This window comes from Glycine max, chromosome 2 (genome assembly GCF_000004515.6).
Source record: "Glycine max cultivar Williams 82 chromosome 2, Glycine_max_v4.0, whole genome shotgun sequence".
In the NCBI taxonomy this organism is placed as follows: domain Eukaryota; kingdom Viridiplantae; phylum Streptophyta; class Magnoliopsida; order Fabales; family Fabaceae; genus Glycine; species Glycine max.
The window spans coordinates 49,206,765-49,277,986 of NC_016089.4; the positions used below are offsets into that span (position 1 = coordinate 49,206,765).

General features: G+C 32.5%; 7 protein-coding genes across 17 annotated transcripts in view; 3 read left to right on the forward strand and 4 right to left on the reverse strand.

Annotated features, from left to right (window-relative positions):
• Nucleotides 1-449: 449 nt before the first annotated feature.
• On the reverse strand, nt 450-13,365 carry LOC100806429 (protein ENHANCED DOWNY MILDEW 2). Of its 8 annotated transcripts, none has more exons than XM_026126779.2 (19): nt 13,200-13,365; nt 12,455-12,921; nt 12,257-12,353; nt 9,919-9,969; nt 9,661-9,800; nt 9,101-9,197; nt 8,896-8,994; nt 8,459-8,706; nt 8,272-8,364; nt 7,657-8,187; nt 7,328-7,475; nt 7,141-7,242; nt 6,126-6,218; nt 3,512-3,553; nt 2,898-3,008; nt 2,182-2,253; nt 1,969-2,087; nt 1,780-1,838; nt 450-1,262 (listed from the first exon to the last, which is right to left on the reverse strand). In XM_026126779.2, the coding sequence occupies exons 2-19, from the start codon at nt 12,895-12,897 to the stop codon at nt 1,237-1,239; spliced, it is 2,571 nt and encodes an 856-aa protein (XP_025982564.1). In that variant the 5' UTR covers nt 12,898-12,921; nt 13,200-13,365; the 3' UTR covers nt 450-1,236. The 8 variants fall into 8 exon arrangements, with proteins under 8 accessions (XP_025982564.1, XP_006575697.1, XP_006575694.1 ...); XM_006575634.4 differs by having other exon boundaries at nt 450-1,240; nt 1,775-1,838; XM_006575631.4 differs by having other exon boundaries at nt 1,775-1,838; nt 7,334-7,475; nt 13,200-13,363.
• A 3,578-nt stretch (nt 13,366-16,943) lies between these two features.
• On the reverse strand, nt 16,944-23,698 carry LOC100810854 (fimbrin-1). 3 transcript variants are annotated; one of them, XM_006575635.4, is made up of 15 exons: nt 23,252-23,698; nt 22,512-22,817; nt 22,217-22,387; nt 21,779-22,017; nt 21,510-21,681; nt 21,367-21,405; nt 21,133-21,201; nt 20,914-21,030; nt 19,828-20,039; nt 19,182-19,337; nt 18,689-18,888; nt 18,395-18,552; nt 18,184-18,280; nt 17,986-18,077; nt 16,944-17,575 (listed from the first exon to the last, which is right to left on the reverse strand). In XM_006575635.4, exons 2-15 carry the CDS (start codon nt 22,596-22,598, stop codon nt 17,297-17,299), a joined length of 2,088 nt encoding a protein of 695 aa, XP_006575698.1. In that variant the 5' UTR covers nt 22,599-22,817; nt 23,252-23,698; the 3' UTR covers nt 16,944-17,296. The 3 variants fall into 3 exon arrangements, with proteins under 3 accessions (XP_006575698.1, XP_003519607.1, XP_014626185.1); XM_003519559.5 differs by having other exon boundaries at nt 23,102-23,698; XM_014770699.3 differs by having other exon boundaries at nt 22,512-23,698.
• Nucleotides 23,699-35,277: 11,579 nt separating this feature from the next.
• Nucleotides 35,278-42,374, forward strand: LOC100811399 (glycerophosphodiester phosphodiesterase GDPDL1). Its single transcript, XM_003519560.5, has 9 exons — nt 35,278-35,569; nt 36,359-36,652; nt 36,909-37,027; nt 37,118-37,619; nt 38,902-38,940; nt 39,095-39,379; nt 40,362-40,504; nt 41,074-41,557; nt 41,648-42,374. Exons 1-9 carry the CDS (start codon nt 35,467-35,469, stop codon nt 41,938-41,940), a joined length of 2,262 nt encoding a protein of 753 aa, XP_003519608.1. The 5' UTR covers nt 35,278-35,466; the 3' UTR covers nt 41,941-42,374.
• A 6,400-nt stretch (nt 42,375-48,774) lies between these two features.
• LOC100811930 (pirin-like protein) lies at nt 48,775-51,916 on the forward strand. The gene is made up of 6 exons (NM_001255572.2): nt 48,775-48,926; nt 49,141-49,190; nt 49,298-49,336; nt 49,454-49,482; nt 50,078-50,244; nt 51,205-51,916. Exons 1-6 carry the CDS (start codon nt 48,811-48,813, stop codon nt 51,707-51,709), a joined length of 906 nt encoding a protein of 301 aa, NP_001242501.2. The 5' UTR covers nt 48,775-48,810; the 3' UTR covers nt 51,710-51,916.
• A 5,738-nt stretch (nt 51,917-57,654) lies between these two features.
• Nucleotides 57,655-60,807, forward strand: LOC100812481 (zinc finger CCCH domain-containing protein 29). The gene is made up of 2 exons (XM_003519562.5): nt 57,655-57,891; nt 58,330-60,807. Exon 2 carries the CDS (start codon nt 58,345-58,347, stop codon nt 60,316-60,318), a length of 1,974 nt encoding a protein of 657 aa, XP_003519610.1. The 5' UTR covers nt 57,655-57,891; nt 58,330-58,344; the 3' UTR covers nt 60,319-60,807.
• A 5,402-nt stretch (nt 60,808-66,209) lies between these two features.
• On the reverse strand, nt 66,210-68,313 carry LOC100813557 (chloroplastic import inner membrane translocase subunit TIM22-2). Its single transcript, XM_003519564.4, has 5 exons — nt 68,004-68,313; nt 67,435-67,499; nt 67,259-67,331; nt 67,122-67,175; nt 66,210-66,716 (listed from the first exon to the last, which is right to left on the reverse strand). The coding sequence occupies exons 1-5, from the start codon at nt 68,275-68,277 to the stop codon at nt 66,469-66,471; spliced, it is 714 nt and encodes a 237-aa protein (XP_003519612.1). The 5' UTR covers nt 68,278-68,313; the 3' UTR covers nt 66,210-66,468.
• Nucleotides 68,314-69,570: 1,257 nt separating this feature from the next.
• The window catches only part of LOC100806960 (kinesin-like protein KIN-12F), a 6,030-nt gene continuing 4,378 nt past the window's right edge, over nt 69,571-71,222 (reverse strand). For both annotated transcript variants that reach the window (XM_006575637.4, XM_006575636.4), the window contains exons 14-16: nt 71,089-71,205; nt 70,200-70,991; nt 69,571-70,076 (exon numbers count right to left, since the gene is read on the reverse strand). In XM_006575637.4, the coding sequence (XP_006575700.1) occupies nt 69,834-70,076; nt 70,200-70,991; nt 71,089-71,205 (1,152 nt within the window). In that variant the 3' untranslated portion in view covers nt 69,571-69,833. The remainder of the gene's footprint in view (nt 70,077-70,199; nt 70,992-71,088; nt 71,206-71,222) is intronic.

Genomic DNA, 71,222 nt, shown 5'->3' on the forward strand with positions numbered 1-71,222 from the left:
GTTAACGGTTAACGTCCAAATCGAACTTCCAAGACCAATTTCACAAGAATTTATAAAACTGGAAACCAAATTTATAAATTAAATTATAAGGGGACCAAATTCGTAATTAGAGATAAAATATGAGATCAATTTTGCAACTTTACCTTCTATTTTTAATTTGCACACGTTAAAGTGATTGATGGTGACAGGTACAAATTTATGAGACGTAAAAAATCAGAATTAAAACTCTTTTTATATAAAATAGAAAGTTTATACGGTATTATTTACTGTTGTCACATTACGACTAAAAAATTAAAACATATTTTAGCATCGAATTTATGCACTGGATACGAGAGCACCGCCACATGATTGAATTTATATTTTTTTATTGTGAAGTGCAAAACACGAGGGAGAAGCCAAAAACGCACAGCTTGCATTTCTTCCATAAACAAGACTCAAATTTAACACGGTTCAAACAGAACGTCTGATCATTTCCATTATAATAACATAAACTAAGATCCAACATATACTTAAACCAATTTTTACCAGTTAAAAATTAATTGTAACTTATCAACTGAATGCACAACATTGTGCAGAAATAAAGGGGAAAAAAAAATATGAAACAGCTGTAGTAATTACTCCTCGAGCCAACCACACGAATGCTGGCTTGCATATGCATAGTTCGGACCAGAAGCAAAACCAAGCAAACCCCCACCACCATATCTAGATTGGGGTACGCTACGTCCAAGACTGCCACTTGTACTGAATGTACGAGGTTCAGAAACCAAAGAGCTTCTCATGACATGGTTTAAATTACCTAGGCAAGGTTCACATTGTCCAATAGCTGGTGTATTCGTCTTACAAGATGACTCTGTCTCTGAAACTACTTGCTCGTTATTATTTCTCGAGTGGCCCCAGGAAGGACCGTGACCAGGTACAACGTCACCAACCTCATCAGATTTGGGCTTAAGACCTTCACCTGAGGATTTTCCTTTGATTGGATTGAGTTGACTATTACCATAATGTAAGATTCTTTTCTGACCTTCACTAGTAGATGCCTGATCTTCTTGATTATCAGTTGACTTTAAATTGGCAGCATAATTTCCATCCGTAGTATGATCAGTTGTATCTAATACTTCATGCTGGCTGCATACATGACCATTCTCTTGGGCTATGACCTTGTGTTTAGTAGTCCAGTCAGGACGGCTCCAAAGGGAGAGTAGAGGTGGCCTTGCATTCCTTTGGTCCATTTGTCTGTCAACTGAACCAGGTAGATAAAATGACTGTAAAAAGGGCAACAAACAGGAAAAAGGAAAGCTGTTATGTTACCCACTAACATGCATCCATGAAAAGAATAACTTGAATTCACAGTAAAACTGCAATATACGTGAGTGGGGATCCAATTAGTCTTGGGGTCAAGACTTGATACAGTTAGATTACACCATTCAATCACTCTTCCAAGTATTGATTTTGGGGATTGAAAGTTTACATAAGGTAGATCATGCTCATAAATTTCATATAATTTAAGACTGATAAATTACTTTTAAAATATAAATAAATATCATTATATTAGATATACTTATAAATGCCCAATTGGTCTTAAATTTGACATGCATGATATCACAGTATTATGACATCATTCAATGGTTAGATTTGATTAAATTTGCATTTTAAAAAAAGTAATTCATTGGTGTAAGTGCATGCAGGTATTGAATAAGAGTTGCTATTGACTAAGCAGATCCCCATCTTGTGTGAGTGCATCGCTGCATGCAGGTAGAAAGAGAGAGAGACTAACCGTGCCTGATAGAAAATTCTCGTCCTCCCATATAAGATCATATGGTGATTGTTTTTTATCAAGCCTGTGACAAGCAAGAAAACAATGGTGAAAAGGTAGAAAAAAATATTATTTTCAATAACAGGAAGTGACAGTTCTAAGGTAGTGTCAAGAGGCTTGTATAGAGTCTATAGACAATAAAAAAAAAGCCATGCCTCTCTGTCTCCGGTGGTACTATAAGAATTACGAGCTTTGGTTTAAACTCAAGAGCCTTATCTACAAACTTGTTAGCCAATGCTGCTTTATGCCCAAAGGGCGGATTGAGCCCCATGATCTGCTCCAGAAGTAAAAAGAAATTTTTAACTAGTTCATTGGTTTTGTGGATATCCATGCACTACATCTCAACCATGCAATTGAAAAATTCTTACCAACTGTGACCCTGTTGGCAACTCGGTTGGTTGGACAGTCATCCAATCCCTCCTTTCAAAACTAAAATCATTCTGTTATTGACAAAGAAAAAGCCCATAAAAAAACAATAAGATGATCAAAAGCAAAATCCAACTATAGTCTAATTTATCTTCATTCACTAAAATTGGGTGAAATCATAATAAATCGTTAGTTCTCCCAAGAATCAAAGGGCACACTCTTTAAGGAAACAATCAGCAGACAAATTGGCATGTCCTTTTGATGAATACATGTACTAGATAAAATTCTTCCCAGGCAATTTGCTCACGAAGTTTCAATGCAATAGTCTATTATTCTTTCTTTATCCATCAGTTCAATGAGAATTATCATTATCAATATAGATAGAAGAACCAAAAAAATGGAAAACCTATAGATCATACACGGAATGATGAAATTTCAAAAGCAAGTATGACTATAAAACAAAGACCCATAAGCACCATAGTTATATATCTTACAAAGCAAGAAATATTTAAAGATGGTATCATCTAATACAATGGGGCAGCAGCAAAAAGTGAACAATAACAAAAGATGTAACAAGAACAAACTCATACATAAAAGACTCAACATTTGAAAGCAAAAAATTAGTCAATTTAGAATCAATCACTGCATGGCACAATGTCAGAAAGCAAAAATTGAATTACGACAATTAAATCAATGAGAACTTGTAAAGTATATCTACCTTTGTTGGAAGTAAATCATAGTTTCTGTATGAGCATTTCTTCCCATTCTCCTCAAGCTTTTTCTTCATAAGGATGCTAAAATCATTAGCACCACAGCAGAAGTCCACAATCTGAAATTTCACGAGAATGGTCAAGATCAATCAGGTATTCAAGATCAATCAGAAATAGATTAACAATGTCAAGAATGGTCATCCATAAGACAGAAAATTTCATGAGGAAAATCAAATATTTTATTGAATAGAAATGGCATAGAAAGAAAATTAAAGCAGACTCTAGAAATCTAATGTAAAAAAACAGTAGTAATGTAAAACCAGGTTTCAAGTATACTGTCTAAAATTCAAGACAAGAAAATCAGAATTTAGTTCCCTTGAATCAGAGAGAGAACTGTCAAAAGCCAGCAGCATTTAGTTCCCTTGAATCATTGACTAGAAAATACATAAATAAAGTTTAGCAACAAATTTCCCAAGAAACTAGAAACTAAAGATTGGTAGAATGCCAACTCTGTTATTATCTTCACTCAGCTTCAGATAATAAAAAAGATCAACTAATGACAAAATTTATGCTAACATAGATGAGGGATTTGAAATAAGTGCACTAGTACAAGAGTGCCTACCGTATCACTGTTCTGGACATACCAATGAAGTTTATCAACAATCTGCAAATGTATAAATCATTCTTTCAGCAATGCTCGATGGATGTAATTATGATTATTAATATGGATACATAGGTATCATGCAAACTAAATATAATTGGTATGAAAACAATGAATATGTTGGCTAAAATGGAAATTCACTTGAACATGATAAAAAAAGTATGGTCATATCCAAGCATGTTCCTCTTTGGTACCCTTTGCTTTTATGAGGAAACCAGCACATATAGTAATTAGTGGCATCAATGAAACCCAAATACACCTACATATTAAGAGATAGAATTATAAAGGCAAATTCTTGGCAACATCCTAGACTGGTTAGGCTTTGGCATTAAGTATTTACTTAACAACTCTCCCCCTCTTAAGAACATTGCATTTGTATAATTATTGATTACATTTCCGAGACCATTAAACCCCAACTCAGAACTACCTGACAGTATCATATCTAACTATAGTGTTTGGCCCAATTTTCTAAGGCTTCTCTTTTCCTTACAAGAAGTTGGATCAAACAAATTTTCTTAAAAGCTCTTAAAAAGTTGAACAGCTTAATATTTATAAAAGAAAAAGGGAAAAAAAGTAGATTTTCAAAAAATAAAAAATGGGAGAATGAGCTTTTGGAAAAAACTGCATTTGCCCAATTGTTTCCCTAACCTCCCTCTCTCTCTCTGATATGCTCAATTACCGTAACAATTGATGATTATTATGCATACTTAATTTTTGCACTTAAAATACATAGCAATTATCTCACTTCTTCTCTTTTAATGCTCTGTTTAGCCTTATTTTGTAGAGTTTTGATACAACAACAAGGGACTTGAAGATGTGTGAAGAACTAGAGCAACTTGCTCAACGCAAGAAGTCCAACATGGAGAAACACATGTCAAGCATATGGTGGTTTCTCAAGCTAGTTGTACCATGCATGTGCGTGCTGAGCGCACTATGCAGGCTCAATGCGATGTTACTTAAGCCAGTTGTACTCTGCATGGCGCTCACTGCGCACATGCAGGCTTAGCGCTTTGAAAAAGATGACAGTGCAGCATTTCTAAGGTGGTTAATTTCGGTATTATTGATACCTTCCTATGTTTATTGCCTTGTTTATGGTTTGACCACCCATATACATATATGTTATATGATCTTAATCATTAGAAAATATTTTTACAATAAGAACTTTAAGGAACTTATAATTAACTCATCTAGGGATGGAATGGTGTTGGTTAGTGTTATTTGTACATCTTTTACTCTTAAAACAAGTTACTTGGTTGAGGTTTCCAAGGAATTAGGAGTGAAATCAAGTGACTTAGACTCTTTCACATGAGGGATCATGTTTAAAATAGTTTAGTTGGTGAAGGTAATAATTGGAATAGCTTTAAATGGTGAAAAATCCTTATCTAGGGATGGAATGGTGTTGGTTAGTGTTATTTATGCATCTTTACTCTTAAAACAAGTTACTTGGTTGAGGTTTCTAAGGAACTAGGAGTGAAATCAAGTGACTAGACTCTTTCACATGAGGGATCATGGTTAGAATAGTTTAGTTGGTGAGGGTAACAGTGAGGAGGAATAGCTCTAAATGGTTAAAAATCCTTAACATTACATGAAGAGTACTTTTGGTAGGCTAAAAACTTTTATAAAATCTGCACAAGTTGTCATTTTTACATCCAAGTGTTTGTTTTTCTTGTCTCTTGAACTTTGCTCTATTTTTATGTCTTTCATTACTCATAATATGCACTTGTACCTTAAAATATACCCGCTTTTCTTCGTTCCTTTGCTTAAAATTTGATATATACAAACTCCGAGTCCAAGCAAAGTCCTTGTAGATTTGACATTCGGTCTTACTGTTTACTTACGAATTGGTATACTTGCCAAGGAGTTAACAATCATTCATTTTTCAGGATTTGATCCATGAACTCGTTAAAAAGGTACATATCAGCGAATTAGAGCCAATATGGCAGGAACCTTTTCCTTATCAGAATCCACAATCAACCTAGCCTCAACAATTAGAACAATCTTCTTGAACACAAAATGCAGCGTGTGCATAATCCCCAATAGTACTTGATACACAATCAATGTAGGGTCCAGCAATGAAGATGATGGTTCATCCCAATTATGCCCACCCCCAAATCAATAGAAATTCAAACCATCATCACTGCCACTAAACCACTGTGCCACCATAACTGTAGACTCTACAGTGTAGAAACCCCCCTCATTCCCAGCATCTGCAGGGTCATCATCTGAAGAATTGCATTTGGTTCATTGTTTTCTCCATAGAAGTGCCTAACATACTGCCAAGCTTCAATTTTGCTTTAACAAAACAGCATAGGCTTACTATTTCTCCTATCCATGATATCTGCCTCACCTAGAAACCTATGGTGCATGCTCAAGGGAAGTCCTAAATCAATAATATGGTTTAACGAGGAAGGAGGATATAAAAGCTCAACACCATATATTCCCAACCCAACAATACCCAAGGATGTAAAAAAATAAAAAGTACAAAGATATAATACAAGAGTATCAATGGTATAGAAATTCAATTAAGTTTCTAAAAGAATAGGAGATAAAGTTGAATAGAAATATAAATAGGTACCCCTTCCAGCTTTTCCACAAGTGTAAAATGGCGACCATATGATGTATAGCGGTTACCATATAGAACGGGAGCAAGATATATTTTCAGCTCATCCTACAGGAAATTCACTCAATGAAGTTGTGATTACTGATTGCTAAATTGAATCATCTCTATAAATTTGAAAATCTTCTAACCATCATCAGTTTTGTACAATGATAGGAACATTCGTATTATATCAAATGCCAAAGCTAATAAAGTGGTTGCCTATCTTACCATATTACTATGAATTATAATGTAATGGCATCAATTAGTTTTAAGCTTTTAATTAAGTTTTCATAACAAAACCTCTCAATGGCCAAAAAAAAAAAGAGAACCCACAACTGTGCTGATTTTTCTACATCTCCTCTGAATAATTACTGATCAAATCCACCACCACCATAACCGCAATGCAAAAAGAAAAATATATGAAACTTTTTTTCTCCAGTAACTGTTAAAGTTGAGGCTACATTGTTGAAGGGTCTGAGTTAAATTCTCTCAGCCACAGATTGTATATATATATATATATATAAAACAGGAAAAGTAGAATAAGAAAGAAGAAAAGACAGGTTCAGACTAGGGGAACCTGCTCCTACTTAGGCTTTTCTGAATACACACAAAAAACCCTTTTCTAAACCTTTCAAGACTATTCTTACAAAAATAAAACTAGCTTATATTCTAACAGTAACAAATAAAAAAACACCAACCACTAATCAATATTCTTAGGGTAATGAAAGGCCAAAACACCAAACATCAATAACCTTCTCCTATGTCTGATCAACTACATGGATCAAAAAACACCATCACATTCTATCAAAAAGCAAACCCTCAGAATCTCAAACTTTGATGACACACCCACGAGCAATACACATGCAGGTTCACACTTTTACATCATTACATGGATGATTATTATGCATATAAACTAACCTGCTCTATTTTGTTTACAGTTATAATAATTAAAAATCTAGGAAAATAATTTAAAAAGTAAAGCAGTAAGCACCTTCCACTTAAATAACTGCTTCAGATCATCAGGGTCACAAAAAGCTTTTACATCCTGAATGCTGCATCCACTCTCTAATTTCCTTAAAGCTGTTTGAACAGCCTGTATATACACGAGATAAAATATATAATCTTACAAGAAATTCCAGAGTGAGACACTATAGCAATAAATATATAAAGTTATGTACATTAACTGAGTATTCCAGCTTCCCCATTGTAATGGTCTTCTCCACAACATTTCTCAACGGGTGAGTATGAGTAGAAGCAAATGTGTGCTTTTCTAAGACACTCTCCAATGTAATTGATGATCTAGCTTCTTTAAATAAAGTCAACAAACTACAAGGGAGGAAAACATCTTTAGTATTAACTATTAAGTTCTTGACAATATCATAATGACAGCTTCAGCTTTCACGTTTCAAACAAGAATCTAAGACAATTCTATCAGTGTAAAACATTAAAGAAAGACATAAAAAAGGATCAATAATAAGATAATAATTCAGAAGTCAGACAGATTTACCTCTTTTCTGAATCAGCATCCAATGGAGGCAATTCAACACTCAGTGATTCGATAGGCTTCACAGACAGGGGATTAGTAATCACATTATTGACCTTATTGTCATGCTTGATTCGCTTCAAACCCTCTTTTTGGAGAGCATATATCTCACCTATTGTAGGCTGGTTATAGTTTTGCTCAGAGTCAGACATTTCAGATTTCTTTGAGATTGACCTCTTATTTTCAGTCAAACACCTTGATGTTTCTTTTGATTTTGGCTTTCTTGAGATATTTGAACCAGAAATAATCTTTTTAGTCTTCTTGCTACCAACTTTGTGAGAAGACAGTTTTCCAGTCAATTTAGATCCTTTAGCAATGCTTTTGCCAGATGAATTATCTAAGTCAACATTTTTCTTCTTCAGTATAACCCTCTCTTTAGTTGCAGGTTCCTTCTGCTCAATAGTAGTATTAATTTTTTGAACAGTAGGTTCCATATTGGGGAATTTTATATGATCTCTTACAGGAGTCCCAAGTTCACGATCGATCTTGTGATTTCTGGTCCAAGTAAAGGTAAATATAATTACATAGGGGATTAACAAGTACAAATTGAAAGGAAAAAAATATCCATTTAGCACTTACAAGCAATATATCAGAATGCGGTTATTTGGTAAAAGACCTTCCCAAGCCCTTTGTATAATATTTTTGTTACCTCTGTTGCTAGGAGCAATTTCTCTGATAAAAGCAATTTGAGAATCAACCCTCTAGACACTATCAATTAGAATTATAAAAAGAAGACAAGAAACACAGATGATAAGATAGAAGTAACCTTGGCAAACATTTGCGATGATATGACTTTGGACAACGCCTACAAACAGCAAATTGCAACTCAGGATCCACCTTATTTTCCAATTCTTTACAGACACAGCAATAATGAAGGGGACAAATAAAAGGAACCCGATCAGCAATATTTCTCTCAAGATCCTCTGCAACAGGCTTAGCTAGCTGAGGAAGTAACTTTGCAACACAATGTGGATGATAAAAACGGTCACAGGTCGCAGAAACACATTTAATAACCTGAAAGTTGAATTCCCAGAATGACTTTTAGTTTCATGCATTATAAAGTTGTAAACAAGTAAACAACAAATAACTTGCATTAAAAAGACTAACAAGTATAAGGTGGAGCATCATTCGAACATGGAAAAGTAATTGAATGAACTAAGCAATAAGTATAAAGAGAAACTACTTTATTTGGCAAAGCTATACCTCGGCACCCTTAACTTTATCAGATGACCCCAGCTTGCCACATGCAAAGCATTGGTGCTGATAATATTCACAATTCTTACAATAAAAGCTTTGGATCTCCTGCAAATTTATGCCATAGTCCACAGTCAAACAAATATCTACATGGTCATATGAAGTGGAAAATGAAAAGTAAAATATAAAAGAAAAATAACAAACACCATCATACATCAACTTCCTTCTGGGTAAAACCAAGAGAAACACAACTATTTTCTCTACCAGCCTCCACAGTAGCATGAAATGATCTCATGCACACTCCGTCACAACTGCATTTATCATTAAATAAATTAAAATTATGAAGAAAATATAAAAAACATGTAATCTACTCTGAGAAATTTATCAGAATATATAATAACTCCAGATTATCTTACAATATCTTTAGAATATACTGTAGAATCAGTTAGTCATCTAACTGAGGAAGCAATCTTTGGAGATATTTCCTTATTTTGTTAGATACTTTTTTGTTTGTTAACCTTTTGTGATTAGGGTTACACTGGTTTTACTATATTAGAAGTTGAGTACTTGATTACTGATATAAATAGAAACACTGTTAGTATTTTGTATCACATTTTACACACTGTATCAATATAATATTATGATGTATTATCAGTTTATGCATGATAACCACTATTCCAACAATTCTTAACAAAATTATATGCAGTTAGACAGATACACGGGACAGAGGCAGATCATTAAAATAAGTTAACCCATATGAAAAAAATATCATACCAAGTAACATTACCACCATTGTCACAAAGTGCACAAACATCCAGATCATCCCTTTCTTCTGATTCTTCATTAGATTCATCTATCATATCACTGTCAATTCCAACAACTGTAAGTCCAGGTTGAGCCAAATCGTTGACTTCCTGAAATCAAGAAGAAAAAATCCTTAAAAATATCATAAAATTAAAAAATAAATAAGACTAAAATAAAATGCATCATAGAAAATAATCAAGGATGGAAAAATAAATATGTAAAACAGACCTTATCAAGAAGTTTTTGACTATTCAGTTTCTCCAAAACCATGAGTAAAAGCTGTTTAAGTCATCATGCAATTGTCATTAAAATGAAGTACACATGTTGGGATTTGGGAACAATAATCAAGTCATATCCCACAAACAAGGAGAAAATAACTGAAACAGAGAGTTCAATTGACCAACATTTCATTACAGAATGCAAACTATTAAGGATAAAACAGTATCCAAGGTCAAAACACCTTATCTAGTTCGGTGTTATGCACAATCCACTTCCAATTCTTAAACTAGAAATCTCAATGATACATCATCCAATACAAAGAACAAAGAAGGATCATATAGATTCCTTGAAATGAAATTAAAAGGAGTCAATCTGATACAAGTTATGTATTGTTATGCATTCTTTATTCTCTGCTGACAACGATGCAAGTCAAAGTCGTTCTAAAAGATAGTGCCATTCATGAATTCCATCAATTATCATCTTCCTCCTAAAGTCTTGACTCTTGACCAATGTTGTTAAAATCAAGATTTTACCTAGGATCGGAGAGGAGATAAAAAACTGTAACTCGGAATCATAAGATCCTACTTTCTTCACTAAAAATACTTATATATAATACATGTGTATAAAATATTGCATAAATAAAGAAATAAACTTCTAAATCACAACATTCATAATCATAACAATATAGTTTCCTTAATTTTTAAATCATAATTTTACATCAAATTTATTTTTTTAAAAGATTTATCATATATAAAAGAAGCCTTTCAACAATAAAAAAATAAAAATAAAAACTATTTTTGGGTTTTGAATCATATTGTGTCATCCCAAGAGATAATTTTTTTTGTTACATTTTAGATATTTGCTACAGATAGTATTTATTTAAAAGACAAATATTCAAGAGATATTTGGCAATACTCAAAAAATAATAATAACGCATAACCGAACTCATGGCACATGAACAGAACAAAATTTAAAGATGAGTGGTTGTACCAAAAAAAATTAAAGATGAGTAATGAGTAAAAAAGAGGGCTGAGGCATATTCGATGCCTCATTTGCAAATCAAGCATTTCAAACGATGCTCCATATGGAAAACACAGGCACAACGGCAGTGGCACAGATTGATGGTGGAAGAGCAGCTTTAACATCCAACATTACAATAAGGGGGTCACAAATAGGTGATGTCAGGGAGCAAATAGGGTTGTGCCGACTCACGCAGGGTAAGAGGTTTGCTTTTGAAATGGGGACGAAACCATTTTTAGGGATTTTGAAACTGAGCTAGGTGAACTCAACTTCGTTTTTGGCGCACAAAAGATCACCACGGATCGACAATTATCGCTACTACAGTGTAGATCACGATTTTACTCCGATTTTGTCTTCGAACAATTTTACCTCCGACTCAGCACGGAGGCCCTCATTTGAAACGTGGTATCGCGCGATTTCACAAGGAAACTCACAATCTTAACAACAGTGGTCTTGTCAAATACACTCCAATAAAAACCTACTTTAAAATGTAATGTCATTCAACAGCGAACTAAATCATTTACTTGAACATATCGAAGTATACAATAAAATAGAATCATGTAATCTGCAACTTGAAAGCAAGAGGATTGATAACTAGGCTATAATGTCAAACTCACGATATTTTGCATCATTAATTTCCAAAAGGGTGTTGAGAAAGAAGAAGAAGAAAATAATAGTTTTCCAGTTTTGGTGTTTAACACTGCAATGTCCAGGCAGGGGGATCTACTTGAGCAATTTTGGGGGTAGCTGCCCCGACAGGATTTTTAATATCTTAATATAATATACATATACAATGTACAATTACAAATTTTTGAAATGCAGTAAAAAAAATCCATATTATGAGTTTTTCCCCCACAAATTTATATATAGGTTTAATTACTCATTTGGTCTCTACCATTTCGAACTTTGTTGTTTTGACCCTATACTTTAAAAATTGTAAATTTTAGTTCCTGGACAAGCAAATTTAATGTGTTTTGGTTCCTATTGTCAATTGTCTTCTAACTTTGTTAACTTTGGCTACTATAACACCGCTACAAAAATTGTGGTGTTATTGGTGTAAAACCGCTAGAAATTTTTCTACTGCAGAAGTAGTTTTTTTAGCAGTCCACATAAACACCGTGTAACGCTGTTAATGGCAGGGACCAAAACGCATTAAGTTTACTCGTCCAAAGACAAAAACTTATTTACCTATAAGGTCAAGATAGTATATTTCATAAAGGTATATGGACTAAATGAGTAATTAAACCTTATATACATAAGTATTGCACCCACAACGTAAAATTTCTGGATTCATCATCACTGTGTCTATGGAGAGGGAAATACAAACCTTGGATTTAGCTAAGACTGAGTCCCTTTTGGCAGCTTCACGAATCAAAGGCACATGGTCCGATAAATCCTTTTGTGAAGGCTTAACCCCAGAAGAGCTACAAATAATTTATACAGAACAAAAAATCACGAAATGCAATTTTACATAAATCACCATCAGGTAATGAAAGTTTATAAGATAAAAAAAAATAAAAAATACCTCAACTCCGTATCCTTACTCAAGTCTTGCCAGACAGATATCTCAGACATTTGACGTTTTTTCTTCACACGATGCAGGAAGTGAAGGGTGATCAAAACGGTCCTTATTTTATTCTGAAACCCCTTCCTAGGTTTCTGAAGCTTGATCCACCTTCCATCCTTTGAAAGCAAAGATATCTCGAGTCTCACATTGGAGAGATCAAATCTCCACGCGGTGACTTGCATGAAAATTTTCTTCAGCCCATTATCGGTGTCCCCATCTATGAACACCTTTCCTTTGTTGGCGGCTTCAGAGTTCTCAGAATCACTCCAATGAATTGGCAACACAGCAAAAGATACAGGATTGTCCTCATCATCTACAATGTGGTAATTTGACACAGAGAGTGACTGAACCTCAGCCTCAGTCTCAGCTTCATCTTCAGATGATGACCTACTCCTCTTCATCCCAAAGCCTTCCTTTATACACACCTAACCACAACCATTACCAAAAATAAAATAAGAATCAAATCAAGGAATAAGTAATTGTTAATGCAAACGTATATGACGAACAATCATATCCGTGAACGAGTGTAACTAAAGGCATCATGCAATGGTAGCAGATAACAACCGAGAAAGAAGGAAACATGAAGGGGATAAAGCTCGAGAAACAAGGAAAACCCTATATCCTAAAATCGAAAACAAAAATATTTGCTCAGGAAAGAAAAATAAAGATAGAAACGGCGAGAACGGTGGAGCAGTGAAACAACCTTAGCGTGAGAAAGGGAAAGCAAAAGCAGAAGTGAGGAGTGTTTGCTATGGTGAGTTTGATTTAAACCCTTGTTTTAGATTTGATTTAAACAATCTAAAATTTTGGCGCTGCGATCTTCACGTCACTATCTTCTTCTTCACTCAGATACGCCACCTTCTTGTGTGTTATTTCTTTTATAAAAGATTATAAAAGATTTTTTTTCTTCACGTCACTATATTCAATTGGATTATAAAAGATTTTTTTATAAAAAAATATTTAAGATATTCAATCAAGATTTTCCAACATTAGGAAATAAAATATTATGATATTTAAAAGGTTATTTTTTAAAATACAAAAAAATTCAATAATATTTAAAATTATACTGATAAATTATTTTATTTATTAAATTTTGATGAATTTTATCTCACTTTTTAATTATTATATATATAAATATCATGTTCATCAAACAATCACATCCTAATTCTTTGATATTTGTTTTCCTATTTCTCTCGATGGTAACATCAATAGGCTAATCTTTTACTTCCAATCTCACGTGCTTGTTTTGGGTCAAGTTTTTATGCTTGTCCCAATGACTATCATAAATTCATAATCAACACCTATTTCAAAAATTAAAAGATTAAAAGTTACAATCAAACACTAAACAAGTTTTTCAATAATTAAAGATAGTCAAGTTTTTATAAAATATTTATATAGTCAATATTTTATGCAGCAATGAACTCCTCATTATTAAAGATAAGCTGTTTTGTAGCGTTTACCAAGAGAATTTATTCCATATACGTGTTTTTGGGTTAGTTAAGTCGTCGAAAGTTTTTTGTGTGTGCTTTTGTGAGATATGGAATATTGTATTGGTTGGGGTTTTATCGTATATTTTGGACATCCAAGTTCCAATTTTGCCTCAAATGAAACTTTGATAGTTTTAATTCTAATTTAGTCCCTAATCCTAATTTTGTTCCTAACACCACGAGAATCCTAGTTTCAATTCTGTGTGGCTTCGTATTTGCGACATCCCGGTGTTCTTGGCAGTGCTGTGTTGTAGCTCCAATCGTTTTTACGGCATTTTGCAATGATAGATTGTTAATTACTGAAGTTAGCATTTCCTTATCCTTTATTTGTTACATAATCATACAACAATCCAAGTGTATTTCTATTCTTTCTCTAATACTAATGGATGCTTCTAATTATTAGTAATGCCACTGCATCATATGAATTCATAAAAAAATTAAATGTTTAGTAATTTATAGAATCTTTTAAAATTTTGTAAATCCATAAATTTCTTTCATATTTTAAATCTATTAAAATTCAAACTAAAAAATCCAAATCATAATTTTTAAAAAAAAAATATTAAAAATCATTATATTCCTAAAATATTTTATAGTACTATTTATCGGTATATTGTAATATTCAATGATCAATTAGATATTAAATTTTTTTAGGACCAATTTTACTTTAAGTTATAAAGTGAAAAAAATAATTTACTATTAATTTTTTTAATGTTTTATTATTTAAAAGATATAATATATTTTAAATAATAAAACATTACAAAAATATATAAGATATTAAATAAAATCATAAAAAATATACAACATATTAAATAAAACTAATAACAAGTAAAATTAAAATTATTTATTTAATAATCAAATAAATAATTTTTTTCAGATTTTAAAAAAAATAAAATAAATAAAATTGCGTCAAAAAAATTATTAAGAAATACAATTTTTTAATTATTAAGAATTTTTTACCCAACTTTATTTATATATTTTTTTGTTTTCAATTTTTTAAAAATTGTAAAAATTTATCTATTTAATTATTAAATAAATAATTTTAATTTTACTTGTTATTAGTTTTATTTAATATGTTGTATATTTTTATAATTTTATTTAATATATTATATATTTTTGTAATGTTTTATTATTTAAAATATACTATATCTTTTTAATATTGTTTTATTTATTTAAAATTTAGATAATCTTTTATTTAATATGTTATAGCTTATTAACACATTAGACCCTAAAATAATAATAAAAGTTATCATATTCTAATATATAATAATATGTAATATTATAAAAATTGAAGAAAAAAAAAAAACAAATAGTAGAGTCGCGGAGAGGCTCGCGACTTCGCTAGCCTCCATGACCCGTCCATTCCTCTCCATGCACCAATCCTAGCCATCCAATTTTTTTTAAAAAAAGTATTATGACTTTAAAGTTAAATTAGTTGAAATCCGAAAGAATTTTAGGACTTCAGTTAGTTTTTTTTTTTAAGATTATGACTTCGAAATCTTAAAATAAAAAAAATGTCAATAAATAATTTTACAATTTCAATTAAAAAATAAAAAATTAAAGTCTTGTATTACGACTTCTAATTTAGGAACCCTAATATTTATTACAACTTATCCCCTTCTAATAAATAATTCAAAAACAATTCGCATATGAAAAAAAAACATTTTGAGTAAATAAAGCCCAATATATCATAATAATTGGTATTTTATAGAATTATTTTAAAATTAATATGATCATGAGAATGGATAAACGTAACTTTCAAGTCACCTTAATTATCTTAAAATTATTCTCATTTTAATGACATTAATGTCATATTTTAATTAGTTTCATTTCTTGTTTTAATGTATACTAATATCATTTTAATTGAATTTATTACACATTAATAAAATAACATGAATCCTTTCTCATATGTGGGTGTGCTTTTTCACTTTTATTTTCTATGAAAATTCCTAGGTTAATTTCATAAAATAAAATAAAAAACCAAACCTATTAGTTATGTTGTCCCAAGTTATTAGAAAGAACTTGTTATATCTTAAGAGATTTGTGCATATTATGCTATTAAGTCCTTAAAAATAATATAATTTTACACATCTTAGATTTATATTGTTTGTGCTTATTGTTGATGATTGGTGAGGATTTTGAGTATATGGATAACACAAATGTACCCTTAATGGTTTGGATTTAATAACATAAGACTGGAAATAAATAAGATAGGAATATAACAAGTATTTATTATTAGTGTAAAATTTACATTTTCAATCAATTAGAATTTATGATTGAAATAATTTTAAAAGTAGTTTATTAAAGTCAATATTTTATATATAGCTATTTGTGATTAAATGATAATATAAAAATAATTTCACACATATATATTCTTTCATGTTGGGATAATTCATCGAACCGGATAATCGGCTAGATAAACCGCACCCCCTGCTAAGAGTTATATTACCCCTCTTGTCGCTTTTATATCCATCATATTTTGACTACCAAATTGACCCTAAAATATTTCTAATAAATTTCAAATACAAAAATCATAAAATACTATTTATATGATAATTATTAAATCAACAATAATTAACACAAGTGAAAACGATTTGTATGTCTTAACTAATTAGTCTAGAGTTTGAATCCTAATTAAAAATTAAGTATAAAATAAATCATAAGAGAAAAATACCTTTCATATCAATATCATGATAATAAGAAAATCATATTCACATCTAATCTTTGAGACAGATTAAATGGGATAAGTCAAAACACTGTTGGATTAAAAACCTAACCTGTACCGCAAAAAAAAAATCAAACGAATTAACTCAACAAATCCAACTCGCTCAACGAATCTATCGACAGAAAAATGATGACAAGGCTTTGAGACATTCACAATGCATTTCATCTTTTTTATCAGACTAAACCTTAAGAACGAATGAGAGCTAATTATAAATTTTCTGTTCATCTGACACGGTAAATGGTCATCATTGTTGGTCATCATAACGTAACGAATGACAAAATACAAATACAGTAGTGGAACCCACTTAAAGGCAATATAAGGGAGTCGTGTGAATCGATCACATTCATTTCTTTCTTCCCCTCCAAGCTTTATTCATTCTGATCCCTCTGAATAAGCATTTCTCTCCAAAGAACATGATATTTTTGTACAGACTATTCACATCTACTATTCTATAGGTATCTTTACTTCCCTAACTTTTTTGAAGGTTGAGACCATGGTGGAGGTGTTTCATAAGCTTTGCAATGTCATTACTCATTATATTCTCCCTTTAACAAAAAACATTTAGCACTCATCTTATGCCAACTAGATGACTCATAACAGCTCATCTCCAGCAGAAACACTGTCAGACTCGGGTTGTGAAGAAGTGGCTGTGGTGTCAGAGGTGGCATCGTCAACACTCAAGTTGGAGAATTCACCGCCAATGGAGGAACTTTCATCTTCACCACACACCGAAGGTGCCGGGGATGCTTCGGGCGTGGTGGTAGTAGCAGTGTTGACAGGTGAAGGAAATGAATCCGTGTCTTCAGTCTGTTGTTGCAGGCTCCAATACATTATACTGGCTGCAAGAGTGAGAATCATCTTCTGATTAACCTGCCATGAGATCAACAGAGAATCAATCACATCATAAACAAACTCAATCCAGAATGTGTCAACTTAAATTTTTTGGTATCATTGCCCTATTACATGATGGCCTACTGGCCTTGTTTGAATAAAGTTCTGCATAAGTACTTGTAGAAGAAGAAAATAAGATAAATGGAATTAAATTTCTCTCATAAGTTTAAATCAATTTATGCACTTAGCTTTTGGAGAACTTGAATAAAAGAACTTCTTATAAAAGTTGAAGTGTATAGTTTGATTTTAACTTACGGGAGAAAATTAATTATTTTAACTTACTTGTTTCTCTTATAAGTACTTATGAAATTTATTCAAAGAAGACTAATGTGTATAAAGTTTTGTAGCAAATATGAATGAAACTCTCAGGTGGCAAGGGGCAACCATACCTCCATAATATCCTCAGGTAACAAAAATATAGAACAACCGAGCTTCCGTGCAACGCTGATTATATAAGTGGCATTCAACCTCTTCTCATCATCTACAATAACAACAAATTAAGCCAATTTAGGAGGGATGGAAAAAGTAGCAAGTTATTACATGTTATAGAAAGTATCAGTTTAATATCCCTATAAAAGGAATCATACCACTTTCACCCTTGGTGACAAGGTTCCAATTGACAACCCTAGGCTCAACAGCACTCAGAAGCTCAAGGAAAAAGAGTCCACTTGACAAGCTCTTCTCCTGTGCAAAAAATTAGATACAAAACTTTGTCACCGATAAATCATTATTTTATAGTTTACAGTTGTTGGGAATTGTTAACAGCAAAAAAAACAGAGAATTTATTTTGGAAAAAACCTTGAAGCTCTCTATGTGAGAAGTTCTACCAATGATCTTCACTTTTCTGTTCACCCATTTCAGGATATCAGCATCACTGATCTCCTTTCCTTGGGAATGAGATCTCAAATTTTTCAACAGTTGAAGCATTGTGAATCGCATGAGCTGCCACAATAAAGCTGAAAAAAATATTTTTAGATAAAATTGAAAGCTAAAACAAATAGGTGGGAAAGCAGTAAAAAAAATTTAGAAAGAAAAAAAGCAAATTATATCCATAACATTTGTGTGGAAGCTATAGTGAGATGAAGAGATTACCAAGAATGAGCTTCTTATTTCCTTGCACAATGTCATTACCAGCTACATTGACTAGTGAGAATCTCAGTTGTTTACCAATTTTTATGACCTGATTGCAGTTCTCTACTTTTCTGAATGGCATTCTAATTGGAGGTCTTGTTGCATGTTTCCAGTTAACTGATCCAGGAAATATCTTGTCTAACACTTCTAAAAGTATCCATCTACATGCATAAAGTAAAACAAATCAAGCACGTAAGAACTTAGTGAATTAATAAATTAAATTTTGATATCACATTCATTTAATTTTTCCCAACATGGTATAGCAGGAAAACTATTAAAAAATTGAAAATAGAAAATAGACACATTTTTCCCAACATGTGTGTGTGTGCGGGGGGGCACCAGGTGGATCATTTGGTCATTATGTTTTGAGAACCAGAAAATTTACAGTTTTACAAATATAAAAGGCTTTAGATTTTGCCAAAATAATAAATGCAGTTTAAGAAAAGGAACACACCCATTTCTGACATCCTCAAACAGATTATTTACATGTGTAGAAATTCCAAGACTATTGATCCACATTCGGAAGCATCTCTCTTCTCTAGATGTTTGCACATCATCCGTCATCATCTCAGCATAGGACATCTTCTTAGTGTCTGTAGATAGACAACTCCTGCATTGTGTAGGGCACTAATTAAATAACTACAGCACTTAAATGGAAAAAAACAGATTCAGAAATTAACATATGTAATGCTGCTAAACCAAAGTATTTTCCAAAGAGTAAGAACACATTTATGGATTGACTAGGTCAATCATATACTAGCTCATGATCTGATCTCCAAATAAAAAGAATATTTGATCCTTCATCTCAAGAGGAACTCAATATAGTTTTTTTTGTGAATTTGTTTACAAACACATACCATAAAAAGTACTTCAAGATAACCCATCAACTAAATTGCTTGACGTCAACATGGAATGTTGTAATGCATTACAATGCCCACAACTTACGCTACCTACTACCACTCAAATGCATCATGTGATGATTATGATCACAATATCCAAACCAAGGAATCTTCCAATAAAGATAAGTGCACATGCATATGAACATTTGTTTAAATTATCAAATAGTCTGCATGAAATTAACTATGCAATTCATTTCATACCTATGATGAAACAATTGTGCAACAAATGCAAGATTCAAGTTTGAAGTACCCTCTGCAACATCCCTTGGGGTCAAGTATCTTTTGCAGCCCATTCTCTCTGCATGATCAAGAACCAGATTTGCCCTTTCATTGGCGTCCTTGGTATCCAAGGTGGCCGGACTGCAATGTTCAGGAGCAAGGACATTAAGCAGATAAGCATAGGCCTCTCCATCCTGTAAATAAATGGGTGTGAACACATTAGGATAATGGATTGATAATAGCTTGATTCAATTTCAAATTGTAGAGGCAATATTCTCATGAGTTATGACACTATTGGCTTAAAAGTTGGGAGTTGAAGAAATTGCAATTCTGCAGGAACAAACATAAGAAAAATTGGAATTGGGTCCTGGGTGAACATCCTCTTAAAATATATTAAGCAATATGACATGGTCAAGGTCACATTTCCACTCTAGGTCATGCATTACACACTTAGATATTGCCATTCCATGAAATGGGATAAATGAGATTGTTATTCAAGTATATATGTACTAAAAGCATCTAGTGTCAAAGTGTGGTGCGCATGTGTATATGTATGAGTATGAATATATTTATGGTCAAGTTGCTCATTTACCCATCTTAAGAAAAATATGTGACAGCTACCTTTTAAGAATACATCAACAATATGTTACAAAAAATATATGTATTATACAAGGTACAAAAAACCATTATATGTTGTGAGCAGAGAAGCCTTAGCAGGTTCAGTTCAAGGTTAATAAGTAAAAAATCCAAAATTTCCAATGAAGATTTTTTTGGGGGAGAACAGTAGTAATTAATATTTTCAAGACCACATTTTAACATCCATACTTTGAATAGTATGAGATTTTGAAGGACAAGTAGGGCCGGGAGACACCCAAGTTCCAACATGGAACTGAATTTTTTGTAAAAGCCCTTTGACCATAAAAAATCCACAAAATGTACCCAGATTGTTTTGAATATAGGGGCCCAATGATACTCATTTATGCAATGTTTGTACCTCGTATAATAGATATATTTTTTACTTATCAATACTCTCATTTTACAAATTTATACCTATCAATACTCATATACCTTAACATCAGAAGAAAAATTTCTGACAGTTTTCTCGTAACCTGCTCTCTGGAGATGAAAATTCATCCATTTTAGTAGAACCTTTTCAGGAGACAAATTAAGAAGCTCTTCGATCTCCTAAGACAACAATGAAATGCAAAATACATTAGTTATCCTGAAACACAATGTGCAAAGAATGAAACATCAAAATTTGAAGGAAAAAAAAGCTTATCTTGTTACCTCGTTGTCATCAACCAATTCCACAAGCTGAGGTGTCTTCTTAAGGTTGAGATCAGCCAGCAGCTGAATCTGAAATTATCAAGAGATTGAGAGGAAAAGAGAACAATGACTAAGTAATCATTTCTGAAGTCAAAAGATATATTAGGCCATTAAGAAAAATGATCTCAGCATATAAGCAAAATCAAACAACTAAACTAACAATAAATGAATGATGTATGCAGTTCAAATATTTACCTTTATGATTTGGGAAATCAACCCTAGAACAAGATGAGGCTGCAACATAAACATCCAAAAAATAATGTCACACAGACTAAAAATTAAGAACCTAAGTAAATGTCTATAGAGGAATTGGGGGAGTGCTTATTGCTAAAACTCACTCTTCCTTCAACTAAGTCCTGTGCGCCAATGTTAACCACTGTGCAGCCAATAGCCTTGGCTGAATTGAGGCATAGAGTATGGTTCTCGTTTACCTCCCAAAAACTAGGATTCCGTTTGCAATTGATGGTCCGTTCATCTATAGTCCCAGGCACAGCAACATTGATAAGTTTACTGCATTAAACAACGACATATATCAAAGCCAATATACATTAAAGGCTCATAACACACATAAGTAAAATGCAACAATCAGCAGACCCTGCTTATATACCACAGAAGAACACCATCTTTTGCAAGATCAAATATATCATTTGTAGCTGGGTCCAAAGGAAGATATTGCTTCAAAAATGGATCATCACCAAGGTAGCTGTTTATGTGGGCAACATAGCAGGCCTTTTCTGATTCACTGATTGTGTGAAGAAGGGTGGTCACGGTTTCTTTGAGGAATGACGAGGAGTGTCTCCTACCACCTTGTTTTGTAGTAGCTTGGCTTTGCAAATTCAAATATGCCTGCATGAAAAATGTAATAAATTGGAAGGTTACCTACACTGTATTTAATGTTGTTATATGGCCACATAAACTGTTTCATTAATACAACAAACTTACACATAACATCCCATTATTTTACGTTCACAACATGGAAAAAAAAAAAGGTTACCAAATCTAGTAACACTGTAAAAGAAAGAGTCAAAGATACCAAATAACTAACCTTTAAGAAGGCTTCAAAATCAATGTCATTGGTAAAATCAGTGCCTGATTCACCCAAGATACCCCTAATCTCATCCTCACTGTACATATCTCTGAATGCGTTTAGCTTCACCATCAAAGGCGGCAAATCTCCAAATGTAACTTTACCATTCTGATTCTTTAAAGAGACAAACTACAACACCAGATAGAAGGGCCATATAAGGTAAAAAAAAAAGAGCATGAAAGACAACAAATTTAAAAGAATAATGAAATTGGACCAAAATGTCCATTACAAGGAAGCAATGAAATGAACCTACTTTTGATTTCAGGCTGCGAAGCTCAACCTGCGTGAACTGGCTATGAAGCCATTGATCGGAGACAATAACACCCTCAAATTTTGACATCTTGGAGAATTACTAACCAAAGCTAGAAATTGTAATGTATACCCCAAACTAAAAATTCCCCAGAAAAGCTTAAGAGTACTTGTATCACAAAACAATGCGTTATGCGTATTACTCAACAACCTATTGCCAGATGCAATTCTACACGGTCTAATCCAAATATAAGACCAAATCTACAACAAAACCCAAACAAGAAGTGGTTTAGCTCCCGGAGTCACCAACCTGTCCAACGTTATCCAGACAGATAACACAAACAAAAGATAAGCTCAAAAAGGAAAAAAAAAAAAAGAAAAAGAAAGAAAGAACAACGATATAATACACAAAAGGTTAAAATAAAATTAAATAAGAGAGTTCGTTAGATTAGTTATTGAAAAAAAAAACATCATTAAAAAATGACCAGAAACGCAATTCCATCAAACACAAAAAAAGGGTATGACGCATTTCACATCTATCCAATGGCTTTTCAACGAAAGTATAGCAAGTCTCGTGGGTATTGAGTTATTTACCCCTCCCCCCCAGAGAGCAAAATCCAGTTGGGAAGATTGAGATCGAGGAAGAAGGGAAGAAAGAGAAGAAATTGAGTAAGAACCACGCAGAAGCAGATACAGCATTGTAGTAATTGTACTATGTATTTGTTGAAGATAATGAGAACATACCCACACATAAAAATGAGGGCATGGGTTGTTTGAATGTTCAACTACCCCTTCATTATTATTTCACTAACACCACAAATTGAAATGAATGAAGAGAAGAGAAAGAAGCGTATGGAAGAGAAGAAAGGATCGATTTTTCTTAGTGGGTAGGCAAAGTGACAGAGAAGAGAACCGACCGTGTGACTCCCAAGTACTATGAGAATGAGACTGTCTTTGTTTTTGGTTTATTTTCAGATTGCGCGCGTGGGTTAACCACGAGAGTATGCTGAACTCGCTCTAAGCTTCGCACACGTTGTTCTTTGGGTGTATAGTTTTTTTGGTGTTTTGTGGAACCGACTTTGTGATCTCAGCAAAAAAACAAGCATCATTATGGCGGGCATGTTCATCATCACAGCTGTGATTCGGTTTGGGACAAAGTGAACAACGCATTACGCAACATTATATTATTACATTTTTTTGTCACGATTCTTTGCCATTTTTATATTCCATCAGATCTCGTGTCCAATTTTTTATTCAAGCAAATTACTACCTTTTTTTTTATTTATAGCATGGCCAAATTTATCGTAATTCTGTTATATTTTTATAAAAAAAATTAAAAGTAAATAATGAATGCAATGTTGTCCTAAAAAAAAAATTAAATACGTCAACATTATAAAATATTTATATACTATCATCTAATTATAAAATGATATGAAATAAGTTTATCAACTTTTATAATAATTATTTTAAAAATAAAATTAACAATTATTATAATTGATTAATAAGATACAATTTTTTTTACTTATAATACATAAAAAATAAATTCTTAAGAATATTAAAACTCATTGTTTTTCTTATCAAAAATCCTTTGTTAACTTTACTGAAAACAATAAAAAGGTGAATGATTGTTTTAAAGTTAGATATAATTTCTGGAAAAAATTGTTAAATATAATTAACTTTAAATTACTAAATGTAATTTAAAGTTAATTTTTAATTAATATCTTATACATTTTATTATATTAAAATAAAACACATATTATAATTATAAGACTTGATTTTTATCATTATTATCCAAATATATGTATTCAGAAAAAAAAAATCCAAACATATGTTTCTAAGACTCGACTATTTATCATATAAAAATTTAGAGTTGCATAATAACATGCTTACTCCTTTAAAAAATAAATAACACGCTTACATGTCAATATAATTTTTTTTACATCACATGTTTTGCTACAATAACTCTCATCTAACATTAAAAGCTTTCATAAACTCTCATATCCCCAATTGGTGCCATTACAATTTATGTCCATTGTAAAAACCAAATGAATTGTGGGTCGAGTTGCTTAAATGTCGTGACACTCATTTTTGCAATTTGAATGTTATTGTCATTACAATGACATTAATTAAAACTTTTGCAGCTCTCATCTCCGCAATTAGTGTATTATTGGCACTACATCCTATGAATTGAACTCAACGTTGGATAAATTAGAACAATAAGAAATTACAGTCTCCAAACTAACTCCTTTATACACCTTCATTCCTTCATTTGAGTTTCAGAGAAAACAACAGAAAAATGGAGAAGAAAAGGAAGATAAGAAGAACAAGGAGCAAGGACATGATTGTTTTGTTGACACTCACACCACCAACATGCCCGTGATATTTGTCACCGTTGCATTTGCGAAGCTCCTCGTGATGGTACAGCACTACTCATTATCATGTATTCGATTAAGTGAACTAATGAACGTAACAGGTGGAAGTATGATGAATCAAGATCCCAATAGCTGTTGGAGTGTAAGAAAAAGAATGCTCCTGCTGGTCAAAACAAGTAATATGATCCCCAACAGCAATTTCTCTCAAGTTCCAAGACAAGTGTTACAAGAATGCATTGTAGAAGAACAAGGATGGATATGCTGCTGAACATAGCAAGTGCAAGGTAGTGTTTTAAGCACAACCAATTTAACATTGTGAGGGAAATAACAGATTGTTGAGAAAAAGATTATAAATCCTTTAAACAGGTTGCCTCATTTTTGGATTGGAGCATAGGTCTTAAATCAATAAAGCATCCAAAATTCAAAGAAATCAAAAAATGTACTTCAGTAAATACCACCTTTATGGCAACTTGGTCTCCTATGCCAACCCTCTCTCTCCTCTCTGCTAGCTGCTGCATGAACTCTTATTATTTATAGTATTAAAGCATCCATGAACAATTAATAGGGTTATTTTTGTGGGGTTTTAGAAAATGCAAACAATATATCGTGATAAGAATACATCATCTTCCTTTGTGCAATTTATCAAAAAACAAGCTCATGAGTAGCTTATGAAAGGGTCAAGCTTGAAAAAATTAAGCAAGTTGGCACTTGGTAAACTTGCAATTGTTTTCTTTATCCTTTGCCAACGAACAATGCCAAACGTTAGAATATCTCCACAGAAGATTGCTGCACATCCCTAACAGTATATTTTCATTGAACTTCTTACAGGAAGAAAAGTTCATTTGGGCACACCTTAGCCCAACGTCACAATAAGAAGCTCCTGAAAGGAGCAAACTTGAGAATTAAGTCTATTGACATTTGGTAAACTTCCAATAGATTTCTTTAACCTTTTGAAAGCTTAGGTCTTGAGAGAAGGAATGTTTTAGCTCAGAGAAGACTCCAACCAGCTTTATGTTCCATTGAGCACCTCTCTTTCATTGTCCTTCTCACATTTTCGTCTTCTTCCCACCTCCAATGGATCCTTACATATTGGCCAACATTATATTATTGCCGTCATTTTCTGGTTCAGAGACAATAGCATACATTGCAATTCTTATTCCCATTTCATCTTGGTTGTAAGTGTTGGAAAATAAAATAAAAATGAAGGAAAATAAATATGAAGAAGATGCACAGTCTTGAATTAAATAACGAAATAGCAGTAGCAAATTAAATTTAATTGACAACGCACGAATAATTCATTATAACATACAATAAGCACAAGAAAGAAAAATTAAGGGAAGAAAGATATAGCCTGGGTTGAAGCGCGTAAACGCTATCCTTAGAGAGAAAACGCCCCCACTGCACGGGTAAGAAATTCTGATTGCGCTCCTCTCCCAAGATACGACAACCCGTTGGTTCCGATCGTGTGCAGCGAAAGGATCCCCAAACCTTATGAACATCAATGCTCTTACTCTCAAGAAATAAATTATTTTATAAGAAAAGGAATAGAAAACTTTGGGAGAAAGGGATGAGACTGTAGCTGTAGCTCTGTCATCTTTGTAGAAAGGAGGAAAGAGAATATATAGACATTTTGCAACAACAAAATATGACCGTTAGAAATATGACCGTTGGAAAACCAACCTACACTTGTCACAACAAATATAACAAACTAGTTTGACTCATTAAAACAAAATCTTAAGAAAATCTAAAATAAATATTTTATTTTATAAAATAGAATTAATATATTTATAAATTTTAAATTAAAACACAAATATTTATCAACATTCCCCCACATAATTTAAAATTTTAAAATATATTTTCTAAAAGATAATTTGTATAAAAACATAAGAGAAAGAGCATGTGATATTGTATTTCGGTATAAGGAACCTTCCGGGTTTGAGCCTTATACCTAGTGTTTATGAACTTCCATCCGAGAAAAATGTAGTGACTTGATTGTCTTGAACTACATATTCTTTAACCGGACTTTAGTACACAACCCCTACAATATTGGCGTTCAATTAGGTTCTAATCAGTGGTAGCACGTTACACGGCCTTGCGCTTGTATCTTGTTTCGTGAGTGTCCTTTAGAGATTAGCCCATATCTCACAGTGGCGGCCCCACCACCACACTCACTAGGTGAATCCTCAAAGAGTGAGTTGTGACCCTCACCCCTACAATAATTGTCATCGGATTCATTAAGAGGTATTTTGTTTTTTTTATCAAAAATACACATATATAAATACCTCAACCTTAATATTGCCACAATTTATAATACACCTCGTCATAGGAATGAGAAACGGAACAGCTCCGTCAAATTTCATTTTGGTGTACTTTAGTCAACAAACAATTTCGTTGTTACCCGTTGAACTCCATTCATGGGATCACCAATCACACGGAGACGGGTGTCCATTGTTGTAACTAAATAATGGGCTTTAATCCCATTCCCCTCGACGACTCAAGTACTTGTTGACGTGTCAACCCTTTTGTAAGCGGATCCGCAATATTATTTTCTGACCTGACAAAGTCAAGAGAAATGACACCATGAGAAATCAAATTTCTGATAGACTTATGTCTCACTCTTAAGTGTCTTCTTTTTTCATTAAAATTTTTGCTAGTAACTTTAGATATAGCAACTTGACTATCACAATGCATTGGAATTGGAGGTATAGGCTTATTCAACAATGGTAGATCACATAACAAATTTTTAAGAAACTCAGCCTCACTAGTAGCAGTATCTAAAGCAATAATTTCTGCTTCCATAGTAGAACGTGAAATAATAGTTTGTTTAGCAGATTTCCATGATACTGCACCACCAGCTAAAGTAAAAACATAACCACTTGTTGATTTTGTTTCATCAGAATCAGAAATCCAATTTGCATCACTAAACCCCTCAATTACTGCAGGAAAACATGTATAATGAATGCCATAATTGATGGTTCCTTTTAAGTATCTAAAAACTCTTTCTAATGCAATCCAATGAGAATGATCAGGATTATTAGTATACCTTCCTAATCTACCAACTGCATATACAATGTCAGGCCTAGAGAAGTTTGTCAAATGCAACAAAGAACCGATAATTTGAGAATATTTATGTGAAGAAATTCCTTTACCCAAATTTTTCTTTAGCTTGATGGATGAGTCATAAGGAGTAGAAACAGGTTTCACATCAAAATAATTAAACTTCTTCAACAGCTTTTCAACATACTAAGATTGGGTAAAAGTCATGTCAACATTTTTCTTTATAAGCTTAATACCCAAAATCACATCTACACAACCAAGGTCTTTCATACCAAAATTTCTAAACAAGAAAAACTTCACATCATTTATGAAATACATATTACTACCAAATATCAATATGTCATCCAGATACAAACATAAAATGACGCATCCATTATCATCAAATTGTTTCACATACACACATTTATCACTATCATTAATTTGAAAATCATACAAAAGAATAACTTAATCAAACTTTTGTGTCAATGCTTTGGAGCTTGTTTCAAACCATACAAAGATTTAATAATTTATTTTTCAAGAAAAAATATTTTCAAAGAAAGTCACATCTCTAGACTCCATAATAGTACCATTAGAAATTTCAGATACTTCTGAATTAATAACTAAGAATCTATAAGTAGTATTATGTAAAAAATATCCAACAAAATATAATTAATATTTTTTTTTTCAATTTTCCTTTTCTTATTAATAGGGATATTAACATTTACTAGACACCCCCACACTTTAAGATATTTCAAATTTGGTTCTCTTTTTTTTTTCCATAGCTCATAATTTTTTTTTTGTTTATAAGGTACTCTTTTAAGAATACGACATGCAAAATATAAAGTTTCACCAAAGTATTTATTTTATTATTTTTGTGTGTTATATTTTTACAGGCTTATCTTTTATCAATGAGTTATAAATAAAGAGACAATCAGTCAACATGTAACAACAAAATACTTGCAGCATTAATAATAACGTTAAACAATAAAAATTAAAAACCAAACAACAAATGTCCTGATTTTAAAGACTTGTGTTCACAGGATCATTTAACCAAGTAAAAGATAGTTTTCTAATCATATAGGAATGAAATTAGAAGTATGCTTTTAGTTTTTCACATAAACTAATTCTAAAAGTATTTTCTCTTCAAAACCACCATTAGTGAAGAAAATATATTGTAAATCTCAAATTATAAGAAAATATTTTTCAACAATTTCTCATACTAATTTAAAATTTCAGGAATTAAATAATATAATAAAAACATTTTTAATGGAACATAATGCATTGCATTTTCATCCATTAATTTTTCATGCTTACTAGAAAGGAACTCAATCATATTGACGACAGACATTTTTGATAAAACAAAATGCTACTGTAGAAAAGACTATGCAAAAAGAAAGTGATAACGCTTTTCTCTCTAAAACAATTTTCTCTCTAAGACTGTTGGAAAAATAAAATAAAAATGAAGGAAAATAAATATGAAGAAGATGCACAGTCTTGAATTAAATAACGAAATAGCAGTAGCAAATTAAATTTAATTGACAACGCACGAATAATTCATTATAACATACAATAAGCACAAGAAAAAAAAATTAAGGGAAGAAAGATATAGCCTGGGTTGAAGCGCGTAAACGCTATCCTTAGAGAGAAAACGCCCCCACTGCACGGGTAAGAAATTCTGATTGCGCTCCTCTCCCAAGATACGACAACCCGTTGGTTCCGATCGTGTGCAGCGAAAGGATCCCCAAACCTTATGAACACCAATGCTCTTACTCTCAAGAAATAAATTATTTTATAAGAAAAGGAATAGAAAACTTTGGGAGAAAGGGATGAAACTGTAGCTGTAGCTCTGTCATCTTTGTAGAAAGGAGGAAAGAGAATATATAGACATTTTGCAACAACAAAATATGACCGTTAGAAATATGACCGTTGGAAAACCAACCTACACTTGTCACAACAAATATAACAAACTAGTTTGACTCATTAAAACAAAATCTTAAGAAAATCTAAAATAAATATTTTATTTTATAAAATAGAATTAATATATTTATAAATTTTAAATTAAAACACAAATATTTATCAACAGTAAGTTCTACAAAGGCTAAACAAATCTCCCCAGACACCGCCATTTGGAGAAATGAGCATGGATAGGACAAGAGCTTCTGCTTGTTGTAGATTATCAGACCTTCTGATAGCAACAACAGCCCAGATAACACCAGGCCCACACGAACACACAAGAAACCAACATACCTGCAGGATTACATTTGATTGCACCCTTTTGGAGAGACCCTTGCCGACAAACATTATCCATTCTGTTACTAGCTGTTACTCTGTTATTCCTTTCTGTTATCGCTGTCCCTTTCTGTTATGGCCTTAAGTGCTAGATCATCAGTATATATCACTATAAATACACCATTTCAATGAAATAAAGGCAAGGAGGAAATTTAAGTAATCTTACTTGTAGTTTAATTTGGTAGTGTAGACACTGTTTGTAACACCTTCCTAAAAGACCTACCATATAAGTGTAGTGCTTTAAATTATGTTTCACAGAATAACTCAGCATTCCAGCAAACACATAATTCCCTTCTTCAACTAGCCCTGCATGGAAGAGAGAGGAAGCCAATTTCATTGGGCCTATCATTTGATTCCTCCAAATGTTGGAACATCTTCACAGCATGAATTCTATCAAACATTGCAGGCAAGGTTCATTTGGGCACACGTAGAGCAGAGGAAAACAAAAGAAGTGGAGGTAGCAGGGAGGAGTATCAAGTGGACAGAGGCAGAAACCAGGATGTGGAGGATGAAATGAAGTGGTTGAGAGAGTCAAACAGAGAGATCAGCTTTGAGGCCACGAAATGCAAAATGAGAAACTTGTTTATCTGAAAAGAGTAATGGTGATCACATTCAAGATAGGCTTTTGGCACCAAGAACCATTTTGTTCTTTAGAAAGTAATTGACCAGTGTAAGTTTGTGTTTTTTTATAATTATTTTCACTATTCTACTATATAAATATATCACATGACACAGCCTAATAATACCAAGTCAAAGTAAAACTACAGAAGCTAAAAAAATGCAAAATAATTGTTCCAACTATGTTTTGAACATCACTAGTTAACTTCGAGGCAACATAGTAGACTAGACCAAGCAAGCTCAAAACCTGGTTAAGGAGAGTATGGCACGGTCTAGTCAATCTGCCTTGCATCTATAGATTTTTCCATTACAACTAAGAACCTCTTAGTCTACAATTGCTTTCTGGTGTTTCATTTTAACACTTAAGAAGCTTTCATGTTTTAAGACACCATCTGATGCCCTTCAAATAAAGGTGCAGTTCATTTTAATCAATGTGTTTTGCCCGAAAGTTTGCAAGCAGACGTGTGGTGTATTAGTGTCTGATGTTGTAGATGTTGCAAAGGTGTTTAATGTACAAGAATACAAAATATCATTACTCTTTTCCCTCCATGTCTACAAAATATCCAGATGTCTATCATTCCTTTTCACTCAAACTTGAAATATGTTTAATAAAATGTTTGGTTCTTGGTTCTGAGCAGAAAATCAATAAATGAGCCAGGCAGTATGTAATATATACACTAGACAGAATACATAATCATACAAGAAACTCCTCAACGAGATACCATGGTAATAGTAATAAATAATATTTAAAAAATATACATAGTAATGCATCCTTCACAACATTTCCCAATGAGTATGAGTAGAAGTAATGTGTGCTTTTCTGAGACACTCCCAATGCAATTGATGATCTAGCTTCTTTAAACAAAGACAACAATCTAAACGTGGGATGAAAACATCCGAAGTAAAATGTCATAATGGAAGATTTAGATTTCAAGTTTCAAACAAAAATTTAAGAGAATTCCATCATAGTATCAAACATTAAAGGCCCCAAAAGAACAAAAAAGAATCAATAGCAAGGCATTATAAAATAAAATGATACATGTTTTATATCACAAGAAAAAGAAATAGCTATCATGATAAAAATAGGTATCAATTTTACCAATACTATATAATTTTTCTTAAGAGCTTGGTGAATCACCTAATTGTTAAAGATAAACTTTATCAATTCACAATAATTTCGCATTAGAACATCAATGGTTCCATCAAACCTAGTCGATTCGCGAATAAAAACACAAGAACAAAATTGAATTTCATAAAACAACCCAAAATAATCTAAAAATTGATCCTAGGGATCCTTACACATGTTTATTCTAATCTTACACGTGTGAGGAATTCATCTTTTATCTATCTCGATTTAGTCGCTCAAACGCTCTTCATTATTTGTGCTCTCTAGAGCTCCTATGTTTATTTCTATTAGGATTCTTAAAAGTAAAAAAAATGAAGTAAAATGTTTTTTTATAAAGTTGGGTAGGATTAAAGTTCTTTTATATTTTATATTGTGAGAGTTCTAATAACCTAATCTTAATTAATTAATTTATTTAAAAGAAAAAGTAAAGTACAACTGTTACAATGCCCACTCTAAATACTTCAAAGAGTTGCAAAGTAATTCGTCCACAGGAACAAGGAAAATTCCTAGGCTGGCCCAGTAAGCAATAGCAATAATGCAATGACAACATTTCATTGAAAGTAAATTCGTTTAAGTTGCCATCACTCTTGTTTGTCTAACTTGTAAGTTTCTGTCTTAGAACACTAACAAGTAACAAGGATCGAATTAGATTCCTCATTCTCAATGTCTTTTTCTGATATTTCCCTACCCGTCATTAATTTCCCTTCTTATACAATCTATGTCTTTCATTGAGCACCTTATCTATCATAGATTTGCCCTCTTGCTATTTCCTTGAAGTTCTAGTTCTTAGGTGCATTTATGCCATACTCAAAAATGTATTACAAATGTAATCAACACTCTTTATCTTAAACATTAGACTTCAGCAAATTATTACAAGGGGCAAAGCACACATGTATACTTCATTCTATTTTCAGTCAACTGTTCATTACTTATTTTCATAAATCAATCCCATTCTTATATTCTTTATTGATCCAATAGGTCTTAGTCTTGTTATCTGATACAGTCTGTCCTTGTGTGCTTACCTGAAGCCTCAGGTTTGAGCTTCCTCAACCTAATTCCATGTAGTGGTAATGCCAAGAGCCAACCTTATTTAACTGAAACAACATTCAGCATTAATTCATTTATACGTAGAATCCAATGTTACAGAACAGTCAACCTATGCAATGCTCAACAATTGGTTTATACACGGAATCAAATTTCAGATATCAACCATTCTTTTGCACCAAGGAGCTCAATATAAAAATTAAAATATTTAAGGTATAAGCCACGCAGAGTCTAGCTTTTATAATAATAATACCCAAAAAGAAAGTGTATCCGAAATGGTCATTATTAAGTAAACTTCATAGTGCTGGTTTGAATGATAACATCCCCATTAAAAATATCCAGGAAGCAAAATAATTCATTAGATAGAAGCCAAGTCAAGCACCATATACTTAATTAGTTCTAAATTTAATTTCATTTAGTTTGCAAGGAGTTATTAGTTATTACCATTATCCCAATATTCTACCAATTATTTCCTTTTGTATTTTTAACTTATTATTTAACCAATAAAACAAACCCACAATGATTCATTTCTTTGTTTGAGCTAAAATAAGTCATACCGTGCGTAAAGCAATGCTGATTGAGAACTGAAAGCAAAAGATGGGACATAGCCATACATCTATAAATGCTTTTTTTTTTTATCTATGAAATTTAATGTTTCTATATCTTCAATTATTATGTCAAACAAAAATCCATTTTCTACCCCAATCTGTAATGTAATTGACTTGGAAGTCAATGCACCAAAAATGGGACTTGGGTTTGATATTTCAACTAGAAACTTCTACTTTCTATCTTCAGTTTTTTATAGAGGGAGAGTACCATATGAGATGAGTTAATTTAATACAACTTAATATTAATTTTACTCAAATCTTATTAATCTATGCAGATAAAAGTCTGTCCTACGTACCTTCAATTAGAACAACCCCCCCAAAAAATGAAATAAGGTCTGAAAACGATTCCAAAATGTTGAGGTATCATCACAAGCCGGAACAGATGTTGAACATATAGTTACTTTTTCGTATACATGACAAGATAATGCTTCATGACAGAATCATCTTAGTTTTTGTTATTTACTTAAATATAATTAAACTGATGTGTTCTGTATGTATAATATTATGTTATTAAAATATATAAAAAAAGTTATTTTTGAACTTAAACACTTCAAATACCCATAAATGTACAATAATCATATATAAAGAAATTTATGATGTCAAATAATAATTCATCTTCTTTATTTATAATTTATGATGATATTCGTGGTTATTTAAATAGATAATTTAACACTTAACGAAAATTATTAATGATAAAGACTATCTAAAATAACAAATATTTAAAAATTCAATATTTTAAAAAAATAATTTAGGAATAACAAATTTAAAACTCTTGACCAGGAATAAAAATTTAATTAATCCTTAAATAATATTGGCCTTTTGAAATAGTCATGGCCTCAAAGTCAGTTTTCAACGTCAATATGTCATAACACGATAAAGCCAAACATTGAAACATAGACAGATCATTTAATTTATGCAACTTGACCAGGTCCATCATCATAATTCAAATTAATGACCACACATTAGAAAGTTCTGTTTTGTTTTAAAGTATAATTGGTTGGTTAGCGACTTCAATATAAAAATTGTTTTTTACGAAGAAAATACCAATCATATCTCTCTCCCTCTCTGTATAGTATTATATTATTCTTTTATTTTGTTATTATTATCATTATTATTATGATAATTATTTTTATTATTGTTAAAATAATAATGACACTGACGATAATAAAAATATTAATGATGAGAATGACTGTGGTAAAAATAACAATAATTGTGGTGAAGAGAAAGAAAAGTGATGTAACACAAGATAGTAATATCTTATTATCTATTGTTAGATTTGAATTAAATTAAAAGTGATGTGAATAGTAAGTCTAAAGGTCCTTAAAAAAATGGAATAACTGAAAACATGTTGGACTTGGACAAAGTGGTCCAATGCAGTGGGAGCAGTCTCACTGGGCGCCAGAGTTTGACAACCACGTTGTGGACCCCACTCCGCACTACCTAATATATCAGTCAAAACCGCGCCTTAGCTCAAGCCAGCTTGTCCACTTCGCCCCCTAATACAACAATATTTATTTAATTAAAAATATCTTTTATTAAAATAGAAAAAATATATCAACAAATAAGTATTAACGATAAGAATAGTTTTAAAAAATTATAAATTTATTATTATCCATTAAATTAATAACTTTTCCTTCATCTTTATAAATAAAAACAGAAAGTATTAAAAATTAATACTATCCACATGTAGTTGCTAAGAGTTTTCCATGAAAAATAATAAATATTAAATAGTATGTAAATACACAATGATAGACTGCATGAGAAAAAGTTCTTCCGGTGAGTTAAGACCTGATTTCTCTCTCTAAAAGTTTTGAGGTGGTTGGGTTCATCACTTGGTCCTGTTCGTAATCTGCCAAGGTTGCCGGGATGTGGAATCCACGCGCTCTCTCTGCGCCACTCGCCCTGCTTCTTCTTCACTCGCTCCTTGCTCTCATCTCTGCTCAGAGATCTACCTGGAACACTCTCAGCGGTAATGTCTCATGCTTTACTACCATCTTTGCTTCTCTTCCTCTTCACTTACTCTTTAATAACTAACCAAGTGTACGATCTGTTCGTTTCTTTTTTGTGTTATCTTTGATTTCGTTTTTTTACTTTGAGCTGAGTTCGGATTTGGATAAATGGCTTTGCTAAGCTTCGAGCTAGTTTATGGTCTATTGATATTATATGCAGTGCTTAGAAAGAGTTTGACGTTTCTCGAGAGCTTAATCTGAGAATATCGTATGTGAAAGGGAAACATTAGTTATTTGTTGTCAGGGAAAGTTTTGGCCGAATGAACTGTTTGCGGATTCAACTCTTAGAATTTGGGTTTGAGCCTCACTCAACCTCAAAAGCTAACTAGCCTTCCCCACGCCGAGGACTAGACATCTTCGATGTGAAGTTTTCATGACTTAACGGGTGACCCGATAGATTCAACAATAATTGCTAGGATCAGCTCTGATACCGTTTTAGAATTTAGAATTTGGGTTTTGTCATATTCAATCTTAAAAGCTAGCTTAAGAAATGAGGGTTGTCCCCTATTTATACACTCTTTTTTGCCATTTCATTAGCCTATTAGGATCTTCAACATGAACAATTTTTTCCATGTAATCTAAAGGCCAATCGCTGACTGAATACGATTCTTGATATAATCTCAGAGACCATTGCCACTTTCAGTTTTAGAATATGTTCTTGAATGACTTTTGCACTTTTTATTATTGTTTAAGGAGGAACTTTCACTGTGTTAGGTGTTTTGAAACTTACTTGTATACTTGTTTTGCAGGAGGTGCGCCATTGGTTGTAGCACGTGGTGGATTTTCGGGGATGCTTCCTGATTCCAGTGATGCTTCCTATAATTTGGCAGTAATAACGAGTGGACCAGATGTCTATATATGGTGTGATGTGCAATTAACAAAAGATGGACTTGGGATTTGCCAGCCAGATATAAACCTTGCAAATTCTACTTACATTGCAAGCGCTTACCCAAATAAAACCACAAGTTACTTAGTTAATGGTGTACCCACCCGTGGCTATTTTCCTCTGGATTATACCCTGAAGGACCTATCTAGTGTCGTCTGTGAGTTTAGTTTATTTCAAACATGTAGTTTTATTGCTAACAGTTATAAACTTTCGGAATTTGATGGACTGAGTGATTCTTTTCTACGGTCTATATGTGTGTTGTTGATTTAAGGTTTAGCTTCTAATCAGGATCTTTTTTAACCCTTTTCTGTCTCAGCATGCAAATGAGCTTTGAAGTTTTTTTTTTTTTTTTCTTTTTGGATAGGGAACTTGTTTCTTTGTATAGTTGCTGACAGTTTCTTGTTTCTGGACAGTAACTCAGGGAGTATACTCTCGATCCAACCTGTTTGATGGCAACAATTTTGGAATTCTTACTGTTGAGGATTTAGCTAAATTAAGGCAAAAACCAAAAGGAAAATGGTTGAATATTCAGGTAAATAAAATGAATGCATAATCCATTCTCATGATTCAGTCTCCTTGTTTGCTTTAAAACTAACTCTTTGCTTTCTCTTATATTTTAAAGCATGATGCATTCTACGCACAACACAATTTGAGTATGAGAAGCTTTGTGCTTTCAGTTTCTAGAAAAGTAGTTTTCAGTTATATCTCATCGCCTGAGGTTGGTTTTCTAAGAAGTATAGCATCACGCTTCAACCCAAAAACAACAAAATTGGTCTTCAGGTTTATGGGACTGAGTGATGTAGATCCATCAACCAATCGGACTTATGGTTCGCTTTTACAAAATCTTACATTTATCAAGACATTTGCTTCTGGAATTCTTGTTCCAAAGGGATACATATGGCCCGTAGATGCAACTCTTTATCTACAATCACATACATCTTTGGTCTCAGATGCACATAAAGCAGGCCTGGAAGTTTTTGCATCAGATTTTGTGAATGATGTTCCATTTAGCTTCAATTACAGTTATGATCCTCTTGCCGAGTACCTCCAATTTGTAGACAATGGTGACTTCTCTGTTGATGGTGTGCTGAGTGATTTTCCCATAACTCCATTTGAAGCTATAGGTAAGCTGTTTATTTGTTTATTCCGCCATGTTAGAATAGCCTGCCACAATTAGAATGCATTTGATTTTATCAAAATCTTGTTTACGTCGACATAGGGTATGCTTGGATGGAAGAGTTTAGAAGTGAATGGAAGAGTTTAGAAGGGAGACAATACTTGTTTTATGTAAACATTCTAATTATTTGAGAATTTCTTAAAATAATAGAACTGGGGGATATAATCAGATAGTAGTGTAACTTGCCAATCATCACTTATTCGTTTTTGTAAACATTTTATAAATGAAAAATCTGCTGTCATCACTTCCCCTTCAAACTCTTCCAACCAAACATATCCTTATATATATTTTCAGTTTTTCACTATATACAGCATTTGTCCCTCGGAATGGAGTTGATGCAGCTGTAAGGTTCCATTAAATAAAACTATCCTAATGTCTTCCTAGTCTCATGCTCATAGTGTTTGAGTGAATTACCTTAACCGTGCCTCTTGCATTTGCATGCCTTTTCAATTTTAGAGTGGCCATGGATATCTTGTTTAAACTTCATGGGGAAAATCCTCAATTTTAATCCTCAGTGAAATTGTTTTAATCTCCTCAAAGCTACGATTTATCTTGTGAATCAACATGCCAGATGTTGCATAATCCTGGACTTTAGTGATCAATCTGCCCAACACTGATATATTTAGAAGCTAATTTATCCTTACTATCCAATCTTAGTAAGCAGATACTTTCACTTTGCATGAGTATGCCACTAAGATTGTTATGCAACCCTTAATCAATGGAAGGATATGATGGGATTTATGTTGACTTTGACTAAAGGATCTCATGTCCGAATGCTGGTCCAAGTGCATGAATAAAGTTACTAAAAATATTTACTTTTAGCCAATCTCTCACCACCTCCCACTTTCAAGCTTCCACAGTAAACTAAATTCAGCTTAGGGCAGACTCCTTTAGGCAGATCATATGGTCCAGTTATATACTCTTTAATCAACTATAGTAAATGATTTTGTCATGGTGTTCAGTTTCCTTACTGCATGAAAGCACATAGCGATGTTTTCCTTCTAGGCATTGCATGCTTATTAGCTATCCTAACTAGAATTTTCTTTCTCAATTTTAAAATGCTTTTACATCATATAAGCATAAGACATAAGCATGTACTTGATAATAGTCGCTTATGGGTTCTACTGCGTACTTATAAATTGTAATCTCAGAACATGTTTGTATGTTTGTGTTTACGATCCTTTTTTTCTCTATTTAAGTAGATACTATGTTGTCTTCTTATAATGCAGGTTGCTTTGCTCACCTAGGCACCAATGCTACGAAAAAAGGTAACTTTTAGTTTTGATTTTGGAATATGTATTCTCATGTTGTTCTTAGCGATTTCTAGTTGTTTGACTGTATGATTTTTATCATTCGATGGAAGCATAGCTTGCATAATTGTTTGACCTGTTTCTCTCACTTTTTTTTTTTATCATGTTTCAGATAAAACTTTGGTTATCTCAAAATATGGAGCAAGTGGAGATTATCCTGCTTGTACCGACTTAGCATATAATAAGGCCATATCTGATGGTGTGGATGTTCTTGACTGTCCTGTTCAAATGTCTAAGGACGGAACACCATTTTGCTTAAACTCCATTGATCTTATAGAGAGTACAACAGTCGCCCAATCAAGCTTCAGCAAATTTGCCATGACTATCCCTGAGATCAAATCTGGCATTGGCATATTTGCATTCAACTTGACATGGAATGATATAAAAAGCTTGACCCGTAAGTCAGATAGTTCTGTAGTTGTTAGCTATTCAATAAGGTCTATTGTTCTTCTACATTTCTGTATTTGCATGGAGTTAATCCAGACTTGTCAAAGCTTAATTATTATTTGGCTGAATTGCAATTTTGGTTCTTCTAGTTTTTCACATCCATGATTTTGGTCCCCTGAAAGATTATTAACTAATAATTATGATTATTAAAGATATTAAATTAATTATAAATTAAATAAAAACTATTAATCATTAAAAAACTTAAATAAAAGACTATTAATCCTAATGTGGTGTTACTGCTGGTGGTGGAGTAGGTAGAAGAGGTGTTTGCAGAGAAGAGGAAGAACCGTGTTGCAGAAAATTAGGATTAATAATTTTTTATTCAATTTTTTTAATAATTAATGGTTTTTGATTAATTTATAATTAACTTAATAACTCAGTTAATCATAATTATATGTTAATAATCTATCAGGACTAAAATCACCAATTCATAAGACTACGAAGACCAAATGTTACAATTAAGATTGAGTGGACCAAAATCATGGATTTGAGAAACTACGGGGACTAAAATCACAATTTAGCCTATTATTTTTTAAACAAAACAGCATGCTTACGGCACACTGGAAATATATTAACCAAAAAGAAGAGGAACTTAAAAACAAAACATGGGGGGACATGAACCAAACCCACGAAGCAAAAAGCCTAATGGAATCTATAATTTGGTATCCCTACTTTGTCAAAGCTTAGTTGACTGATACTTCAAGTAGCCAAAATTCAGAATGAGATATATGAACATTGAAACAAGTCGTGTTTTGGGAATAATGGGGAAATTAGCTTACAATTTCACTTTATAGGACAATTAATGTCTCACTGATAAATTACCATGGCAAAATTTTCCCTCTCATATCTTTTGGTGCCTTTCACTTGGCTGCCTATGATAAGTGTTACAACAAATATTTGACATATTTTTCTGTTCTCTATTTTCCCTGCAGCCTCAATATTGAACCCTTTTGCAAAATACAGATTGTTCAGGAATCCAAGATCTAAGAATGCTGGGACATTGTTGGCGTTATCAGATTTCTTGTCCTTGACAAAAAATCAGACTTCTCTATCAGGTGTCGCTATCATTGTTGAGGTGTGTGCTTCCATGCCTATTCATTCTTTATAGTATTCATTCTACTGGCTGTTATTTGAACATATAATTTTTTTTGAAGAATTAGGACAAATTTTTGTGAGAATGGCTTAGGGTCACTTAAGTTATTTAATAATTCCTATGATTGATTTCACCTTGGAATAATAGGGGAAATAGAAATAAGAAATATTAAGACTATCATGCATTATTTCTATCAAATTGTTACAAGACCTGTTTCTCACTTGTTTTTGTTGGCCATACTTTACTTCTAAATTTCTGTATAACTTGGCCAAAAATTATGAAATATACTGTTTTAAACTCTTTGGAGTTCTACTTGTGCTTCATGCAGCTGACAACTTTCTCTTTTGAAACCAAAAGCAAAATGACTCACCTGCCAAAACTCATGTGAATTTCACATCAAATATTTCTTCACTGACTCTATTCACCCTGATTTATTTCAACCAAGTAAAGAATTATTTGGCATGTTCCTTGTGTGTAAATGATTTTTTTTTTCCTTTTCTTTCATCTTCTATTTACTAACATGTATATTGTGTTCTTCTTCTTCTTATCAGAATGCAGCCTATCTTGCAGACAAGCAAGGATTAAGTGTGATTGATGCTGTCATCGGTGCTTTGAGCAAAGCAGGTTATGATAAACCAGGATCCCAAAAGGTTTATATTCAATCCACTAATAGTTCTGTACTGCTGAAGTTCAAGGAGAAAACCAGTTATGAGCTTGTGTACAAGATTGACGAGACCATTGGTGATGCCGCTAATGCAGCTGTTGAGGATATAAAGAGCTTTGCTAGTTCTGTGGTTGTCAACAAGGACTCCATAATTCCTAATAATGATCAATTCCTGACGGCCTATACAAATATTGTGCCAAAGCTAAAAAATGCTAGCCTCTCAGTTTTTGTAGAAACATTTAGCAATGAGTTTGTGTCTCAAGCATGGGATTTCTTCTCAGATGCAACTGTTGAGATCAACACATATATTACGGGAGCACAAATTGATGGTATCATCACAGACTTCCCTAAAACTGCTGACAGATACAGAAGTAAGTGCTAGCAAATTCTGCTGTACCATGGGTTGATTGTTTCAATATAAACAGTTTTTACTGAAATAATTTTTCTCCGTTCTACGGCAGGGAACAAATGCTTAGGTTTGGGTGACAACAAACCTACTTACATGGAACCTGTTCAACCAGGTAGTCTTTTTGGACTCATTACCAAAGAATTCTTGCCTCCAGCCGAGGCTCCATTTCCACCCTTGACAGAATCTGAAGTGGCAGAGCCACCTTTGCCTCCTGTTGCTAAAATAGCCCCAGCTTCCAGCCCGAATGCCGGAACCAAATCACCACAGGGAAATTCACAGCCTAAAGTCACTGTCTGCTTCTTCTTGTCCACTCTGGCCGTGTTTATAGCTTCTCTTCTGCTTTGAGTAAAATCATCTCTAAACTTCCTTCTAAGGAAAAACAAAAAAAATATGGAGAAAAGGTTGTTTTTGGTGGTTTCAACCCTCTATTTCCACATCTCTTCTAGGATTGAGTGGCATTGAAGCTTTTGGCTTCAAGACTAGATGAACAATCCACATTTTTTTTGTTCTCTTCTTAAAAGGAGCAAATTCTCTCAACCTTATTTGTTGTAGCTACGCTTGTCCATTCTTAGTTCCTCAATTGCTTCTCGGGTTGGATCTATGAGCACAAAAGCCCGCGTGGTATATATTTATGAATTCTTTTTAGATGTGTATTTTGTATCTTTTGCTGTAAGATATATTTATATTTAATACTTGTTGGGGGTGCATTTGGCATTAGGTTAACAATTTTCCCGAGAATTTTCCAGAGCATATACATGGGTTGATTGTTTCAATATAAACAATTTTTACTCTCCTTCTGATCCTAAATGTAATTAACAAAAATGATTGATTAGCGATACCGAACAGATAACGCATACTAGAGCTAGAAGGGGTGTGTTTGAATACTGTTCGCTTGAAGGCCTATGACCAGTGACATGGATTGGTATTGAAAGTGATAAGTGAGTAAATCATACCCTTCAAAGAAAAAAATCAACATAATTATTGATTGATCCAATTCAACCGGAACCAATTTTGGGGTGGCTCGATTAGAAAGTTTGAAGATATAAAAAAATCTTTAGAAGTATTAAGTTTTTTATTGGTTAGATTATATTTTTTTTTTTCTAATTTATTATTTAAGTTTAATTTGATCTTTTAATTTTATATTTTTTCAATTTAATTTTTAATTTTTAATTTTTAAAATTGATTTATTTTTTGAAAAAAGATGCATTTTATGATCGTTTAAAATTTAATAGTGATTTTGAATCATCATAAAATGTTATTTTTTACAATTTATATCGAAGGATCGAATTGATTCAATTTAAAAAATTAGGAGATCAAATTGAATAAAAAATCAGAGAATTAAATTAAATCTAAAAATTAAATTAAAGGACTAAAAATAATTTAACCTTTTTTTTATTTTTTAAGTTTTACTTAAATGTCATTTTAAAACAAAAAAATCTTAAATAATAATTTACATTAGATCTAATATTACAAATTACTGTATGTTTTATATTAAATAAAATAATATTAAAACCAATATTTTGGCATAGTTATATAAGTATCTTGTTAATAGTGTCTTAAGGCATTCATTAAGGAATTAAAAAAATTATTTATTATGAAAATCATAAGAAAATACAAAATTTGAGAAGCATAATTGTCCGATTTCAATAAAAAAAATCTTTAAATTTCTTAACGAGTACTCTTAGAGCACTGGTTAGCATTTATAATTATATAAATATAAATTAAATATTTTGTTAATGGATATACTTAGAATATGATAAAAAAAATGTATGTCAACAAGTTAAAATTAGAGAATCATTGAGCACATAAATAATTTGACATATAATTAATATAGTTTAATTAGTGTATTGTGTTCGAGTTATGAATATATAATTTCACTGAAGACTCACAGAAAAAGTTTACTTTTAGGCCATAGTAATATGATCCGACTCTAGAAAAATGATCTTTCATAGAGAATAATTTAAAATTAGAGCATATTGAGTAACGTTTGAACCTGGGTTATCAAACTAGTACTTAACTACTACTTGTTAACTTGTAACATGTGTGTGATCATAAGGTAACGATACATGAACCTCACAAATTATATTTGACTTTACTCACAATGAGTGGCACAAATGGGTTGGTCTCCCCGATTTAACAATACTAAACAAAATGGTGATCCTTAGCTAGATTTTTGAATTCGTGATTTCATTAGGCACTACACTATCATAGAATATTTGACATAATCTTTTCGGATTAATTGCTGTTGCTATCAATGAGTAAATTTAAAATTGTGCCAATTTCTATTGAGATTTCTCTAAATTATACTAATAAACTCAGAAACTACGAAGATTGTAGAACAGGAATTGATCTGGGGAGGCAATATTCCCATCTTACACCCACTTAAAGGAGTCTCCTTGAGGGATGCCATTATGCTCTCTCTTTGTTACCATAGCAATAATCATTGTGTTCCTTATTACGAACCCTGCTTCCACAAAGTATTGGGAAAAATAATGGCCAATTGTGGTGGGTTATGTTAAACAAGTGGAATAATTCACTATTGTTTCTCCTTTTCTATGAACTATTGTGGATTTGAGAATGTGGATTACTCCTAGATTGCACTTTCAATTTGAGTTGGGTATGATTTTGGTTTCATAATTCATATACTCAGTAGTTGTCACGTTACATGTTTTCTTTCCGTTTTTCTTGCAGCTCTCCTTAGTGATTGATTCCAAGTAGGGTAATCATGATAATGATAGCTTATACTTGTGCTTATCATTTTATATAGATATTTTAATATAGTCTATTTTTTGCAGACACTTGTGCCAACTGCCAAGGGGTATTCTCAGCTCATGCTGAGATCTGCAAGAATATTTCAGGCATCAAAAGATATAATTAACTGACTATTATTGAAAGAAAAAAAAAACTTTTTTTAATTTAGTAACGGTCAAAGAGATTGTTAATATTTATTTAAAAAAATATTGTTAATATTATTTTATAAATAATGTATGGATTTGAAAAGAACATGATATATTGATTGTTGATAATGTTTAATGAGGTTAATTTTAGTGTATTTAACTTAATACCTTTAAAGAATATTCTTTAAAATATTTTAAAATATATTTTTAATTAAAATTATACTAAAGTATTTTTAATTTACCAAGTCACCATTTTCACCTCTTGTCTGCACATTAAGGTTGTTTCTCTTAAGGAGTTGCAAGCTAAGCAAAGTAAAAGTTTGAGAGTGATAAAATGTGTAACTAAATTTGTTATTAGAATTATTAAAAAAAATGTTGTTAGTAATATATAAAAGGTTAAAAATAACATTCAATGGAGAAAAAAAATATGACTGGAAATATATCATAAAAACAAAAAAAAAATAGTAACACAGTTTTGTAAAAGAGTGAACAAATGTATTAACAAATAATTTTTTTGGTAAAACAAATTAATAGAAGTTATAATAATTTTCATAGAAAAAAAATATGAAAAATTGAGATATGTTTTCACCTATTTAAGGAAAAATTGTATGTCTTAAACAAAGGAAAGAGAAAAATGAATTTTAAAATCTCTCGAGATAGAAAACATTAAACGAGGAAAGTGTATATCTTAATATAAGAAGAAATTATCAATGTAATATTTGCATCTATCAAAAAATGATAGTGTAAACAATATTTTAGTAATAAATTTTATATAATGAAAATTAATAGAACTTTAAAAGAAAATTTTAAAATGAAATAAAATATAATACATATATACTTGAAGTTGTAAAATATATACAGTATTAAAATACAAAAGAAAGATCACATTTTATATCTCTCTTAAGTAGAGCGTAATTTATTCAAAGAAGTGTATCTTAATCCATTAATTTCACCATTAAAATTAGGTAATTTACATATATTTAGTGAGTAACTCATGTTAATTATCAGGTAATATTACTTATCAGAATGTGGAGTTTAATAATAATATTGATAAAGTCCATGGCCTTTTTGAATTAATGAGTTCGATTTTGGAGGCGTCATGCTTTTGTTCTAATGATGTCATTTTTGTCGCAGCAAACAGATTGCTTACCAGTTTGTCACGGCTGGTGCCACTGCCAAATAAAGAAGAACAAAGAAACATGTTTCAAATTTAACTAATAAATGCAATCTGAAGGTTCCAATTAAGGAGATGCAAAGCAAAGAAACAGAATAACAGATAACACTAATTCTTTTCAGACTACATGTATTTTATGCGGAAGAACTTTTTTAACTATCACAACAATTATTTAGCAAGTTTAATTGTTTCAATAAAGCGTCAACATATCATTGAATGATTATATATATAAACAGTTTCATATTAAGAAATGATTAAATACAAACTGAGGTTAAAAAATTTACCCAAGGAAAATTAAGAGAGAGAAAAAAGTTGTAGGTTAATTGATTCAGTGGGAACATATACCTCCCAAACTCTATTGACTATACAAATATATATATATAGTTAACATTGGAATAAACCCTCATTTGCGTGTAGAATGTGGGACTTAGTCTTTCATCATGAACCATACACGCACGCCGCGAACAAGTGACCACTTTATTCAACATTGTTTCCCTCTTTTTCTTTATTTTGTTGTACTTACCTTCGATGAAAGAATGGAAGCATCATTGAAGGTGACTGGGATTTTCCTACTCATTCATGGCATTGATCTCCAGTTGTGGTTTTCATCCAATTTCGTAGTTTCCATATTTTTCAGAAAAACCATTTTTCAACGTCTTGATTAATTCCTCCCTCTTGAGGTGCTGAGCGATTCATGATGAAAGATGTGACTCAAACATACATTAGTATTTGTTATCATGCTTATGCCACAATAATAGTGTCTCTGCCAATATCACCACATAAACATCCCTCTAACAACTGATAAATATCATGGATTAAAAACATAATTTGATGTTTTTCAAACAGAAAAGGAAAATATAATCCATAAATATGTGTTTTCTAAATAAGTACCAGCATTAACAAATTTATATCAATATTTAGACTTCCTCTTTGTGTTTTGCTAATGCCCAGAATTTTTTCATTCATAAAAAAATTTGGACGAGACTTTACTATTATTTTAATTTTTTTAAGTAATTTTAAGACCAATTTTTATTTATGTTTCAAATTATATATTGTCTATTCATATTTTTTAGTTTAAATTTGAGCTTTGATCCTTGTACACAAGACACTTGTTTTCAACTAAAAATAAGCTTTTAAATGTCCTTTATTTTTTAATCCATGATAAAAAAATATTTTTTAATCAGCAATTGTGATATAAATTTTAGTTTCATTCACTCTCATATTGTTGCTATTTAGCCTAAAACCATTGAGCGTATGTATATGTTTTTTTTCCTCCGTACGAATTATCTTGATCTCTCCGTTATCTTTTCTAAAAGGCCTGAGCTTGATGGTTGTAATTTTCTCACCTCGTAACCCTGTTTATATTTGATTACGGACTCAAAAAAAATTATGAGGGAAAAAGAGTTAAAGAGAGAATGAGAAGAAAAGAAAGAGGAGAAAATGAAATGTCTAAATAAACTAGGAGTTTAATATATTCTAAAACTTATTAATTTAAATAGATATTCTAATGTACACAAAAACATTTGCCATATTATCTTCTATCATTCTATTACTATTATTTTTGAAAAATTATTAATTAAAAAAATTATTTAAATAATTTTTTTATTTCAATAATTATATATACTAATTAAAATTTTATATAATCTTGTGTCTCCTTAAAAATGGAAAATGGGTCTCTAATCGCCTACACCAAACACGCTTAGGACCACCATTCCTTGACCCATATCTCACTTTACTTCGTCTTGCATCTTTAGTCATAAATCAACCTTTTATTTTCGCATGGGGATTGATTTGAGAACTTTTTAATATAAGGATCAACTTGAAAATAAATATCACCAATAGCAACAAAAGTTTCATTTTAACCACACAAGTAACTTTTTGCATCATTTTTTGTGCTACATATAGAACAAGGTTACATTAGGAATTTAAATTATAATTTAAACTATTTCCTATTAGTTACGATTTTTTTTTATTTCTTTAAATATGATTTAACAGTTTTTTTTAAAAATATTTTTATATGATAAAGTCACACCCCGCATAAAAAATATCTTATTCTCAAATCACATTCACATATAACCGAATCATTTCAAATATCTCCAAATATTGTTTAGTATAAATGATATGAAATATTATTAAATTAAATTTATGCTTCAAAGTTCAACATATTTATTTATAATTAATAGCAATTTAATTATTAAATCAACTAAAGATATTTCCATTTTGAATGAAGATTTTTCAGCTTGAGTATTAAATTTAACTCATAATTTCTTTTTGTTATTATTAAGTGTTTATGCACAGCTCAACTAATTTACCTATTTGTTTCGGCCAAACGTAAGCTTATCTATAGTGGAAACAAGACATTCGTGAGAATACTTTTAATTCTTGACACCGAGTATAGGACAAAGAATAAAACTAAAAAAAAAAATGCTAAACTTTTGAACCATTTAAATGTAATCAAAAAATAAGTAAAAAGAGTGAATAGAGAAACAAAAGAGGCCATAACTATTCCCCGAAATTGTAAAGCAGAACAAAATGATGAGGTGCGAAGGTTGTTAAAAACAAGTCAAGACTTTAATTAACCGATTGTGAAACGTGGGTGATGTCAGTTGTCAAGTGATGATGCAGAGGCACAAGTCCAGCTAGGATCCAAGATATATTTTTTTTTCTTCTGCCTTTATATAATATTTATTAGCCTTAAATTTGATTTGAAGATAAAACCACACAATTCAACATGACAGGTGGTAGTCACGTAACAAGTAAGATATATCATATAACATATATGAATTCAAAAAATTCCCAAGTCCTATGCCTATTCCCATGAGACACACCACACGTCATGAGTGCGTTATGCTGACGTTCATAGGAATAAGGAAAAAAAAAGAACCTTGAGCTCAAGCAAACTCTTATTCTATAATTCTATGCTATGTTATGTATGTTATGAGGGTCTTCATTGGCAGCCAACACCTCAACGTTTTGAGTTTGACTTTCCAAGAGTGAACCTCTCTCTACCTCTCTTTCTCACGCCACACCCCCCCCCCCCCACTTTTCCTATATATACCTTCAACAATCTATGTCTTGCTCCTCACATTTCCATCATTCTATAAACTGTTTTTTTTCCTTTCTCTTTTGCACTTCTTTCATAAAATGCCGGACCAAGATATTTGCAGTTACATTAATGAACCTCGTCTTGTAGCCAGAAAGTTCTTGGCCAGACCTCAGCATGAGGGTGTTGGGGCTGTTGTTAGAAGAAGCATAGGGAGGTAAGACTTAAGAGAGATTAATTATTACACAGTTAATCTTAGCCTTAGCCATTATGCATAGTTATGATTATATTTAACTGAAGTTAATTTTGATCCTAAGGTTGAAAGGTGTAGATTAACTTTATGTATATACTATATAGCATTGCAAGTTTTTTTTTTTTTTTTTTAAATTGAGCTTTCTGAATTGACTGGTTGGTTATGTGGGCATGTTCAGATTTGAGCTCAAGTACTTTGATCCTTTCATTGTCTTGGATGAATTCTCAGGTGGGCATCTCTGTAATTTTCTCTGTTTTCTAACTTGAATTATGAAAAATCTATCGGGATCAATCTTGTATTGTATTCTAAGAATGTGAAATTCTGAAATATTGCAGTCACCGCTCCTGCTGGGTTTCCTGATCATCCACATAGAGGTTTGCCAATTGGATTTTCTGTGTCATTTATGTTATGTTCTTCAATGATCTGATTTGCTTAGTTTCTAACTTGTTCCTTCATTGTGGGTGTTTTTTTTTTTACTTTTCTTTTAACAGGATTTGAGACAGTCACATACATGTTGCAGGTAGAGCAAATATTTATTGGTTAAGTTCATTGGCTTTTCCTCCTTTGATAATTGATTAATATAAAACTGTTTTCCAACATCTGAGAAACCACGTTTTAAGTTATTTTTATTTTTTGTTGCAATCCGTGTTAATTATAAAGTCAAAGGCGTATAATATAATGGCCATTATGCAAATCAACATGCTTGAAAAACGAAAATTTTAAAGTAAACTAAATACTATTTCTCTTTATGATTTCTTTATTCTATATTTGCTCATAGTTTTAGTTGAGCCAATGCAAGTATCAGCTCAATATGGTGTTAATCTGTGTGCTGGTGGTGTGGCAACATGTAAGTCACAAATTAATGATTCGTTACCAATTAAGATTAGGGCCTCGAAAACCAAACCATTAAAGATTGTGTCATGATTGCAAATAGTAGTTGGTTATAAGCACAAATACAAGAGTGACCCCACATGTTGATATCTTGTTTGTTTTTCAAGAATGCCAACTACCATCTTGAGTGTAATGTAATGTATCTAAAGTTGGGTACATATTGGTCACATATGGTTGTGCTGATGTTCTAACCTCACCTGAATGCAATTTTTTGAGCAATTCAGGGAGCTATAACGCATGAAGATTTTGAAGGACATAAGGGAACAATTGAAGCTGGTGACTTGCAATGGATGACTGCAGGGAGAGGGATAGTTCACTCAGAAATGCCTGCAGCTCAAGGAACCCAAAAGGGTCTCCAGCTGTGGATCAACCTTGCTTCAAAACATAAAATGTAAGTGCACAATTCTTCTATTCCAATATTAGAGACACTTTTGATTAGACAACTTAATTAAATACTTATTGTCATTATAAATGTCTATAAATAGTAAACAACTTAATTAAGTACTCATTGAACTTGCAAAAAATCACAAGTCATTTTTATAAGTGTATTTGGATAAGCATCAAATATACATATTTATCAACAAACATACATGAAATCAAATGAATGAAAAAAATACAAAAATTCCTATTTGTTGCTTCAGGTTGACGCGCGTCTCATGGAATGGACACAGTACTAAACATGTACTAAATAAATTTTCTAGAGTTTAGATATCTTATAATTCATTTATACTTTATTTTAATGTAAAAACCTCCAAATAAGAGTAACCAACAAAGTTCTTTTTTTATGAAATACTCAAATCACAATCTTAGCCTTATTAGAAGACGTACTTTTTGCGTCACTGAAGATCATCATCATCATGGGTTTGGAGGATCATATCAATGAGACAAAAAGGAACTCCACTCTTCACAAAGAAACAGTCAAATCTTTAAAAACTTTCTGAATTAAGATATGCCTTCCTCACTTTCACATGACTTTTTTCTCATGATTCGTCATCACGTACCATTTCCTAGAAGTGCTCTTGAATAGGGCATCAAAAGATGCAAGTGTGCAAAAGGGCCTGAAATGGCCAGCATAAAAAATGTGCCTCTCACCCCAATATCCTATAGTGATGATGGAAAGTTCAATAATAAGAGCAACAATAGCATGTTGCCAATGCTAGTTTCAAAATTTTCTGGTTATGGATGCCCCACTATAAAGGAATTCAACTTTTCCATTAGTGTCTTCTTGGAAGTACTATTTGCTATCCTTTAAGAAGCAATTATTATCTACCTTGAACTTCACGTTAAATTGGTAAAGTAGTTTCTTAATTTAGACGCTAAAACCATATGTCCGTGTACTATTATCTTGTAGGATTGAGCCAAGGTACCAGGAAATGTTGAGCAAGGACATAGCTGAAACTATGATAGATGGTATCAAAGTTAGAGTTATAGCAGGGGAAGCTCTTGGAATAAAGTCACCAATCTACACAAGGACACCAACCATGTACTTGGATTTTACTCTTAAACCTGGTGCTCACTTGCAACAAATTATACCAAAATCTTGGAATGCTTTTGTGTACATATTGGAAGGAGAGGGTGTTTTTGGAAACCAAAAATCCCAACCTGTGACCTCTCACCATATACTTCTTCTTGGTTCTGGGGATGGCCTGGAGGCATGGAACAAATCTTCTAAGGTCCTTAGGTTCATTTTGGTTGGAGGTGAACCATTGGGTGAATCTGTGGTGCAATTTGGACCTTTTGTGATGAATACTCAAGAAGAGATTGACCAAACAATTGATGATTTTGAGAACTATACCAACGGATTTGAGAAAGCTAGACATTGGAGGTCTGAAAGTGCAATTAGTCTTGATTATTGATTTTATTTAGTGTCACAATTGTTGGTTGATTTGGGAAAGATGAGAGGAAAAGTAATTTCTGATGTAAATTGGAATGTATGAATTAGGCGATGAGTATCTATCCTTTTTACCGTTATATTATGTAATATTTTTTGCATATACATATAATCTAAAATTGGAATGTATGAATATTATATCAATATGAGGAAAAATCATTTTAAATTTTATACATATAATCTAAAATAAAGAAACAAAAAAAAAACTCTAATTAAGTCTTAAATCTTCTTTAGTTCAAAACATACCGACCAAAATATCATATTTTTTCTCAAAATAAAAAAAATCCAATTTTCCTCTTTTTCAAACCTTAATCTCAGTTGCTTCAAAATTGTTCAAATTTTAAGAAACTTTCACTAAATTTCTGACTTTTAAACATTCAAAAAGATTTTAAATTCCAAATCCATCATAAATTATCTAGTATTTAAATAGAAAAAAAAAAGATTTTGAGAATGCTAGATCTACAAAAATTGACAAGATGACTATATTTGTTCAATCTATAAAATAAAGAGATTTGATTTGCTAAAACATTTAGGAAAAAATTTACTCGTACTTTTAATGAAATTAAGTTAATCCTAAATATTTCTTACATGAGATTTCATTATTTTCACATATTACCATTATTAATTACTTCAATTGATTTCTTTAAACATGTATTTGTACATCATTATCACTCTTATCCCTTTATTAATTTATAAATTATAAAAATAAAGTTAGGTATAATAAAAATGAATAGATTAGTCCGTGCAAATTAAAATTAGTTAAGAAATATTGACGAGACTAAATGAACCCTTAAACAGTGCAATATTTTGCATAAATACAAACAGAGTTGGCCTTAAGATTTGGTTGGAAGAATTTATTTACAATTTTTTGTGTTTATCTCGTGGCATAAGTACATGATCAAGAATGTGGCAATTTTCGCATGATAAGGAGGCGGGTGTTTTTTTCATGCAATTCTAGAATTGCTTCGTGCACTTTCAATATGGGAAGTGCAAGAAGTAATTTGGAGAGTGCAGGAAGCAATTACCCAAGGAAGCAGTATGGTTTAACATTCGAGAGGCTGCTGCTAGGCGCAACAATTGCTGGAAGAGACCTAAACGATTTTTTTTTCAAAAAAATATGTTTTACGAATTAATTTAAAATTAATATTCCACATAGGAATCAAATTTGTTACTTTCAAATTATTAGTTCAACACTCTAATTAACTAAACTAATAAGTCAATTATATTATAAAATAATTAATGTCGCTATATGTAACACTAAATTTTTTAATGTATATTTGATGCGCATGTAAATTTAGATAATAAATTTTGTGACAATTAATTTTTTTACATATATAAATTTTAGATAAAAATCATAGATTTCATAAAAATTCATATATATAAACATATTAATTATCATATAAAAATTAATTATCACAAAATTTATTATCTAAATTTACATGTGTATTAAATATATATTAAAAAATTTAATGTTATATATGACAACATTAATTATTTTATAACATGATTAGAGCGTCGTACTAATAATGCGTCGATTCTTGCTTGAGCCATTAATTTTAAATTAATTTGTAAAATATATTTTTGAAAAAATTAAAAAAAAAACTCATTTGGACCACTTATAGATTGTCAAGTCCGTATCCGTAAGCCTCATAACCCCAGTCCATATCAGTTTTACAGAAGGATAAAATGGGAATTATGCAAATTATACTGGGTGTACCAGCAATTTGCATGGTGCGCATAGCAACAGCCCATTCCAGACTATAGTGATGGATCTTAATTTGTCTTATTAGGCCCAATGCCTATCTATCGCAGGATGAGTTATTTTGTTGCAAAGGAAGGTGCGGGAAGACTGCCTCCTAATTGGTTTCTGAAGACAAGGATTCTGATTTTTATGTTGAAAGCTTCCCTTTATATATTTTTTTAAAAAAAATCAGCTAACAATAATTAGTTTAAAGATTTTATTAGAGAGTAGTATGTTAGTAATATCCTTTTATTAAATAAATACACTCACGTTATTCCCTTGGAATTGAATTCCCTACCATTTCCTCTCCAAAAAAAAAAAAGAAATCCTTACCATTTTAAATTATGAATTAATCTTTATCTTGCTGGAGAAAAATTAAAATGGAGAGTAATCATTCTAGGAACTTGTGATGTGAATTAAAATGCTTATGTTCTTTCACGAATGTTAGTTTATTGGATTTTGACAAATTTCAGTTATTCTTGAGCTACTTATTCTTTCTTTACAACCTAAGATTTGAATCGGAATGGTAGTTTATTAGTTCTTGACACGTAGTTGAGACAATTGTTGGCAACATTAGAAGAATCAATGCCTTGTGTCGCGTATTAGAAAGGGTTCGCTTGTAACTGAAATGACTCTAAACACTTATAAAATTATTTTATACTTTAAATTCTAAAAAGAACGTGTGAGGAAATATGTTATTAACCATCTTCCAATAAATTTTGTAAAAGCCGAACATTTTTTAAAGGTTACAGAAAATCCAACTACCTAGGCCCAGCCCAAGTTCTATATCCAGTAACGTAAATTCTAGGCCCGAATTTAAATTTTCAGACTGGGACCTGACCCATTAATAATTTTTTATTCAATCATTCCAGCAAATGTAAGAGCAAAGACTGACAAATAATTTGAATGATTCCGTAATACTTGACCAAAACACAAAAAAAATAATGAAAAATAGAACAATTCCAGAATGTCTTTCATTTTCTGACCGATTCCATAAACAACAAATCTCCTTTGAGCTGATGGGCACATGAATTTATTGGAAAAAATAACCCTTTGCTTAAAATAATTCTCTTTGATTTTACAGTCACAGCCAGTTTCCGCTTATGATTGGTAACATTGGTTGATGATACTTGATGGAAAAGAATAAAATGCAATGAAATAAATGAAATCACGAAAAGAAAAAACAAAAGACAAGAATTATCATTGGTTGAAACTTTTGAAAACTATAAAATTAGGAGAAAAAATCATTAAATAAGAGGTGACAAAGGATGAAATGTCTTACTTTTGTTTACTCTCGCATATATAGAGAGGATAATTTTTGTGTCTATTAGACATGAAAACATGGCGGAGTGGGGACGAGTTTCATATTCCTCTTTTCCCTCTATAATTCTGAGTATTATCTTTGTCTTCAATTTCTGGTAAAACTAATTATTTAATATATATTCTCATTCTTGTTCAAGGTCGAGTATTCCCACCCCATCCTCGTCCTTGGTCTAAAATTCTATTTAAAAAAATATAATAAATTTGATCGCACTATCATACCCGAATATGCATAATACAAACACAATAAATGATTTATAATCGTACACAAACAAGCTACATAATGATGGCAATGTTCTAAGTAAATACCAATGCAAATAACATACTACTTTGCCAAATGAATAACATTACAAGTTTATAAGAAGATTAATAAAGAACTAAAATTAAAAGTTTGTAACAAAAATTTAGTCGACCAAACTGATAACATTCAACAATTTGAACAATCTTTATTCTCTTTACTTTACTTGTATAATCTTAAATAAGACTACATAAGTAATTTTATATATGTATTTCATCATTTATATAATCTATATGTATTTACAGAATATCACATATTGATTTTTCTCTTGGGCTCCTTTTGGTTGTTGTTTCACAAAGTAAAAATCATCACAATTATTCAATTTGACAACTAAAAAGAATCATGTTAGAAATATAGGAAGGGGAAATTATAAAAAAGAATAAAAAAATGTTGCATCATGGTAAAAACCACGGCCCTAGAAGCAAAATTTCAGCACACTTTCGATGCAAAATTTCATCCATATATATAAAGATATGATATTCCTATTACCAGGATTGTCTATATAAGTTACATTTGTACTCATGTAATATGATTTTTCTCATTTGAATAAAATCCACTTTTCTCCCCTCTGAATCATGAATTCTAACACGTCCTTATCATTCTGACCAGGACAGACAGGTCCTTGGGCTGTTTTTTCAGCGAAAGGTATTAATGAAATTTTTTAAGCAAAATGGTATGTGAATTGATGTTCAAATGGAGTCCTTTGGACAAAATCTAAGAAGATAGTGATTTTTTTCTCTAATCCACAACTTATTTTTTTAATCACAGTACCAAACTCACAACTCCTACTTCAACGAAGCCCAAATAAGCAACGATGTGCAAAACAATAGTAATATTTTCTCAATTAAATATGTGTTGGAGGTATAATTATAAAATTAGATTAAATACTTTGTTGTTGTTGTTATAAAAAGAAAAAAGGGCAAAAAATGCATGAATTTATGAAACCGTAAGTTATATATAGGACCAGGTCAAAGCTATTAGTGGAAGGGTGAATGAGGATGGCAGTGCGGTCTGTCAACGTCACCCAACTGCGATCCACTCACTTATAGAATAGATTAATAGAATGAGCCAAACAACAACGATGACGCGTTCAAACTTTTATTTAAATTAAATCAGCAAAATGAATATTATTAAAGGAAAACGCGTTCAAACTATTATTATATCCAGTAGTAATAGTAATACCCATTCTATTCTGGTCCCTCCACAAGCTCCCATACTTTTCCTTACTCCACCAGTGCTATTATTTAATTTAATTACATAGGTCTTAGAGTTGAAGAAGTTTAACGGGTAACAATATAAAATCACCATTTATTTTCTACTTTCAATTTTTACAATATTAACTAACTATAACTATTCTTTCCCTTAAATAGTTTCAAATAAAAAGGAAATGAACTAGTAACCAGTAAAGCTTTCATAGAATGAAATACAATAGCAGTTACTTGCAAAGAAGGAAAGGAAAGTTAAGTGACTTGTTTTTAACAAAATTTACCTTTTAATTTATTTAATCAATTTTTTTAACTAGACTATAATTTATTTAATTAAATTAGATATGCTTGGTAAATATTTTTTTCCCTAACTTATAATGTTTTTTAAATGTTATTTGAGGTTGTGTTTGAACCCAGTTCTTTTACCATCAATATTTTAAGATGTATTTTCATTTATCATTTATTTTTATGTTATATTATTTATTTTAACAAAATATAGTTTTTAAAATCACATTATTTATTTTTATCACAACAGTATTTGATAAAATATTTAACTTTTACGCAAAAAGCAAATGCTTAAAATTAATTAAGAAAACAAAATTATAATTATCTAAAAATATACTTTTGTCTACTAAATAAAAATTTATGTAAATATATTATTTGATGTCAGATAACTTTATTATCATATATAGTCATTGCACAAGATCCTTTAATTAATATAAATATTCAATGATAAGTGAATAGTCGTGAGATGGACAACAGAATTCATGATCATGAACATACTCTTTAATTCATTAACATTCTTGGAATAATATAATTGGCTAGATTATAAAGATTCCTTTTTGTTTTTTGTTTAAAGAGATGATAAAAGATTCTGCATGTGCAAATATTGAAAAGAGTGTATGAGATAAATGTGTTTGAAAATGATTGCCCGCCGCGCCTAAAATCACAACACTATTTGCATCTTCTTCTTCTTCAAACCTTGTGCTTCTAACGGGCCGAAATGGATGTATTCATATTCATGATTTTGAGCAAAAAACCAAAACCAAAAAGACAATAAAACAAAGAAGAAGAAATACCATAGAATTGTCTCTAATAAAAGGTAGTAGTATTTCTTCTGTTTTGCTAAAAGAAAGAACAAAAAGGAAGTTACAGAGCCAGTAAGTAAGTAAGTAAGTAAGGAGTGAAGAACTCCACGTGAGGTCCACCCGAATGCATTTGAGTGGCATTTGCATTTGCATTTGCATTTAGGAAGAAGATAGACAGTGACATTAAGCAAACGCTGCCCGTGGGGCCCCAAGCTTTAGCATTGAATAATTGACTTTGACCAAAGAGAAGAGAGAAGAAAGAAGGAGGAAGAAAAGTCACAGTTTCCTCCCTTCTTCCTTTCCAATAGTAATAGCTGTTGCTAACAATAAAAAGGGTCACCCACACAACCACTTTCTCCCTCATCATCGCTCGCTCAATCGAGGTCTTCTCGATTTCCTTCTCTACAACACAACACAACACAACACAACACAACGCTCTCTTCTCTTCTCTTGCAACCAAATTACAACTTGTTCCACTCTCTACTACTCTATAAGGTAAGCCTTTCTTTTCCTTCTTTCACTCACTCATACATAAAAACTTTTCATCTTCGCTTCTTTTCGGTGGCTCTTCTTCTGGGTAGATCCAAGTTTCAAACTTTCTTTGGTTTTGGATTTTGGCCCCGACCCACCCTTTCTTCCTTTTAGTTACTTTCTTTATTTCTCTCTTGTTAAGGTCAGTTGTTGTCTTGGATAGGATTAGTTATGGATCGATCTAACCTTTCTTGGTAAAATTGGTATAACACGTTTTATGGTGGGCCGTTGCTTAGCTTGGTACCTTTAAGGATTTGGAAGAAAAAAAATGAACTAGGGTTGTTAGGAAAACTCTGTTTGTTTCTAAATTGGAGGTTTAATCGTTTTTCTTATTCTGTGTGAATAATGATAAATTATAAATTGAAAGTCTTATTAAGATTATGTTGTCTTTATTCTCTGTAGGATTTGATTTGGGACATGTGCAGTGATTCAAAAAGTAAACTACTTTCTTCCCCAACCCTCGTCATGGAGGATGGTCTCTACAACAACTCGGTTTTGCTTGAATTGTCTGCATCTGATGATTTTGAAGCTTTCAAAAGAGAGGTGGATGAAAAGGGCTTAGATGTGAACGAGGCAGGCTTATGGTATGGTAGAAGAATTGGGTCAAAGAAGATGGGATCTGAAACCAGGACCCCTCTCATGATTGCTTCTTTGTTTGGAAGCGCTAAGGTGCTCAATTGTATTCTTCTTGAGAAGAAAGGAGGAGGTGTTGATGTGAACAGGGTCTGTGGTTCTGATAGGGCCACAGCTCTACATTGTGCGGTTGCCGGGGGCTCTGAATCCTCACTTGAGATTGTCAAGCTCTTGCTTGATGCTGGGGCTGATGCCGAGTGCCTTGATGCCAGTGGCAACAAGCCGGTCAATCTGATTGCTCCTGCCTTTGATTCTTTGTCAAAATCGCGAAGGAAGGCCATGGAGATGTTCCTCAGGGGTGGTGGGGAAAGAGACGATGAACTCATGAGCCAGGAGATTCAAGAGAGAAAAGAAGCAATTAGTGATAATAAGAAAGAATACCCTGTTGATATATCACTGCCAGACATAAACAACGGTGTATATGGAACAGATGATTTTAGGATGTACAACTTCAAGGTGAAGCCTTGCTCAAGGGCTTACTCCCATGACTGGACCGAGTGTCCATTCGTTCACCCAGGGGAGAACGCTAGGAGGAGAGACCCACGGAAATACCCTTACAGCTGTGTTCCTTGCCCAGAGTTCCGCAAAGGGACCTGCCAGAAGGGTGATTCCTGTGAGTATGCTCATGGTGTTTTTGAGTCCTGGCTGCATCCTGCCCAATACCGGACAAGGCTTTGCAAGGATGAGACTGGCTGCGCTAGAAAAGTCTGCTTCTTTGCCCACAAACCTGAAGAGCTACGCCCTGTCTATGCTTCCACTGGCTCGGCTATGCCATCACCAAAATCATATTCAGCTAGTGGACTTGACATGACTGCCATGAGTCCATTGGCTCTAAGTTCCACATCTTTGCCTATGCCCACCGTTTCAACCCCACCCATGTCTCCCTTGACAGCTTCATCTCCCAAGAGTGGAAGCTTGTGGCAGAACAAAATTAACCTTACTCCTCCATCGTTGCAGCTTCCTGGTAGCCGACTGAAGGCTGCTCTGAGTGCCAGGGATCTGGAGATGGAGATGGAACTGCTCGGTCTAGAAAGCCCTGCCCGCCACCACCACCACCAACAACAACAACAACAACAACTGATTGAAGAGATTGCTAGGATCTCTTCCCCTTCTTTCCGGAGCAAGGAATTCAATAGGATTGGTGATTTGAATCCTACTAACCTTGATGACCTGTTATTAGCATCTGCCGACCCTTCTGTATTATCTCAACTACAAAGTGGGCTTCAGATGCGGCAAAGCATGAACAACCACCTCCGTGCGAGTTATCCATCCAACGTCCCTTCCTCTCCTGTGAGGAAGCCCTCATCTTTTGGGTTTGACTCATCAGCTGCTGTGGCAACTGCAATGATGAATTCCAGGTCCGCCGCGTTTGCAAAGCGAAGCCAAAGTTTCATCGATCGTGGAGCTGCTGCAACCCACCACCATCTTGGGGGGATGTCTTCCCCTTCCAACCCTTCCTGCAGGGTGTCCTCTACCCTTTCAGGTTGGAGTTCCCCTACCGGGAAACTGGATTGGGGCGTAAATGGAGATGAGCTGAACAAGCTGAGGAAATCTGCTTCCTTTGGTTTCAGAAACAGTGGGGTAACTGCATCATCATCATCATCCCCCATAGCACAGCCAGAATTTGGCACCGAGCAGGATGTCTCGTGGGTTCATTCATTGGTTAAAGATGTTCCCTCCGAGAGGTCTGAGAAGCAACAATATGATCATCTCAGCAAAGAGATGCTTCTTTCACCATGGGTAGAAGCAACAATATGATCTTCTTCAGTAAAGAGATGCTGCTTTCACCATGGGTGGAGCAGCTGTATATAGAGCAGAAGCAAATGGTAGCATGAGCAGCAAGGGCTGCTGCCATGACAATGCTTCTTGGTTATTCTGACATAGTTTGTTTATTTATTTATTTAATTATTTTATTCATTTTGAACTGCTTCTACTATCCACAACATTACACAATATTATAGTTAGGGATAGGATGAGATATGATATTGCAAAGAACAAAGTTCAGGTTAATCCAGAGATTTGAACGGAGAGTTCCAACTTCTAGGTCAGGGAAGACTTGGAGAAACGTTGAACGAAGAAGGATGCTGAATTTTATTTTATTTTATTGTATAATAGTATAATTTATTCCCCCCTTTTCTCTACGGGTGGATGGATGTATTTTCTCTAGCAAGTGGACCTCAAAGTATTTGCCATTGATTAAGCAGCACAATTCTTTTTTATATAAAAATTATTATGCCATTTTATCAATGCTTATCCTTTTTTACAAGTTCTTTCAAGGGAATTTCTTCTGTGACTGCTTATTGCTTATTCTTTCCGATTTAAGAATACTTTATTCCTTGAGGTTTAGCCGCCGCTTATTCATCTCGGCTTTTTATATTAAAGTTATAAACACAGTCATACGTGTAAGAAAAAGAAAAAATTGCTGTTATACTGCTTTTGTTGTCCTTGTACGTGTGACATTTTTTTTCCTCTTCATGTTCTTGAGGGTTTCTTTAAGAGGAGTTTTAACACATTTGTCTTTCACTTTCTCCCCCTTAAATACAAAGAGACTTCAGCCTTTTTATGGGCCCAGTAATAACCTGTTTTCCCCCCAACTAGAACACAATAAATAAACTTAGCTACTTGGATAAGTTAATGACCATTTCAACAACAAAAAAGACTAGTTAATGACCCTTTGAAAATTCAGTCAAACATGATGGCTCTTGTTTTTCCTGTCAGGAGTTAAAGGAAAAACTAGAAGTAAACCGACAAAATATGAGCTGACTTGTATTGTTCCTATTTTAAAAAAATAATACTGAGTGAAGAAACTCCAGAAGATTACTTTATATAAAGAACTTTGAATGTTTTTTTTTTTCCGAAGGGAAAAACTCATAGAAAGCCTCACAAGAAAAGAGAATGAAAAAGGATTGAAACACATTGTAAAAGATCAACCCTATGGGTTACATGTATTCCATAGGTGTTAAAAATTGCAATTATCAGTACAGATAAGATATTTACAGGTTTTATAAAAGTCATCGATGACGGCTCAATAAAGAAAAAGGAAAGAGGGTTGGAAAAAATAAATGGTGTGAAATAAGTCTGCTTTAGATTTATTATGTATAAAAATCACTCCCATTAAATATACAAGACTTTATTTATGTCTGCCATTATTATAGATATAGATTACAACTTTGAAATGAAGGCAATGTCGGGAAACATTGTCATCCAGATTATAGGGTTATGTGGCGGACAGACGATTCAATGGTCCCTATAGATATTAGGTAGTCGAGTCCTTCAGAGAATGAGTTGGTTTGGGAGTTCAGCAACCCACGTGCTCAAGGATAATGTTTAAGGCACATTAGTAAAATAGGCAAAAAAAAAAAACAATAAAAAAATGTATCAAGAACATTTTATATAAATTTGATATGAAATAAACTCTGACATGATCGGCATAAAGTATACGTTATGTATAGTCGTTAAATTTTATGCAAATTTGTGCTGCAAGATGTTAATATAATAAAAATCAAGAGATAAATAATTGAATATGCTCCTATCGTCACAATTTGTGAGTTATCTTCTATCTAAACTGAACTTATTTCAGGAAGTATAATGCCAAATGAACGAAAATTGTATAAATACAAATATACCGCACTATTAAATTTTAACTTCTATAAACAAATGTGAAGTTAACTTACATAAATCTAGAGATATGTTATGGTGAATTTCTTGTTGATAAATATTTGTGTTTTAATTTAAAATTTATAAATATATATTAATTCTATTTTATAAAATAAAATATTTATTTTAGATTTTTTAAGATTTTGTTTTAATGAGTCAAACTAGTTTGTTAGATTTGTTTTGACAACTGTAGGTTGGTTTTCCAACGGTCATATTTCTAACGGTCATATTTTGTTGTTGCAAAATGCCTATATATATCTCTTTCCTCTTTTCTAGAGATGATAGACTGAGAGCTCTGGTTTCTTTCTGCCAACAATTTATCTCTTTCTTTTCCTATACAAAACTTAATTTTTGTGAGAGCAAGAGCATTGGTGTTCATAAGGTTCGGGGATCCTTTCGCTGCACACGATCGGAACCAACGGGTTGTCGTATCTTGGGAGAGGAGCGCAATCAGAATTTCTTACCCGTGCAGTGGGGGCGTTTTCTCTCTAAGGATAGCGTTTACGCGCTTCAACCCAGGCTATATCTTTCTTCCCTTAATTTTTCTTTCTTGTGCTTATTGTATGTTATAATGAATTATTCGTGCGTTGTCAATTAAATTTAATTTGCTACTGCTATTTCGTTATTTAATTCAAGACTGTGCATCTTCTTCATATTTATTTTCCTTCATTTTGGTTTTATTTTTCCAACATTTCTGTGTTGTTTCTCTAGCACAAAACTTTTTAAAACAAAATCATAGCATATTAGATCTGCCCATGGCATCAGTTAAGTTCTTAAAAATTGTATCTTCGTAATTCTCTCTCAAATGAAACATGGCCATATTTCATCAATAAATAACTGTTAACATTTTGTTTTGAGAAAAAATATTGATATTTCACATTCTATTCATTTTTTATTTAAAGAATTCTCGATTTACCTTCACATGCTTTATGCAGCAGCAGCAGCATGCAACTTGTTGAGGCTTATTATTATTATTATTATTATATACAAAATTATGCGCTGTACACAATAATTAAATTACACTAATATCTGTGTCACAAAAATAAAATAATGGGAGAAAAAACACTGCAAGAAGCCTGAACAAACTAGACCTGTCTTTCAATTCATTTTGCTTTGGAGATAGACTTGTTGTAGCATCTACTGAAGCTGCAAGAACTTCATCATGGAATCCTACAAGAATTAATTTGGAAGCTGATGTTGGAAACCAAAGTTCTAACTATATATTAATGAGACAATAGATATAATTTTCTCAAACATTTTTAATTTGTAGAGAGGCTGATCACATTCAGCAACGGCCAGGTGTAGGTTGTCCCAGGCTCTCTTTTATAGCAGCCCTCAAATTTAATTTCATTTAATTTGTCATAAGAAGCTTTGCTATATATGCTGAAACATTTTATTCTATATATACTTTGAATATGAACAATAGTGCTCTAAATGGTGGGTGGGGTTAAGAATTGAAGACTAATTGCTCAATATACATTTATGGCCAGAAAAGGGAGGAATGATGAAGTCACCAGAACTCATTTTCACAGTTCAACAGTGATATGCAAGCAGTTTCATTCCCGTTGACCTATAAAACAAGATAGCATGAGTTTGATTACAAAACCAAAAGAACCTTGAACTTACTTGAATTGTAGGAACACTAGGAATTATGCATGAAACATGTTTTCTTGCACTTTCTGAGCCAAATCCTTTGAAGAATCCAAAACACATAAAAGCAGAACTATTGATGTTAATTGTGGATTATCATGAACTGACTCTCACAAAATCTTAAGCTGCTAGATGAAAACTCACCCAAATGGTCTAACACACCCTCACACAAAAACCATTATTTGAAGCATGGATATGCACTAGCTCCCCTACGTGGTGCGGGAACTCAATTTTTCTGACTAATTACATTCCCTTCCCCTTAAAATGATCAAATTACACTGTCCTTCCCTCTATTTTTAAAAATTACACTCCCCTCCCTTTTGATAAAAGTATACTACACTTCATTTTGATGTTAACAAAACCTCTTAGTGATAGTGATCGGTGAATAACTATGATGAGCTTTTCAGGGACATTTTTCCTCTCTAAATTTCAGTCTCACTGAATTAATTTTAAACATCAATTGATTTTTATAACTATAGTATAGACTTTAGGAATTTAGAAGATGAAATGAAATTTTAAACACCGCTACTGTTGGTTTTGGAACTTAATCCAGAATCTTAATTTCATCTTTTAGAGTCCCAAAGTCAATAATAAGGATTCAAAAGTAGTTGAAGATGTTGAGAGTCACAGAGTAAAAAAAAACACCCATAAGAAGCTCATTCACATTAAAATAGATTAAAGTGTGTCATATATTAATTTATTAAAGGCAAGGTAGTGCAATATTATATTCATCTCCTAGACCTAGTGACGGGCATAATTTACCTTTTTTATTTAAATTATTTAGAATTAGAATAATGAGAGCATCAAGGATCGAACTTCTAGAGGATTTGACACTCTATATGAATGGATTTTCCCTAAAATTAAAGCTGTAAGGTGAAAGTTCATAAACAGCTTTATATCTAACATGAATTATTCAGTGTAATCAGTTATATCATGTTATATTTCAGGAGTTGTTCTAGTAACTGGTACAAGGAATGAAAGGTAGGTAGTTATTCTGGAAGATTGGTGATTCTAGCATGAAAATAACAGTAACAAAATCTTATCCCACTAGGTAGGTGAAAAGGAGGAAACAGAATAAACTGGAAATTTTTTTTTTTTTTTTTGACACAGGAAATTTTTGTTGTTAATTGTTTCCAAACGAGAGTTTAGTTTACTATATATATATCTCCTATAAATAATGTGCATTGAAATTGCATTTGATTTTACGCTGGGTATCTATTGCAACAAAGTGTGCATCCCTTTGTCATAACATAGACTAGCCCCATTCCAGGATTGTCAGAAATATCAGATACAGATTCCAGTCTGTCTGATTCATAGAAACAACTGCCGATCGAACAAGTGTTAGATTCAGTTTTCGTAACTGTGACATATTTGAATATATTGTAGGTGTCAAAGGTTAAGGATATTTTCATCAAATAATTATGAGGGGAGGGGATGCCAATCGCAAAGCTCTTGAGGTAAAAAGACTGCGACACATTTGAATTTTTGTTTCATGAATACTGATAGGAGAAAATCAATAAAAAAAGAAAGATCTTCATAAAATAAAATTAATTTATGCATAAATTAAAAAATATTCTTTTTTTTGGAAAGAAGTTAATTCTTTTAGAAGAAAACTAATATAAAAATTTTGCAAATTAGTTTAGAAAAAAGTTTATTTCATTTTTCTTTCTTATTGTCTTTTCCTAACAAAAAAAAAAGTGCATAGAAATCTTTTTCTATACAAACCCAAAGTTACCATATAGTAATGTTATAATGTAGCTCGGATATATAACTCTTATTAACGGATGGAGTAAAAAAGAATTGAAGACCGCAATGAAATAAGTTGATAGAAATTTCTTCAAATAAACTCTCGAACATGATGACACCTTTTTCTTATCATTTTAACATTAGCTTACGTAATGTACGAATTTGATGCTAACGCACTTGCTATACTAGAGAAGCAGAAGCTGGACGAATTTTGAGCAAACAGTGTCAAGTTAGGTTTTACAGAGGAAACAACTTAAGTGGTTATTTAATTGCAGCGTAGCTATTCCACTGAGCACATGTAGTTGACACTATTAATTAGATTTGAATTATCTACATTTCAATCGCGTTAACAGGTTGAATTCGTACCAAGTTTGATAAGCTATGGGCTGACATCAGAATAAATGGATATTCAAGTCAAGGACCCAATGAATGCTCTTGAAGTATACTTCCAACCAAAATTAGAAAGATAATTTTCTAATTAAAAACGGTAAATCTGTAAACGTAATCAGAAGCATTCCAGAATAGCAGAGTTTAGCTTTCAAACAAAAATCGCTGCCACCCGATACTAACAGTGTTTAGGATAGTAAGTGCACGGGTCAAGCTAAATCAATCATCATTCAATAGGCCGTCCAAGTTCAACAAACCACCAAGAAAGAACATGGTAGAATTAAGATGCCATATTGGAACTCAGAAGCAAGTAAACAACCCATGTCCTTGGACAATTTGATGTCACCCTTAATTAAGTTCATCAAAAAGAAATGTTGACAAACGATACAAGGAGCCTAAAAGTTAAAATGGCAAAGGGTGCACATCTTATCTACAGATGCTAGAAAATCGTGATATCCTAATTTCTTATCAAGATGTAGGATAAGGTCCCTTGCTGCGCTTCTTCAAAGACTCGGAGAAAAAGGAGAAGGCATCTTTTAGTTCGTCTGGAAGAGAGAGTTGAAGGGGGAGTACCAAGGGAGGACATGCATTGTGTTGCACAGTTTTTTTCCAGGACATGGGAACTGCAAGTGCTGGTTGCTGCTTGTTTAGCCCTTCCATGATAAAAGAAAATGCCCCAAAAGTGAGACAGCTCTGCAGAAGAGCTTGTGGTGCACCTGTAAAACCCTAGAATATAAGTCCTAATAACAAAACAAGTACACAGAATGAAATTTACATGTGTATTTAGCTGAACAATGAATTGTTGAATTTTAACAATAGCAATGATTGGAAGCCATTCTGAGTCAGCAAAATTTCCCCCCTCCTCCATTTAAGGTGATGGTTTGGGAATGGAGACAGAGGATTCCAGAGTAATACATCTCAAGAAACAAATTACCACACTGATTATGGACAAAATTATCTTTGCATTTTAGATCATATGACTATGCTTTTAAAGAGAGATCAAGAATGCCAATAGGGCCTATTCAGAATAGTCAGATTGGCAAGTCCTTTATCCTAATTCTTTCTTATAGATTTCAAAAAGAGGGCAAACCCATCAATTTGAATAAATAAATAAGAGATACCTGGAAAACTTAGAGCAAGACCAGTGCAACATCCAGCAACACCCGCATTAATGACTGCAAATGCAAAAGAATTCACATTACCAGAGGAAGATCACTTAAAAGCAAAAGTGACAAATTTTACAACTAAATATTCATACCATCATCTTTTCCTCTAAGCCTTTTCAAGATGCAAACAACCAAACTATGAACTCCAGACAAAACTGCAAATGTCTAATGACATAAAGAACAACACAATTACTTACAATCTAAATTAAAGCAAAAAAATAATGTAAAACAAGCAGGGGAAAAAAAGGCAGCGAGATTCTCAATGTACCTTTGCATAAGACCCTGCTTCTACAAAGGATCCTTTAAAACCTTTCTTCTTAAACAATCCAGCACCTGAAACACACCATAATATTCATCCTTAAGCAAAATCAAAAAAATACAAGTGACAAATGACAATTAAGCCATCAAAAGTCAAATTTCTCAGAGGTTTTTTTCACTAAAAAAAGTCCTCGTGCCAGCTTATTTTTCACTCAAATACACACTGCACATAACTAACCTACATTATTAACGAGAAAACGAAACTAAATAATTGAATTTAACCTAACACCAGACACGTGCTCATGTAAACCGAGTCAAACACATTCACTTCTCAGTTACACTAACCTAAGCAGCAATCGTGTTGTCACTACAAATCACCGCTAAAAAGGATCAACCGATAATTCAAAAACCAATCCATACAACGAAGAACAATTCAAGCACTGTATCCACAACACACTATCGACAGAAACAGTGAATCTTCGATTAAAAGTTGAGCGAAGAAATTAGGCTAAACAAACGGTAATTAGTCTATGAAACGACGGCGTAATGTGATAATACAGAGAGAAGAGAAGAGAGAACCGTATCCAAAGACGGAGCCCATGAGAGCGCCGCCGGCGGAGTCGGTGGCGAAGCGAAGGAGGCAAACGGCGGGAGCGGCGGGGACGAGGGCGTTGGGAGGACTGGAATTGGGAGCAGTGTCGGAATCTTGAGGCTGAGTGGTAGCGTCAGAATCCGGCGTCGCCATAGATGAAGAAGATGTTGAACCTCTCCTTCTGTGTCTTCTTCCTCTTTGCTTTTCTTCTCTTCTTGATTCTTTTGGGTGGGAGTGAGTGATGTTATCCCTTCGCAACATCCTCCACCACGTCGTCGTTTTACCCCTTCCACCGTTTTCATTCTTCTTTAAGTTTTAACCATAAACTAATACTATTTTGAGTTTAAAATATTCCAAAATTAAGTTATTTTCACTTAGAAAAAGTTATTTTAACCAAATATTTTTTTTATTATGATATTGATATGAAATAATTCAATCAAAGAGTAATAATGACAAATATTTATCGGATTGTAAGCGTATATAATTTCTGATATTTTCCTTTCTCCTCCACACACATACACAAAATATATACTACCACTTTTATGGGGGCTTCTCTTTAATTTCGTATTTTGTAGAAACAAATAACATAAGAAAAGAAATAACAAGAAAACACACTAAGAATTTATTAGAGGAATATATCACTCAATATTTTTAATTTTTTTTTTCTCTTGATGCATACAAAGTGTTTTGAGAGTTTTGTATCTTTACAAGAATTTATAAAAAAAAATTTATAAGAAAGAATAATTTGCGTAGATAGTTTTTTTTGTTTCTTCAAAGCTTTTTTTATGTGTTGTCTCACAACCGTTGGATTTTTTCACTCTAATCTTTGTCTGAAGTCTTAATCCGTTAGAGCATTTGATGTCTGCATTAAATGCACGTCTATTTTTCATACAAAAGTGTTCAACATAAAAATTTACGCAAATTCTTAGTTTGCTTTCTTGTTATTTTTTATAAACAAGATCAACATGATTGTGGACTTTATTTATTTTTCATTAAACTTTGACAAATCTTAGGAAGATATTTTTTTTCAGACATAAATGTATTTTGAATTAAGATATTTTTAAATATATTGAAAATATCAATTCAAATTGTTGAAAGGATATTTGTCAAACCCTATGTCTAGAATTGAAAGCTTGACATAATCACACTATCGTTAACTAATTATTTAAAAATATTTAGATATTAAATGCATAATTTATATTGAATAAGTCTCTTTGTTGATCATAGAAGACAGAAATGATTTATATAACTAATGTGTGTTTAACCGAGATTTTGTTATGAAAAGCTTTTTTTTCGTGTTTCAAAAGCTTTTATTTTCACATTTTATCTTTAACAATTAGTTATTTAAAATATAAAACTAATTAGCACGAAAAAAAACTCCATTCCCTTGCCTAAAATATACTCATTGTCAATATAACAAAAAACATTAAATACTATTTTTTATCCTTAACTTCATAGCCTTCACAATATTTAAAAGTTTACCATATTTGTGAGTTGTCTTGTTTTTTGGGTACAGATTTATCCTACTATCCGTTCTAAACAATATTTGCTCATAAAAAATTCTGTAGCTTCTTCTGCATTTACCAGAAAAATTCAAGCGGTAAAGAACAAATAATTCGATGTTATTACAAACAGAATAGACTTGGAACTCCACACAGCTTAAAAAATAGAATGAATTTTAAAACAATACAAAGAATAATATAAATGGGTGTATGAATAGATTACTTATTGATCCAAGAAGGATCTGATGCTAGGCAAACTGTTGGAAGTTTGATTGTTAAACTCATCAATTGTTAATCAATCCAACAAATGTCGAATTAATAATGCTGTTGATAGATTGCTCCAAACTCTACTCTCCATGCCTGATCATCACGGGAAGTTGCATCCTTGTGAACAACATCAGAATCCTCTCTAATTAGTGGCTGCAGTGCAGACTCTGGTAATTTGCTCTCTGCAAGGTACTGCTTCATGGTAATAATCTCCATCTTGTGTTTTCTTTTCAGCTTATCCATTTGCTTTTTTAGCTTTTCATTATCTTGTTGCACTTTTGTGAAATTCTCCTGTATAAGAAATATAAAAATCAAGAGAAAAATTAGAATTGTCCGAAATTCTCCTATCTATTGATATTAGTTAGGGTTGCGTTAATAAGATAATGCATTTGAAAAAATTGATGGGATTTTTACCTCTGTAACAGACACTGCATGCTCAGCTTCTCTTAGTCTGACAAGTAGTTCTCCAGCAGCATGAACAGCTTCTGCAGTTTCTCTAAGTTGAATCTTGAGATTCATGTTCTCCTTTTTCAAGAATTTTGCTTCCCTTTCTCTCTCCACCCTCAATGCAGAAAGCTCAGCAGCAAGAGATTTGGCAAAGCGAGCATGACCCCGTTTTCCAGCCTTTGCCGCTGCTTTCTTCACCTCTGCTACGCCTTCCATTATAGCATTGTGCTTTGCAACCAAATCATTATATTTTTCTTGGAGGTCGGCATAGTGTTCCACCATTCTACCATGTCCAAGAATCGCTCTTTTTAGTGCATCGTCTAACTCTTCAGTGCACTTCTTCTCTAAACTCAGCTCCATCTCTACCCTCTCTGCCCTCTGGCGGATGGACTCAAGATCAACTCTTAGTTCATCAGTAAGACAAATCCATTCACTTTCCATTTCTGTCCATCTCTCCCTCTCTTTCTCTAGCTCATCTCCACCATTATCAAGAGAAAATACACCACTTTTTCGGAGTTGAATGGATCTTGACATTAATGATAAGGATGATCTTAGTTTGTCGGTGGACTTTTTAACTGGTGCATCACTACATAATTGCAGCCTGCTTCTTAGATTCTGGATCTCCTTAAGAAGTTCTTCCTTCTCAGCTGCATTGAAAGAGCTGTCTCTTTGAGTTACTTCTTCCTGGACTTCTTTAATTTCACAATTTTCCTCTATAATATCTGGTAAATGCCTGTCTAAGGAAGTTCCCCTTGGAAGCTGCAAACAATATAAAAGGTACGTTGTTAAAAGGGCCAGTTTGAAACATTCAAATGGATAGGACTTTATATTGTAAATTACAAAACCAACAGTTGACCTTGTCTTCATCTTTCAATGAGTTATACTCTTCTTCATGCCTAGTCTGTTTATTGCTTTCTGGATCATACACAATGATGGAAGATTTTACTTCCATTTCTCCTTTCAATTTCTCCACCTGGACAAACCAAACTA

Coding starts and splice junctions, on each gene's coding strand:
- LOC100806429 (XM_003518489.5), bottom strand. CDS start 12,897: ATGAAGAGGAGTAGGTCATCATCTGAAGATGAAGCTGAGACTGAGGCT. Junction 8,995..9,100: donor TTACCCAGAAGGAAGTTGAT/GTATGATGGTGT, acceptor ATAAATTTGCAG/GAGATCCAAAGCTTTTATTG. Junction 8,707..8,895: donor ATAAAGTTAAGGGTGCCGAG/GTATAGCTTTGC, acceptor TTCAACTTTCAG/GTTATTAAATGTGTTTCTGC.
- LOC100810854 (XM_006575635.4), bottom strand. CDS start 22,598: ATGTCAAAATTTGAGGGTGTTATTGTCTCCGATCAATGGCTTCATAGC. Junction 22,388..22,511: donor TTCGCAGCCTGAAATCAAAA/GTAGGTTCATTT, acceptor CTGGTGTTGTAG/TTTGTCTCTTTAAAGAATCA. Junction 19,338..19,827: donor GCACAATTGTTTCATCATAG/GTATGAAATGAA, acceptor TACACAATGCAG/GAGTTGTCTATCTACAGACA.
- LOC100811399 (XM_003519560.5), top strand. CDS start 35,467: ATGTGGAATCCACGCGCTCTCTCTGCGCCACTCGCCCTGCTTCTTCTT. Junction 37,028..37,117: donor GAAAATGGTTGAATATTCAG/GTAAATAAAATG, acceptor TATATTTTAAAG/CATGATGCATTCTACGCACA. Junction 38,941..39,094: donor CACCAATGCTACGAAAAAAG/GTAACTTTTAGT, acceptor ATCATGTTTCAG/ATAAAACTTTGGTTATCTCA.
- LOC100811930 (NM_001255572.2), top strand. CDS start 48,811: ATGCCGGACCAAGATATTTGCAGTTACATTAATGAACCTCGTCTTGTA. Junction 48,927..49,140: donor GTTAGAAGAAGCATAGGGAG/GTAAGACTTAAG, acceptor GGGCATGTTCAG/ATTTGAGCTCAAGTACTTTG. Junction 49,191..49,297: donor TGTCTTGGATGAATTCTCAG/GTGGGCATCTCT, acceptor GAAATATTGCAG/TCACCGCTCCTGCTGGGTTT.
- LOC100812481 (XM_003519562.5), top strand. CDS start 58,345: ATGTGCAGTGATTCAAAAAGTAAACTACTTTCTTCCCCAACCCTCGTC.
- LOC100813557 (XM_003519564.4), bottom strand. CDS start 68,277: ATGTTGCGAAGGGATAACATCACTCACTCCCACCCAAAAGAATCAAGA. Junction 67,332..67,434: donor AAGCAGGGTCTTATGCAAAG/GTACATTGAGAA, acceptor TTATGTCATTAG/ACATTTGCAGTTTTGTCTGG. Junction 67,176..67,258: donor GCTTAGAGGAAAAGATGATG/GTATGAATATTT, acceptor TTGCATTTGCAG/TCATTAATGCGGGTGTTGCT.